Source organism: Ptychodera flava, chromosome 15 (genome assembly GCF_041260155.1).
Source record: "Ptychodera flava strain L36383 chromosome 15, AS_Pfla_20210202, whole genome shotgun sequence".
Classification (NCBI taxonomy): domain Eukaryota; kingdom Metazoa; phylum Hemichordata; class Enteropneusta; family Ptychoderidae; genus Ptychodera; species Ptychodera flava.
Window position 1 is genome coordinate 21774147 of NC_091942.1, and position 72089 is coordinate 21846235.

The following is a 72089-nucleotide window of genomic DNA, read 5'->3' on the forward strand; positions in this document are numbered from 1 at the left end:
GATCAGTATCAGAGTTCACGTGCCCAGGTCGTGAACTGGTTTAACTGAAGTCACATTTATCAGTCGCGCTATAGTCGTAAGCTTACAATGGTACCAGAAGAAGTATCGCTCGCTTGAGTTGCATGTATTTATAATAAAAAGGATATCTGTGATATTTGAAATGCAATGACTAACAAACACGAAAAGGTTAACGAAAAAGACGGAAGTGATGTAATGGGTCATGATCTGTACGCAGGTCATTGTGTACTCGTTCCGCGCTCAGCCGTTCAACTGTTCACAGAGCTTTGCCGCGCCGCGACCTTGTTCTGGAGATAGTAAGTTTTATTCAACGTTGAAAACGACTTTGACTCTCATTTTTTGTATGTCTTAGCCCGAATTTGATCGGTTCAAGGCGCCCCTCACTTCAAGCCCTCACATTCGCTCGCACTTCGATTGTGAGAGCCCTCACTTCAAGCCCTCACATTTGCTCGCACTTCGATTGTGAGAGCCCTCACTTCAAGCCCTCACATTCGCTCGCACTTTGATTGTGCTGGCCCTCACTTTGGCCCCGCACTTGTCGATTTCCGGCACCCTTACATACCTCACAATCTGGACAACGCGCGCGCCATGTACAGTCCTTTAAGTCACTGACCGAATTGGTTGAGGCATCAGCCATGAGGAAATATTTTAACATTCGACGAGTTTGGGGTTGTCACCAAGCTTAGCAGAAGAGGTGCAAGTTCTTCCATCGGAAAAAAGTTTAGAAACGCAGTGATTAAATGCCAATGCAGGTAAAGTGTGGCGGCCGGGCACGGTTAACTTCGCGGTCCTACACCAAATGTACACTCAAGTTTAACTATGTACCACAATCGCTTAGTGTAATACGACAGTATTGCCGCTAAAAACCATAAATTTCGCGCCGAAGACTCGATGATAGCAATATCTCATTCGTTCCCAACGGCCAGAAGTATTTCGCGCCCGATGTCAGCATTGATTTACTTCCGCAATGGAGGACTTCCGCATTTCCCGGTGTAATCACAGGACAAACACATCGATCGTCCGCTTTTCCGAGACTATCACGAATGAATCAGTCCGAAACTACTTGGTGTACATTCAAATCACAGAAATTATGACAAAACTACAAAATATCTTTGCACGAGAGTGGAATGTAATCAGTTGACGCCCGCGATCATGCTATCTTCTCCCGCCATTTTGCAGTGGAAAATGGCGCTCACGAGTTGAAAAGTAAACAAAATCGAACTGGCCATAATATCACTATAAAAGCTTGGAAGTAAATGAAAACTCACAGAAAGGAGGGCTGATGTCTATATTTTGATTAGAGTTTGACATTTTGTCGTAAAATCCATGTGTAACAGTCCGCGCAAAAATAATCGAGAGGATGTCAACGCTGTGTGTTTTTTCACAGTCGTCAGAAATTTCGCGATTTCAAAGAAACTACACCACAGAAGTTGCCAAAAAATCATTCAGTAATAATTCAATATACCTACCTTCACATGAATCCACAGGCTTGCCTTAAAATAGTCGAAATCGCTGGAAAACAGCTCTGTAATTTTGTGTGAAAAAACGGCCCCTTTCGACCACCGTCAGCACAGGTCCAGTAGGCAGAATTTGTGATGATTTTGTCCTATTATTATCATAAAAAATAATTATGAATATTAATAAATTATTAATATGAATGTTACAGAATATTAATACTTTTTTACACACAATGTCGTCTAGTTTGTGTAGATGCCATCTGGAAACTCCATTGTTTTGATAATTATGATTATGAATAAATTATGATTATGATTAATAAAGTCATATTTTACACATTGTAATGTTATGTGAACAACCCTCTGGAAACCCTCATAAAGTTTCACAATCTATGCCAAAATATACAAGTGACACCATTGCCCAGGTTTAGTCTACGGCGAGAGTTACCATTGCCCAGGGAGAGTTACTACACAGTGTATATAATAAGAAGGTAGCCAGCTCCACTCGACAGTAAACTGACATACCTATGAATTACCTCCGTTTTCTTCACTTCTGCATGTTGATTCTCAAAATTTCTCCCGGTGTTGGCAAGTCCATAAATCAGCCATCAAATCTACCTAGTTTTGGCCACTTAGACGGAAAATTTGTGAAGTTTGGGCTGCGAGAAGGTATATATCGCCTATGAAATGATGCTGCCTCAGCGGAATCGACAGCATCCGGGATCTTTTAGGGCCGTTTGCGAAATTTGAATGTAGCCGCCAAGCGGGGCCGAGGGCGGAGCCATGATATAACGTCATTAGATATGCTGACATAATTGATCGTACGGCCAATGAACGCTCGTGACCTTTTTTACACATGAAAGTTACACTTACACTGTACGATTACTTCATGGTCTGTCCAAGGATGGAGGTGCCTCAAGTCAACGGTCCAAGCTATGTATGTGTGATTACAAACGGATGACGGGTTGCAGATGCGTTTGTTTATGATAGATACCCGGTTGACATTGTGAAAATATGTCAAGTTCAGCGACTTGGCGAGGAGACCTCAAAACAGCGTACGTACGTACGCAGTCACCTTCCAATTGAACTTGTGATTTTCAGAGATTTACAATGAAAATACAGGCAGCGTTGACTGTCGTCTATTTTGCTGCCCAACAAAATATTAAAAACACAGTCACGGACGTGTTTTACAGACAAAGCACAGACAATGTACCTTGAAATCGATATCTTTTTTATTGAAAAGGCGTACGCGTGCTGGCGTTACGAGGACCTGTTACTTTTTATGAATATGCTAGACAAATATATCCGTGTCTAGCAAAAAATACTGAGAAAAAGTAAAATTTAATAATATTATCAATAGTTTTATTACAGAGCTTCCGTTAACGCAAAATCCTGCGTATTTCAAGCATGTTATTACTTTGAAGTACGCAAAGTAAAATGACGTCTGCGTAATCCGATACGCATTAAAAAGCGCAGTCTCTGTAACAAAGACATGAGCACACGTAGTTTCCCTTCAATGTGAAGTTTATCCAGGACTATAAAAATAAATTGTTTGCAGATAAAAATGTTCTTAATTTAGTAATATTAATATTTTGTCCTACATCCTGTCAATCACGTTTTCCTTCAAGTCTGTACCAATAAAAATGTAACAAGTTCAATAGAGTTCGTCGTTATTGCAAAAAAAAAAATGGTTTTTTTTCCGCTGCGCCCAATGCATACTTGTAAACCCTGAAGATCTCCTAGTCGAATATCAAGTTTAAGTTAATGCTACGCAAACTTAAAAATAATAGTTTTATGCCGGTCTGCAAACTTATTCCAGATTATTGCAAAATTGGCCATAATTGCAGCCGTGATTCCAGTCTCATCTGTCCCGTGTGAGCGCGTGGGTTCAGTACCCAAAACAGGATTACAAAATCGAAACGTAGCTGTCTAAGTGACAATGCCTGATCTAAGGGACTGGTCAGTTTCTTCGGCCGGGGGGGGGGGCCGGTGGATTATTTTTTGCCGACGTCAAAAAGTGGCTGACCCCCCCTATTCCAAATTTTGAAAACAGGGTGACCCCCCCTATTCCAAATTTCAAAAACAGGGTGACCCCCCCCCCCCCGGCGCCGACATAGGTAAAACAAAAGGTGGACATAAATTTTATATATATATATATATATATATATATATATATATATATATATATATATACGTATATATAAATTATATTTTACATTTTACATATATTCATATTTTAAATAGTCATTCTATGTTTTAATGAAATTGTTGACATGTCAGTTGTAAGATAGGAATTTCAAAGTGTCAGTCTTAACCCTTTCACCACCATGGTTTTTCCCAAATCCATTGTTTTCTATGGTAAAGTTGGACCTGTATACAGGGAACTAGGGGTGAAAGGGTTAAAGTTTGAATATAGTACATTTTGAATGAGCTGTATTTTGAATGAGCTGTGAATGTATTTCACACTTTCTATGCTTAACCAGATGTCCTGAACTGTTGTACAGAAATGGATGACAATCATTAATATCAAAGAGGAAAAAGCAGTGAATCAAAAACTTTGATGGGTGTTAAGACTTGCCAACCATCCAATTAAATCTCCTGAGGAGCCATAGAGAGCTTTTTTAGCCAAATCTGATGTGTACAGTGTCTGAGAGGACCTTCTCTTGTAACATTGAAACCATAAAAGCACAGCTAATAATGACAAAAACTGCCTTTTTTAACTGTTATTTTGTTCATAAAAAGCATCTTTCTACAGAAAACTGTGTCACAAAGGAAAATAATTGCATCAATGAGAAGGAAAGATATCTTGTCATTTTTCTATCCCTAAAATAAGTCACTGTATCAAATATATATTGTGAAATATTTGTGCATGTTGCTTTCTCATACTGAATTCTCATAGAGAGAACAGAAAAGTATCAGGAATTTGTCATCCTTTTCATATGAAATGCAGATTTGATAATGGTACACTTTCACTAAGCAAACATCAAGACATCTCTGATTTATTAAAGTATTGCGCCCGAAGGGTGCGCCGAAAAATATGAAACATCCTGATATCTCTGATATATATGCCTTGTATATTAAAGTTATGCACCTGAAGGGCATGCTGAAAATGTCTGATATATTAAAGTAATGACCTTGAAGAGCACGCTGAAAAATATTGAACATACATATATCTCTGATGTATGTATGCTTGATATGTTAAAGTTGGGCGTGCTGAAAAATATGACTGATTATTAAAGTTACGCGCCCGAAGGGCGCACCGAAAAATACAACTCAATGATGAAATTTGTGGCTGACACTAGCATTTTATAGGCAATGATGAGCCTTTTTCAAATTCAAAAACACACTGACCCCCCTATGGGCATTTCAAAAACATGGTGACCCCCCCTATCACCAAAGTCAAAAACAGGGTGACCCCCCCCCATGAATCCACCGCCCCCCCCCCAGGCTGAAGACAAGACCAGTCCCTAAATGATCTGATGGTGATAACCATGGAAGGCCCGAGACTAAGTGAATTTGACTTCAGAGCAGCGATGATTGGTCAAGGAGCGAAGGCAATAGTGGGAAGTTGTAGTCTAAATAATTAGGCCTAGTAAGAAATTAAAATCGTCGGCAGAAAATAGAACAGAACAAATTGTGAAACTAATATCAAAGAAAAAACATTGTCACTGATGTTGTTTATTGAACACTTTATTCATTGACTTTTGAACCGGTTTTCGATATCGCGTAGACAGCGGTTATATATAGGTACTTACATGTAGTCATGTTGTACGCATTTTTGGTACATTTTACGCAAATAGAAAAACAATTTGCGGACAGCCTTACGCAGATTTGGAAATCCTAACCGAAGCTCTGCACTTTTATCACACTCAGAAACTGAAGCGAGGACTTTCTGTCTTCGGGAAAAACAATTGACGCTACACACGGATGCAGCAGGGTCTATGGAAAAAACACTAAAATTTTGAAACGAGAACGGGCAAGAAAATGTCAGCACGTTTGTAAGCCTAGAAGTGTTTGTCGTGTTCCTTGCTATTCAAGGTATTTGTGGGTACGGTGTGCACATGGCGGAGGTTCTTCGGGAATAGGTGGATACCGTGGAAACCTAGCTGTGATATCGCAGCGGCGAACGCGTTCAAATCGAAGGTCACCGCCACGGTCAAATATCACAGCTAGTGGAAACATTTAATTGCTACGGATTAGTCGCTGATGTGTTTGGCGGAAGAGGGGCAGAGGAGTCGGTCACAGTTGATGACGGTGTGCTCACTGTCGTCGGAATTTCATCTGGACGTTTGTAATGGACGTACGTGATGACGGTGTCATCAAATAATATGGATAAGGTGTATATATTAAAATGCTGGCAAACACGATCGCAGCAATCTATATTGAGCTGCCTGCTGCGGTGTTTGTTCAGTTGATGCTGTCCCCGTTTCGCTGAAGCTACCACCTCCATTGATCGCATACCCAGTAAGCTGCTTTGGAGCAACCTTACAACTGCTATAAAGTTCGAAAAACACATCGTCCCACTAGAGAAATGAAACTCATTCCACGTTTTGATGTTGATCAGACACATGTACATTCGGGTCAACTGATGAGAGGTCTAATCAAAGGTCACGAGCGTTCATTGGCCGTACGATCAATTATGTCAGCATATCTAATAACGTTAAATCATGGCTCCGCCCTCGGCCCTGCTTGGCGGCTACATTCAAATTTCGCAAACGGCCCTAAAAGATCCCGGATGCTGTCGATTCCGCTGAGCAGCATCATTTCATAGGCGATATATACCTTCTCGCAGCCCCAAACTTCACAAATTTTCCGTCTAAGTGGCCAAAACTAGGTAGATTTGATGGCTGATTTATGGACTTGCCAACACGGGAGAAATTTTGAGAATCAACATGCAGAAGTGAAGAAAACGGAGGTAATTCATAGGTATGTCAGTTTACTGTCGAGTGGAGCTGGCTACCTTCTCATTATATACACTGTGTAGTAACTCTCGCCGTAGACTGAACCTGGGCAATGGTAACTCTCGCCGTAGACTAAACCTGGGCAATGGTGTCACTTGTATATTTTGGCATAGATTGTGAAATTTTATGAGGGTTTCCAGAGGGTTGTTCACATAAGCACATTACAATGTGTAAAATATGACTTTATTAATCATAATCATAATTTATTCATAATCATAATTATCAAAACAATGGAGTTTCCAGATGGCATCTACACAAACTAGACGACATTGTGTGTAAAAAAGTATTAATATTCTGTAACATTGATATTAATAATTTATTAATATTCATAATTATTTTTTATGATAATAATAGGACAAAATCATCACAAATTCTGCCTACTGGACCTGTGCCGTCAGTGGGACCCACTGTAACTGACACTGGGTTTGAATTACTTTCCCTCATTAACATATTATAATGAGCATCGTGCGATCTAAGTTACGATCATGATTTTATGCCAACAGCACAGCATGACCACTCAGCTGCGGTTTGTCTGTTTTCGGGGCGACATAAGGTATAACGCAAAAAAACCCCTACGATCAGGGAGTGAAGTTGACCCAACATATAACCTTCGGAAACAACCTTCACGCGACATACCTAATTAGAAACAACTATCTGAAGGTTCAAATCAAATCTTCAACAAATGTTCCCGGTGCGAAGCTTTATTTAACCTTCTGAAGGTAACCTTGGTCCAACCTTTCAGAAAACTATAGTTGTCGAAAGGTTCATTGTAAACATTTGACTAACGTTCTAAGGCTGAAGCTGTATTTCACCTTGTGAAAGTAACCTTTGTCTAACCTTTCGGAAAACTAAGGTTGTCGAAAGGTTCATTGTGAACATTCGACGAAGGTTCTAAGGCTGAAGTTGTATTTAACCTTCGAAAATAACCTCATTCAAACTTTGGGGATTAACCTTTGTACAAGATTGCAATACAACCTTTGACTTGGATTTTTTTGAATCAAAGCTTTGTCTAAGCTTCAGCATGAACGGCAGCACAACCTTGGAGGGAATCGACCTTCGACAAAGGTGGTGCACAATCGCGTGTGTAGGGGCTCTAAACAGGTATCTCATTCTGAAATTTTGGAAAATTTTGTGCAAATTTAAAGGAGCTGAAACGTTTTAAAATAGAGCTGGGAAAATTTGTACATTTCTGGCGTCACTGACCAATCGTCTGACAAACCTGCGTCTTTGGAATTGTATGGTTCTCTACATCTTTATTAGGCTATGCAAAGAAAACAATGAAAACTTTGCATTTTGATTGATTTTAGAAATTGCCCTTAGCAACCGTTGCTTAGCAATTTGAATCCTTCGGTATCACCTTAACAATATGAAAAATTACGGTCTTTGACACCGACTGAATGTGCTCGAAACTGTACGGAGAAAAACTTCACCTTGGCTGCTATCGAAGGTGCGTCTTACCGTTCCTGTGCAAGTAGGTGAACTTCACTGTTAAAAACCTTACAGACGACAAAATGTGCAATTTGAAATAAGGCGGCGACACTAAGGGGGCGTTTAGTTATTATGGCCTGGGTTAAGGCCTGCAAAGTCTTCAGTGTGTATCAGTCATAAAAAGTGAACCCCTATCCATTGCACTAAAAAATTGATGACCCCTTTTAAGATGACAAAATTTCACAATTAATCCCGACCAATCTTGATAAAGCTGCATTCACAAACACCTCTGGAGGGGGAGTGGCGGTAGAATCTTGCTGTAATTTTGAAATCCCCCCTTGTTATTTGTTTGGGGCGACATTTTCAAAACGAAGTCAGAGCGTTTGTTTAACAGGGCATTATTATTCATGTGTATAGGTTTTTTGATTGATGGATAGATGGATGGATTGGTGGATGAATTGATGGACGGATGGATGGATGTATGGATGAATGAATGGATGGATGTGCTTGTCTCTATGTCTCTGTCCCGCTGCCTGTCTGACTTTAAGTATGTAACTTGCATATACGTAGTCAAGAAGGTAGGTGTGAAAGTAGTGGTATATACATCTGCATCTATAGTTGTGTTATACGGAGATGAGTGCTTGTGTGCCTGTGGGTCAAATGTAAGTATTAATTAGGTATTATTTCGCTCCATGTCAAACAACCGTAACTGAAATACACAACATTTAGGTCATTATGACAGTGGTAAAAGTACATCAACATACTACCTTCTTGTCCTGTTGACAACAATTAAAACTGCCATACTTGATTTTCCCCAATCACAAAGTGACACTTCGTTTCTTTACAACATCTAATTGTTTTCATTGCGTTTTTATCTTCGTTTTCAAAATGGCCGACCATGAACTATATTATCGCGGAGTGGGATTTCAACAACTGCTTGATTACAAAGTCCTTGATTCAAAGCAAAGTCCGTCCTCTTAGGAATATTTTGTAAAATTAAATTTGGCCTACGCTATCGTGCAATGGGATCATATATCGGTTCCATCACTGTGAATTATTGGTTTGTAATAAATCCAGTGTGATGCATCGCAGACTCGGAAGCTTTAATATAGTGAGCGAAAGTTCGAAAATGCTCGTGGTGCCATAAATGTAGTTGACCGATTAGAAAATTCTTTGTCCCCCGTCTCTCCTGACAATATGTTTCATTTTGGACTATATAGAATGGACTAATATAGAACCGTCATTCCTGTAAAGTATGGATGCTACGCAGTGGCGTGTATTATAGTTAGATACTCGACCGGGGTACACGGCAGACAGCCCTTGTGAGTGTGAGTCCCCTTTGTTTCTGGGTCACATATCTACAGGGGCTGTCCGCCATGTACCACACCACAAGCTGTTGAGCGGTGTCCTTTATATAGTAGTTGGAGAAATGCATTGTAGGCATCAATAAACATGCAAAAACATAAAAACATAATAGTACTCACTACCGCAAAAAGCAATGGACAGAAATCGGAAAGGTAATCAAGACCAAAATACGACAGGGAGTCCTAGAATGCAATAGTAGCGTGTCAGAAGTAAGCACAATACGAATGGGTTTTGTACTGTACGACTCTTTGCACTTCTGCTATCGGCCCTTGGGTCACGCAAAATGGTCACGTTATAATGTCATCGGTCGTCTTATTTTCTTCTGGACAGAGTGGGTTAGGGTTACAGGTAAACCTTTGGCATCACGAGGAACCTTTACCTATCAGGTAGACTATTGACAATATTCCCCCTCACAACAAGCTATACCTGTACATTTATATATGTTTGATAATATATGTTAAAGTACTTTGCTTGACAAGTAAAGTAAAATGTGCATATGTGTACAAGAAATTGGATTTTGGATTTCATTGAAAATGTTGATTTACTATACACGGTGGTCTATGAGGAAACTATGAATATTTTTTTCAAATACAAAAATAGGTAAATCTGTGTATTTATGTATGCTTGATGTACTTGATTAGACTACAGTGGTTACAAATGAATGCGCTAGCAAGACATTGGATTATGGAATTTCACCGAAATGTTAAATGCGCTAGCAAGACATTGGATTATGGAATTTCACCGAAATGTTGATTCACTATAAATGGTAGCCTATGAGGAAACTATGAATAATTTTTCCAGTACAAAATTCGGTATATCTGTGTACTTGTGTGCGCTTAATTATTGATATCAATGTACTTGCTTAGACTAGGTGTGCAAGAATTTGGATTATGGAATTTCACTGAAATGTTGAATTCACTATACATGGTAGTCTATGAGTGAACTAGGATCAATTTTTTTACCAATATAAAACATATAACTAACAATATCTGTTCAGTTTAGACATTTGATAATTAATATGCAGTTTGCCATTTCTCCAATATGTTTTTGTCTCGAGTCTTTCATCAGTTTTAACTGTGCAAGGTGTTTAATGTAGGATACTACTGCATCTTCTTTGCTTGTGAAGCTTGTCGATAATGTGCATGTATTTAAAAGAATCAATGTATTTCGTCGCGGTTATTTCCTCTTCAGGAAATATCAAATGGATATTCAAGGGTTTTGCCGTAAAATCACCTTCTGTTAAAAGTGACCCCTCCTCCAGACAGGTTATTAAAAAGCGACCTTCCCCTATGGCAGTTTTCTAAAAGGTGACCCTCCCCAAAATCCCCTCGGTCCACCCCATATAATTAATGAAGGCTCCGTTAAGGCGGACTAAAAACGATGCAGTGTCTAATTAATATGGAAAAAGTTCACAAAAATAACTGGTATAGGATAAAAACAGATTCTAAATAACGAAGAATACTTTCTAACCTTTACAAAATGGTGATTTCAACAGGGTTCGAACTCACAACGTACGGTACCCAGTCACCTAGCGGAGAAGCCATAGACAAAACCACTCGGCCAAATCCCAAACAATCACTTTAATATAAGGTAAGGTTTCAAGTCGATAGAAAAGAGATGACCTTTAACAACTATCAACTACTTTAAGTACAATTGACTATTCAAAATTAAAAAGGGAGAATAGCTGTAATATTAACTTTCATGTAGTTTGAGTTATAATTGTATAGAGTTCACTATTATTGTTTGTTAAGACACTTAATACAGCCTAAAAGTCAACATTTAACAACACAAGAGATATAAATAGAAATACAAAGTTTTGTTGTAGGGGGAATGTTTAGTAGTTTACCCCTAGACTACAATGAGAAGTGAGTTAATTTATTTCTGTGAAATTCCAATGTCAATGTTCTTTGTTCATATCTGCACTTTGAAACATTCCTATTCTAATCAGGCAAATTTGTATCAATTGTCAAACAATTTTAAAGCCGGAATTTGCTGGTTTTGTTATGTAAAAAAAACTATTCATGGTTTTCTCATGGACTATCATGTAAAGTGAATTAACATTTTCGGCGAAATTCCAAAATGAAGTAATTAAGTACATTTATATCAATTATGAAATGTCTATAAATGTACAGATATTGCTAGTTTTATATTGGAAAAATATTATTCATAGTTGTCTCATACACTACCATGTGTACTGAATCAACATTTTCAGTGAAATTCTTGTACACATATGTACTTGTAACCACCCTATAAAAATCAAATACATACATATCAATTACGGAATGTTTATAAATGCACAGATATTGCTAGTTTTATATGAGGAAAATATTCATAGTTTACTCATAGACTACCATGTATAGTGAATCAAAGATTTTGGTGAAATCCCAAAGTCAAATTTCTTATACAGACATCTAATACATACATACACTTTTTTACATCCAACTTCAAGCAAAGTACATTTACATAAATAACATGAATATCAAAAAACATACAAATGTACAAACATAGCTTATTTTAGAGGGAAATTTTTAACAAGGCTCTGATGTATTATGATTAGGATTTCAAGTATTCCCTTGCTTTTGCTTGAAGTGAGAATAAAAGTGCATGTGTTTACCAAAACTTTGATTTTTGATGTCATCGAAAATGTTGATCCACTGTACTTGGCAGTCTATGAAAAACTATGAACAATGTTTTTCAAATGTAAAATCAGCAATATCTGTCGATATATGGATATTTGATAATCGATATGAATGAAGTTGATTTGAATAAGTTGGTAACAAGTGCATATATGTGCAAGAAATTTGGATTTAAAATTTCACCAAATATATTGATCCACTATATATGGTAGGGTATGAGAAAGAAGAATTTGACGCCGCAATCCTGTTATACGCAATCCGTAAAAGGCGATCAGCTTCCAACACGCCTAAGAACCGTCAGAGACAAACCATTCCAACCTCTAATAACACCCGTTATCACTGGTCAGAACAAGACTCCGTTTCCCTTCGACAAAATTTGGTTTCTTCAAGTTTTCAAGCACGTGTCATAATCTTCCAAATTGGCGTACAGAATAGTAAAATTTCACGCTCACAATACATTAGCGTTCTCTGACGCGAGTGATCAAGCTGACGTTTCTTTGTTTGGACTCTAACAATGCTGGCGCCACAAAATACCAGCACAGTATCGACAACATAATATCGCTCATTTAGACATTTGAAAGAATTATCCAGTAACTTATTTTTCTCATGGAGGTATTCTGCGTACTACCCCCATGTTCTATTGTGTTTCAACCAATCGTAATATTGAGCCGTTGTTATCATTTTAATTTATTCATGGCGTGGGTTTGAAACAAAAGAATTGTAGCAAGCCACGCACGGGCATGTGATAATTTCTACTGTTGTAATCTTTTCTAATGTCGGTAAATCAAAGTATTGTCTTATTATATTCTTTATGGCGTCGGCATCCGACATAGCCAAGATACTGTATAAATAGACACACTAACTCAGAGGAAAAAGGAGAACTGGAGGACCGAAAGGAGAACTCAAGGACCGACAACCACGCGGTCACTCTCTTGTGGAGTGACCGAGACAGGACATTCACTCAGAAACTAGAATTCTGACCGAACGGAGAACAGAAGGACCGATAACCACGGTCACTCTCTTGTGGAGTGACCGAGACAGGACATTCACTCAGAAACTAGAACTTTGACCTAAACTAAGGAGAACTAAAGGACCGATAACCACGGTCACTCTCTTGTGGAGTGATCGAGACAGGACATTCACTCAGGAACTAACGAAGGAGAACTTGGATCATGGTCACTCCTCTGTGGAGTGACCAAGACTCAACAGAGGACACACTAACTTGGTCCGAATGACACACCGGCAGATTCATGTATCGTTGACTGCGCCCTTAGGCGTAGTTATGGTTCCGTATTCAATAAATAAGCTCCAGTTATACATGAGCACTCGTCGTCAGATCCCGCTTCTTTCCCCTACGTTATGACATGGTGGAGATACCAAACCCGGTGTGAAGACTGACTTTGGGTCGTCAGTCACCTCTCGTCGCAAGTGAGAAGCTCTACGATTAATTCCCCGAAGCACGAAAGTCACCATTGCCAAGCGCCGAACACTTTGCCGAGGAGCGAGTTCCCCGTGTGAGTAAATCATCTACGATCCGCACATCGAGCAATTCCCCGATGAAAAACATCTTGAAGACGAGGAATCCACTCTTCCAGTGACGAGGAAACGGGCCATCCATAATCAACCATGAACGTCAATGCAGTAATTCTATGACGCGATCAGTAAGTTTATATATGATTGTATTTTCGATTAATGTGAAGACTAGAATATGCTCTCTGATTTATTTTTTTATTTTTTAAAAGGGCTCGTTAATCGCATATCTACGACAAAGTAACACATAGCAAATCTTCGAGCCTACTACACACGCGGGAGGGAATACTTAAATATTATAACGCAATTCAAGCGGGTTGGGAAAGAAGGAAATTTTTGAGTACGATTCTTGGCTTTCAATTTTTCAATTAAATTGTCATTCGAAACTTGCGTTTGTATGTAATTACTGTGAGAAAATTTTCAAACGACGAGATCGCTGAATAGAATTACTGAAAGGAAATTAAGCAGCCTCAGTAACTCTACAAACCAACTAGTTTTGACAGGACACACGACCAATTGAAACGAACTATACAAGCGCAAGAAAAAGAAACTGAACTCAAGCTACCAAAAGAAGTAAAAGATTACCTTACGGACAAAAACGTAAAGATATTTTCTTTGTGCGCTAAGAACAAATAACCATGAGAATAAAATAACTGACTAAAGAAACAAGGACTCGAAATGAACGAACAATAAATACAAAAACATTTTACTTTACTGTCATTTTTTAAAGAACGTACCTTACAAAAACATTTTTACTTGCATTTGTTATAACTGTGACGTTTCTTAAGTGTTTTTATCAGCTGTTGAGTGATACATTGACATTTGCTGTGATTTTCTTGCGTGAGATCTCGTAGTGTGCGGGGTAACGGCCGGCTGATGTCACACCCTCAGAAGCAAAATTCTTTGTTTCACGATTCAGTATGATATCGCAATAGGAATTTTATCTACATTATGTTGTATTGTATATTTTTTTCTTTAATTTTTTAGTTACCGTTGTGTATTTTTTTACGTTGCCTCTCACTGTCAACTCATGCATTTAGTTATGGAAATTTCCCTTTGTATGAAAGTCAATTGTTTTAATTTGTTCGCTGAATGCCCAAATCTGAAAACGTTCATTTTTTTGCTTCTCTCAAACTTTGAACAGTGTTTAGTCCAACAAAATATCATTTCATGCACTTAAAATCACGTGTTTCCGTACGAATGAGGATCTATTTGAAAGCCATTTTTTGCAAAGATTTTTGGAACACCAATGCTTGGTCTCTATTTCCGTTTTACGCTAAGCCAGCGTGTTTTTCTTGTGAGTAAGATTTACGAACAGGCTTTATTTATTATTATGCTGACGGCAAACCAAGAGATGGTCACAAGAAGACGCACTAAGTCCGCCATCCGAATGCCTACACGCTCTTTACTATTATTCTTCGGGGCCAGACGAGCCCAATTATTACCCGCCAAAGACGCGAGGATTATTTTTAAGGTTAATAGCGATCATGCATTTCATGATTATAAATCACACGTGTTTCAGACTTTTTTTTTAAAGGCGGAGCCTCCCTTTAAAAGGACGTCAAGTTATGATGGCGTTCATTGTGTAAGTGGACACCAAACAGGCAACACGCAGGCACACGCTCCAGAAAATGCAACTTTTTAGTTTTCCCCAGCCGCACAAACATAGACAGACTGCCAAGCGGTCAGCGCGAAGTTGCTGCCGATCGAACTCTGTGGTTATATTCAAAGTCTAACGCGACTGGAAGACTTTTTTTTAGGAAATTCAAGTCTTTGTGGTGGGGAATCAACTGTTTGCGATTTGAATCGACCGTCAATCAAAAGCTTGCATAAACTATGTTTGCAGGATTAGCAAAATGTGACAAAAGGTTGAGATCAGTTTGTGTAATCAATGTTATACAAATCAAACATCGTACTGGCCAAGCGTTTGACTGGGAGGAGAACTCCACTAATGCGAGAACCTGGGATTGAAAAGTGCGGCTTTAAGAAATGTACTTTGTCATATTCTCAACTCAGAGGGAACGGACGTATTATTTTGAAAATGAGGTCATTTTCTATTTCGAAACTGGCCCATGTCATAATCTTCCAAATTGGCGTACAGAATAGTAAAATTTCACGCTCACAATACATTAGCGTTCTCTGACGCGAGTGATCAAGCTGACGTTTCTTTGTTTGGACTCTAACAATGCTGGCGCCACAAAATACCAGCACAGTATCGACAACATAATATCGCTCATTTAGACATTTGAAAGAATTATCCAGTAACTTATTTTTCTCATGGAGGTATTCTGCGTACTACCCCCATGTTCTATTGTGTTTCAACCAATCGTAATATTGAGCCGTGTTATCATTTTAATTTATTCATGGCGTGGGTTTGAACAAAAGAATTGTAGCAAGCCACGCACGAGCATGTGATAATTTCTACTGTTGTAATCTTTTCTAATGTCGGTAAATCAAAGTATTGTCTTATTATATTCTTTATGGCGTCGGCATCCGACATAGCCAAGATACTGTATAAATAGACACACTAACTCAGAGGAAAAAGGAGAACTGGAGGACCGAAAGGAGAACTCAAGGACCGACAACCACGCGGTCACTCTCTTGTGGAGTGACCGAGACAGGACATTCACTCAGAAACTAGAATTCTGACCGAACGGAGAACAGAAGGACCGATAACCACGGTCACTCTCTTGTGGAGTGACCGAGACAGGACATTCACTCAGAAACTAGAACTTTGACCTAAACTAAGGAGAACTGAAGGACCGATAACCACGGTCACTCTCTTGTGGAGTGATCGAGACAGGACATTCACTCAGGAACTAACGAAGGAGAACTTGGATCATGGTCACTCCTCTGTGGAGTGACCAAGACTCAACAGAGGACACACTAACTTGGTCCGAATGACACACCGGCAGATTCATGTATCGTTGACTGCGCCCTTAGGCGTAGTTATGGTTCCGTATTCAATAAATAAGCTCCAGTTATACATGAGCACTCGTCGTCAGATCCCGCTTCTTTCCCCTACGTTATGACACACGGTTAGAAGAAGCAAAGGACGCCTTTCCAAACCCCGAGCAAATTATTCCCAAAATTAACGAGGACCTTCAGACGGCAGGTATCGACTGTCGCAGAGTTAGCTCAACTAGCCGTAAGGTTTCACAGCCCCCTTGGTTTGGCACTTCTTGCAAACAAGTAAAGAGAGACATGTATGAGAAACTCAAGCAGTTTAGAAAGTCGGGGTCAAAGGATTCGTTACAAGATTACCTTGACGAGAAAAAAAAGTTCAAACAAAAGTGTAAATACAGTAAGGAAGAGTATAGACGTAGTATTAGACAGCAATTGAATGAGGCAACTTCTGACGGTTCGAAAGATTTCTGGTCGATTTTGAAAAGAGTTATTTATAAGCTTGGTAATACAGACAACGAAATCGATATACAAACTTGGTATCAACACTTTTCTACTTTGTTTAAAGCCCCAGTATTTGTAACTTTTAACAATTGTTTTCATATTTTTGATTAAAATGACATCCTCAGTATGTGAAAGTAGACCATAATTAATACTGAATAGCATGGTTTGCATGCCCAGCCCGCCTCACGATTAACAGTAAAAGGAGTGAAAAATGACTTCTTGTCCGACCAGAAGTCAGCTTTGTTGACACACGAAACGAAACGTAATCACACCACCGCGCATGCTCAACCACATCTACGCAAGTTTTACCGTGGCGTCCGTAGAAACCACACGCTCTTCGAAAAGGTCTGGTCCATCGAAACTGGAGACTCAGCTAAAAACGCGCGAAAGTTGGGTGAAATACCGGAAAGATATAAATATGTAAGTGTTTACAGATTGTTCCGACTATAGTGAGCCGTGCAACAAACGTCTTGAACAGCTAAACTAACGACTGAGGCAGTCGATTGTAAGCTTCATGCAAGGCACTGCACGTTGTGACCGATGGTACGGAGATCAAGTTTGCTGAATGAATTGAAGAGAAAAAACATATATGAATAAAAATTCAACACTTCACCATTGTAATCATTGAACTAGTCGTTTCTTCCATCATGGAGTATAATGAAAATTTCGTTGAAAATAAATGACGGGACTGATTCTGCTCCGTCTACTCAAACGAATTTTGTGTACGGCCAGGCTACGCTGCAGGCAACACAGTCTATCAACTTCGCATATCTCGTTGCCGTACGGCGTAATTGAAAACGTTCAGAAAGGAAAAATTATATCTTGAATGCAGTACAAAAGTCTTACTTATTAAATTTAAAAGTATTTCAAAATAATATCGAACGTAACGGGTATCTATTCCTCACAAGGACTACAGTAGTACAACAAGTATCGGCTACTGCGATGCAATGGAAGTTCGAACACAAGAGAGATCCCGGCCTCACTGCAAAGTAGTCCCCTGCGCACCCGGCCCGACAGCAAACTAACCTCTTGGTTTGATTCTGTTGTTTATATTTTTGTATAAAATTCATAATACATATCTGAATTTCACAACTGTACAATTTGCTCAGGCTGTAATCTACAGACGATCGGAGGGAGCTAAGGCAGGCCCCAAATTTGCATGGACAATGCCCGGGACAATTATAGACGCAGCTCGATGAGAAAGTCATTCACATAAACCTAAATGAAGTGATCAATACAAAACTTTTAAACATCACTGGTTCTAAAAATTTATGATCAACGGTTCCGACCTACGGAATTTACACTGCGACGTTGTTTTTTGTGTGTTTGCCCAGCTACTAGACCTGTAAGGCTGTACTACATGGAGGTAGTAGACTGTACAAGTGCAGCGGGGCCGGGCCGAGATTGGTGTGGGGCCTGCAGCAAGGTAAAATTGACAGCGTCCATTGCGGAATGCCCGCGTGTAATCCTTTGTCGTTTTGGAGGGAATTTACCGCTGTATTCAGAATGCCTTTTTACCAGTATAAAAGCTCAGTAACTGATGCATCAAGAGCCAAGAGTCTGTAAATTTCTTAGCAGTAGCTCCATTGTTTTTTTCTAAATTTTCGCTGAGATACAGCAGTGCGTATACTGGTCCTGATCGTTCTGACTCAGGCGTTCACAGCTGTTTAGGGAGCCGTCATTATTTACGATCTTGGGGTCGGAGGAATTACATTAGAAACTCCGAAATTTTGAGTCGCACCCCAGTCAACCATGATGACTTTGAGTAACCCCTCTCTCTAACAGAAAGTTTGGCTTACCTGAGCCCATGTAATAATATGTAGATATAAAAGCTCACCTAATAAGCAGTCTCCGACCATATAGTATTGTTAAATTTGGATGGGTAGCATGTCATTATGGTATGGTTAAATGTCCAAATGGTTGTCGAACTCAAGTCAAATAAAATATACTTTCTATGATAATATAAAGGATGAATTCACAACAGTTCAGTTTTGTCCTAGATCCTGTGCACTTATAGTGATATCTGTCGAGAACATTTCTCCATGACCCAGCCTCTCCTTCCAACCCTGGTAACGACTGCAGAAAACTACTGTGTGACATCATCATCACCACTGTTGTCCTCTGTTTAATGTCGCTGGTGCCATTGCGTACATGAACAACGATATCATTCTCATCGTCACTATCTTCTCTTTCATAATAAGTATTGCTAGTAGTAGCACCTACTTGTAGTTTTTTGCCTTGCTTCATCTAGTTGATATTTATTTGTACTGTTAGAGTATTTATTTTCTTTTTATTTAATATGTATCAGGGTAAAATATATATAATCAACTAATCATTATGTCATTGAGGACAGAGTAAGACAAAGAAAAAACATTTTGAGCACCCCCTTATAACTTTCAATTTTTGAATGACCCCCAGGTCGTAAATACTGACGGTTCCCTTACTTGCTGCCAAAGGCCATAGCGTTCACTGCATTCGACAGCCTACCATACATTGCCAAACTATGTTGCTTCGATTTCGCAATCACCTTGCCGCTAAAGCGACAATCAGCTGAAATTTATTACTTCAAGTTACTCAATTTTGATAGCTATTTGCCTACAGAAGTGAGCCAAGTGTATATAGTGTCGTCTTGATTTTACATCGGTACCCGGAGTTCTGAGTGACCAACTGCAGGGTGCGCATCGGTGCACTGCCGACTGCACTTTGACCAATAATCCGTATATAACGCACACGGTACCAGAATAGAATGTTACCCTCCTCTGCCAAAGTTCTGTATCCTCTGAACACAGTAGCAGTACGTATTTGAACGGAGAAGAACAAAATAAACCATTCGCAGGTCATTCAGCCGGCGACCATGGGCGATTACCCGGGCAGTGTGGCGTGGCATAGCAAGGCCCCAGGAATGTTGCGGGCTCGATGATGTCATCAGTATCGGCGTTCTCGATCACGTGCACAGTCCTACAAATTGTCAACAAACCCGCGCGGCAATCCAACTCGATCGGGCAATATTTAGCGTTTGTATGTCACTACAGGAGCACAAATTTGGCTTATTTCTTTACTGAACAATATTTCACGATGGATTTAAGAGAATAATATGTAATTTCGAACATAAAAAAGGTTAACAGTTACAAATACTGGGGCTTTAACGAATCATTTAAAGTTCCATTAGCTGTATCTTCTGGCGATTTTTCCGTTAGTTTTGATTGAAATGATCACTGGCTCATGTTGAAAAGCCTGTCAAATAAGAGCGAATCGCATATTATTCGGAGACATTACGTGCCCTACAACTAAATAACATGTCACACGAAAATTTCAATTTTTGTCCGGACAGAAATACAAACTCTGTTGACACGCGGATTGCAACGTAGGCATTCTTCTGCACCTGTGCGAGCCATTTACAGCAATTTCAAAATAAATATTCATTACTTATGCCCGGTACTTACGTCGTAGTCCATTGTCCGAGCTCGTTGCGTAGCCAGATGTCTGGCAATCCACGACGCAATGTTGTTTTGATCCCACAATCAGCGTGAACTTGTACATGCCAGACGTCAACAAACGAGCTCGGAAGGGCAACACGTTTGAACAAAAATTAGCAGTTTTATGTGGCTATAACATCACTAATCATGTTTGTTTCTTCGTAAAACAACATTTTGCAACAAATGTGAGCCTCCAACATGGAATTTTCCAAGGCAAAAAATGGTCAAAAGTTACAAATAATGGCCCTTTAATGGTAGCAATGACAGTGATATCTTTAACTCAGTAGGAGATGAAATCAGTGCCCTTAGTAATTTTACAGAAATGCCTGCCAACTCAGAGACTGGTAACAATACTCTATTAAACTTTGCAATTACAGAGGAAGAGGTTCTTGTTAGCCTGGCGAGTTTAAAAAACGGAAAATCTCCTGGCTCTGACAAGATTCCAAACGAATTTTATAAATCTCAGCTCGTGTGATATTACCAGTGCTCGTAGAACTGTTCAACTTAATCCTTGATACTGGTTATTTTCAATTTTTTAAAGTGGTTGTAGGAATGAAACCGACAACTATAGGGGAATTTCACTTTTGAACTCGTTGGGTAAGATTTTTACGTCAATTTTAAATCGCGCGTTTATCCAAATGGTCCGAAGAAACTAATGTTTTGTCAGATTGCCAGGCTGGGTTCCGCAAAGGCCACAGCACCATTGATAATATTTTTGTACTGCATGCCATGATACAAAAGTATCTATGCTTCAGACGTGGCAATTTTCAATTTAAAATTTTCAATTGTGGCCGTACAGGCATTCAGTTTACTCAAGACATGTATGATCTTTTTATCCTTTTGTATGCCGACGACATAGCTATTTTTGCAGACTCTGTAGGAAACTTACAGATACTTATCAACGTTGTTTCTGAGTTTTGTAATAAGTTGCTGAGGGCTGTTAATCTGCAAAAAACCCCAAAAATTGTAATTTTTCGAAAAGGCGGCCGAAGAGCCCGCAATAAGGTATGGTTTTTTAACAACTCTACAATTGAAGTAATGTCTTATTATAAATATTTAGGTTTAGTTTTATCGTGCCGAAACATTCGGACAAAATTTGTTTCTACTTTTGCAAGTCAAGCAAGCAAAGCCTCTTATAAATTACTAAGTGCTCGAAACAAACTAGGGTATGTCTCATATAAAACCCATTTTAAAATATTTGATTGTATGATTTTGCCCATTCTATGCTATGGAGCGGAAATATGGGGCTACCAATACTATGATATACTTGAAAAAGTTCACAGAAAATGGTGTCGCCGACTATTAGCAGTTTCTGGTAACGCTACCAATGAAGCAGTTGTAGGAGAATGCGGTCGTCTGCCCGCCTTTGTTTCTACACTAAGACGTTGCATTGGCTATTGGCTGAAACTGACTGAGATGCCAGATGACAGACTTCCCCGGCATGCATATGTTATGTTATGTAATTTAGACCAACTAGGTAGATACAATTGGGCTACGTCAATCAAAAACATTTTATTTTCTTATGGGTTTGGATTTGTATGGTTATCACAGGAAGTTGGAGACAAGAATGTATTTTTATCATCTTTTATTTCCAGGGTAACCGATATATGCAAACAAATATGGTCATCCAGTGTAAGAAGTAAACCAAAAAACTACGCATCTACAATACATACAAAACTTTACTTGGTCCAGAGAAATATTGAACTTTAAGATGTAACAGTAAATTCGCTCACTCACTGGCACGTTTTAGATGTTCGACTCTCCTTGCAGTACAGGAAGGTCGGTATCAGAGTATTCCCTTACATCTAAGAGTTTGTCAATTATGCGATACTGGGGTTGTTGTAGACGAATACCATTTTTTATTGATATGTCCAATTTATAATATCCTCAGAAATGAGAATTTATTAAGTGACATATATATTGAACCAAATTTTGATAAATTTCAGAGGTTACTAAGGTCAACAAATTCAGATGTACTTATAAACATTGGTAAATTCATTTATAAAGCAGCAGAATTGAGAAATTCCATAATAAGCACTGTGACATAGTGTTATTAAGCCCTTTTTTACAATTTCATGGTTTATTCAATTATTTACTTATCTATCTACATAGTTACATCAATTATATATATATATATATATATATATATATATATATATATATATAAAATGTATACATTGTGCCTGTGTGATTAAGTAACTTTTTACAAGATATTTTGTAAGACCCTTGCATTTGGGCTGGTGGCCTTGAAAAGCAATAAACTTATTATTATTATTATTAAAAGGCGATCATTTTGTAACACAACAGAAAGTTTGGCGGTCTGACCAGGCGCACGTCGGCAAGAAGATGCATCGTTTGCGACGAGTGGATCAAGTTTGTCATGGGCGAATAAAGAACATGGACTAACTCAGCAATCAAGTGGTTACATTGCAGTTCACGAATTCTTGTGGTTTATTAGGAAGATTTAGTAGAAGACTGTCATAACAAAATCAGAAAAAACTTTGAATTTCATAGAGCTTCCAGAAAATAACGACAGACTCTTCTGTCTTTCAGAAGATACCGATGGACCATTTAAAAGGCGGGTCCGTGAAGTTTGTTACTTATTCCTTTTTCCTTATTCCTTATTCGAACGTGAAATTTGTTACTTATTCCTTTTTCCTTATTCCTTATTCGAACGTGAAGTTTGTTACTTATTCCTTTTTCCTTATTCCTTATTCGAACGTGAAGTTTGTTACTTATTCCTTTTTCCTTATTCCTTATTCGAATGTGAAGTTTGTTACTTATTCCTTTTCCTTATTCCTTATTCGTTACTTATTCCTTTGTCCTTGTTCCTTATTCGAAGTTTGTTACTTATTCCTTTTTCCTTATTCCTCATTCGAACGTGAAGTTTGTTACTAATTCCTTATTCCTTATTCCTAATGTGAAGTATGTTAGTTATCAGTCCCCACGGACACCGTCCGGGTGGACTTATAGGTTTGGTCATGTCCGTGCGTGCGTCCGTTCACGCAGATATCTCAGAGATGCCTGGAGCGATTTCATTCAAACTTTGTACAAGGATTACTTCATATGTCATACAGATGCACGTCGATTTTTTTTTGTGATACAATCCAATATGGCTGCCGTGCGGCGATTTTATTACGATTTTTTCATGTACAGAGCCATTACTCAGGCATGTTTCAACCGATTTTATTCAAAGTTGGTACAAGGACAGTGACCAATGAAGTAGATATGCACGTCAATTTGTTCTGTAATACAATCCAATATGGCTGCCTTAAGGCCATTTTGTTTCAATTTTTCCATGAACAGAGCCATAACTCAGGCATATCTCAACCGATTTTATTCAAACTTGGTACAAGGACGTTGACCAATGTCAAACATATGCAAGGTAATTTGTTTTGTGACATGATCCAATATGGCTACTGTGTGGCCATTTTGTTACTATTTTTTCATGTACAGAGCCATAACTCAGGCATATCTCAACCGATTTTATTCAAAGTTGGTACAAGGACATTGACCAATGACGTAGCTATGCACATCAATTTGTTTTGTGATACGATCCAATATTGCCGCCGTGCGGCAATTTTGTTACGATTTTTTCATATCCGGAACCAAACTCAGACATGTATCAAGCGAATTTATTCAAAGTTGGTACAAGGAGATTGACCAATGTCAAACATATGCACGTTAATTTGTTTTGTGATACTATCAAATATGGCTGCTGTGCGGCCATTTCATTATGATTTTTTCATGTACAAAGCCATAACTCAGGCATATCTCAACCAATTATATCAAAGTTGGTACAAGGACATTAACTATGTCATAGCTATGCACATGATTTGTTTTGTGACGATACAATATGGCCGCCTTGTGGCCATTTTGTTACGATTTTTTCATATCCTGAACCATAACTCAGACATGTATCAGGCGAATTTATTCAAAAGTATTTTTATCACAGACCTAATGAAGAGGACTCTATCCTCTCTGAGGACCTGTAATCAAAGTACCCATTAACAAGTGGAGGCTGTGTCATCAACGATGACTTGTTCCTTAGAACTTATTCCTTATTCAAAGCGATCAAAATCTGAAGTTTTTTACGTATTCCTTATTCGAAATCTTAAGTGTTTTACTTATTCTCTATTCGAAATCTGAAGTGTGTGACTTATTCCTTATTCACAACCTGAACTTTTTGACTTATTCCTTATTCGAAATCTCAAAATTTTTACTTATTCCTTATTCGAAATCTGAAGTTTGTGACTTATTCCTTATTCGAAATCTGAAGTGTGTGACTTATTCCTTATTCATAACCGGAACTTTTTGACTTATTCCTTATTCGAAATCTCAAGTTTTTTACTTATTCCCTATTCGAAATCTGAAGTTTGTGACTTATTCCTTATTCGAAGTTTGTTACTTATTCCTTTTTCCTTATTCCTTATTCGAACGTTTTCCTTATTCCTTATTCGAACGTGAAGTTTGTGACTTATTCCTTATTACTTATTCCTTATTCAAAGCTTTCTTATTACTTATTCCTTATTAATAATAATAATTATAATAAAGTACATTTGCAATGCGCCTAATCTCTGAACAGAGCTCTAGGCGCAAAGCTATCGAAATCTGAAGTTTGTGACTTATTCCTTATTCGAAATCTGAAGTGTGTGACTTATTCCTTATTCGAAATCTGAAGTGTGTTAGGTTTTTACTTATTCAAAATCCGAAGATTGTGACGTTCGCGAAGTGCAAGCAAGCAGGTAGGTATTCGGTCGACCATCTGTGCCAGAAGTGTTGATGTATAAATTTTGCGAGATATCTGGAGCGTTTTTCTATTGTTGTCCGGTACCGATCACAATCGTAGGGGCTGTCGTTTCATCCATGTCGATCAGTTCATAAGTATTGGAAACCGCTTGGGACCTTTGCCGCTCACTGTGATATCACGTTAAAAATGCCCATACCATAGAATCAGTCGCCGACAGTTCAAAGTAGCGGCATCGGGTTTCAATGCACACGCCGTTGTGGACCTTCGCTCATCATCGCCAAAACGCATGCAAGCGCATGCACATATGAGTCCCGCTGGGTGGTCATTCAGGAATAAGGAATAAGTCACACACTTCAGACTTCGAATAAGGAATAAGTCAAACACTTCAGATTTCGAATAGGGAATAAGTAAAAAACTTCAGATTTCGATTAAGGAATAAGTCAAAAAGTTCAGGCTATGAATAAGGAATTAGTCAAACACTTCAGATTTCGAATAAGGAATAAGTAAAACACTTCAGATTTCGATAGCTTTGAATAAGGAATAAGTAATAAGGAATAACTAACAAACTTCCACATTTTGAATAAGGAATAAGTAGTAAGGAATAAGTAACAAACTTCACGTTCGAATAAGGAATAAGCAATAAGGAATAAGTAACAAGCTTCGAATAAGGATAAGGAAAAAGGAATAAGTAACAAACTTCGAATAAGAAATAAGGAATAAGGGATAAGTCACAAACTTCAGATTTCGAATAGGGAATAAGTAAAAAACTTGAGATTTCGAATAAGGTATAAGTCAAAAAGTTCGTGTTATGAATAAGGAATAAGTCACACACTATGACAGAACCCCATGGCCTGTGAGTGCAAGCACGCCGTACTAGCGGTATTTGCACTCGTGCTGCGGTGTACGTGTATTCGGCGGCAGTGGCGAGTGAAAGGACAGCCGAATTCACCGCAGCACGAGTGCAAATACCGATAGTACGGCGTGCTTGCACTCACAGGCCATGGGGTTCTGTCATTATTACATATGTTCTATCTTTTATTTGCATCATTTATCGAGAGAGTCGACGATAGTCGTGCGTACTACTTGTCTGTCAAAGCTTCAGGGCGACCTTGCGGAGTTATATAACATTGACACACTGTAATGAGGCATCGAATCAGATTTCACTTTTCATTGGTCAACGCCGCCACACCCTCCATTTTGATTGGCTAAACTATTGTCCACTTGTTTATCAAGGATGACGTAAGAGGAACGTTGGAGGGCTTGAACTCTGCTTGCGATCGCTCACACAGCAAACGTAACTTGTCGAACGATCAAATTTCAGTGTTCACCGCGCCCGTGGCACACAAGCGCTTAGGGACCGTCTCAGATTGTCGCAGAAGTTCAAAAAGCGAAATTTATTCGTTTAGGGGGGAGGGGGTTTGACCTCCATTCAATTAGTGAACTTCACTTTCGCACTTTTATTTTGTGATCACAAGTTTTCGTGTGTTTATTTTAAATTAAAGAAAAACTGCACACTCGTGCCAACAAATTTGTCACTGTTTCCATCTCGTTTGTGCCCCAAACACAATTTACCGATAGGAACATTTTATCCTAAACATTTTATTCATCAAATTATACAAAGACAAAAAGTATCATTTTTCTTTTAAATGTGCTATTTATAAGCGTCTGCTCTAACCATTAGATGTCTTTATTCTCACTTGTTATGCACCTGGTCATAGTCGTTTTGAATATGATTGAACATGCCTGGGCCCCCTTGTCAAAGTTTCTCGCTTACTTACCGCCCCTACCAAGTACAAATTGCGTGTTCACAAAGACAAAGAATAGCACAAGAGATGCAAAAAGGGAAAATAAAATAAAATGAAATTTTTATGCGGTAAAATGCCCTGTTAGTACTCAGATCTGATCGATTACTTTAATTGTAATGTGGCAAGGGATATACGTCTTTAGTAGCTATAGCAAAATGCAACATTGTACTCTCAGGCAGACATGAACATTTCGCACTTTTGAAGTTTCGTTTAGGGGGAGGGGGGAGGGGGTTTTGATCTAAACGAAGAAATTTCGTTTCTTGAACTTCTGCGACAATCTGAGACGGTCCCTTACTCAGTCTCTGTTAATCAATAGCGTGTAGGACACACAAGCACAGAATAAACTGCATGCAAAAGTGACTTTTTATTGTAAACAGGGAATGTCCGGTGAGAAAACTACTGGCAAAAACGTCTCTGAAAATGTTAATTAATGTTAACTCCGCTGCGCCCGCAGTTACATGTGTTTTGATGTATAACGGCCGCCGTGGTACGGCGGCCACCGCCGTGCTTAGCTGACAAACAAACTGCTCTTACAGATAATAAAAATCATCATCACACTGTAATTAGTACATGCAATTTTCTTTGTCGTAGTTTTTAATCGGTAATGTCGTGTATTTTACTATAACAAGCATCGATCCAAAGTGAAACGAAATCTTATTTACGACATTTTTGTGTTTACAAACATAAAGAGTTCCGGGTCAAAAGTGGTAAATACTCATTAACATAAAGTAATGGCATAATGTTTTCGGTATTGCACTGCAGTGCAAATACCGGTAGTACGCGCGCACTTCGATGCAAGTAAACTGTGGTACATATGTAGTAATTCAGATTTCGAATAAGGAATAAGTCACAAACTTCAGATTTCGAATAGGGAATAAGTAAAAAATTTCAGATTTCGAATAAGGAATAAGGAAAAAGGAATAAGTAACAGACTTCGAATAAGGAATAAGGAAAAACTTCGAATAAGGAAAAAGGAAAAAGGAATAAGTAACAACTTCACGTTCGAATAAGGAATAAGGAAAAAGGAATAAGTAACAAACTTCACATTTTGAATAAGGAATAAGGAATAAGGAATAAGTAACAAACTTCCCAGACCTTTAAAAGGCCTTAAAACGCTTAGACTTAGACATTTTCATCAGAACGGTTACTATAGCGATTTAACTCAAAGCGTAACCACCATTACAATCCGAATACACTCCAAATTTCTCAATATATAGGTCTTTGAACTAACAAGTCGAAATTTTTAAGCAAGGAGGTCTCAGCATCCCGTGAATGTATTAAGGTTCCAAGACAAGAAACTGACCTTTTTAAACTAACAATTCTGTAGCGGTTAATAAGCTCAAAACTCCCAAATATTATATATTTTCAGAAAGCCTAGATATAGAGTAACATTTAAATTACCATAGTGTCATCATTGTTTACATAACTATCACTTGACAGGTAATTTGCATAACCTTTCAAAAATCGGTTTTCCCTGTGTTTGGTTTCAATTCTCTGAGATATGTGGCTGAAATTTGTGTGAGTGCAAGCTGTCTTTAGGATCTTTCAAAGTGTGTCTCAGAATTTTTTTAAACCTCCTTAAACAATTTTTATGCCAGAAAGACTTCCAGAGTGGTGAATTAAACCCTAGTTGATTTCTTTAAAATTGTGCTCCAAAAAAACTAAGCAAGACATAAAAAATCTGAGACACACTGTGGAAGAGCGTTGTAACTGCTTGCATTCCAGCAAGTTTGAGTCGGATATTTTGAAGTATTGAGACAAAACATAGGGAAAACCGATTTTTAAAAGGTTATGCAGATTGCCTGTCATGTGATAGTTATGTAAACAATGGTGACACGGTGGTTACCAAAATGTTCCCCTATATCTAGGCTTTCAGAAAATATACAATTTACGGGGGTTCTGAGCTAATTTATTACTAGAGAATTGTTACATTAGAAAGGTCTTGTCTTGGAACCTTAATTGAAAAATCGGCGTGTATCTTCCTTAAAGTAGTAATCTTAGGGAACTTTTTGTTGAGGATTGCATGGAAACTACCACCTAGCATAACGTTGAATTGTAATATGGCGTGGTTGAAATGGAGATAAGAACATGCATGATATGAAACAGCCATCTTTGGTCTTGTCAAAGATTGAACAAGCAAAGTTCGAAGGAACGAAGGCACAGAACAAGAAACTATAGATGACCAATAGCACGAAAAATGCAGCTATAGTAACCCGCGTACGCACTGCAAATACATTACTGTAATACACTAAAAGAGGAAATGGCTTAAACTTTTGACAATGTTCCCTCATGATCTGGCATTGTGTGTATCAATAGGTACGCTGCAAGTGTTAAGCTTTTCAACACTACCTGCATGATGTAGACACACGCACTGCCATTGTTGTTATTGCTATTATGTGTAAGGTTGAAATACGCCAATGTCATGGTGTATTTCAACTCTTAAGGGGGCGCCGCACCCAACACAGCATATCAAAAATCACCTTTTTGCAAATTTTCATTCGATTTTAGTTAATTTATTAACCCAGGATTAAAATGTTGGTTGGGTTCACGTTTTAGCTTGTCGAGCAGTCGTAAGTTGCGTGATAAAGAAGTGTTAATTTTTGCAAATGTATGCAATATACGGCTAGTTTTCAATCGGATTCGAACCCACAACATACGGCATCAGTCGCCTAGCTGAGAGGTCACAGACAGAACCGCTCGGCTAAATCTCCACTCCCAAAAAAGAGTGGTTCAATAGCCGGCTACGTTGTAACATTTTTCTGACTGAGACCGCTCAACACGTTGTAGAGTTCGTGAAGCACTCACGCACGCATGCTCACTATCATACATCGCACATACACACTTTATCGAAGCGAAGAAACGAATCACCCGATTTCCTGGCCTTTTTCTCCCTCTCAATTTCTAAATTTCCAAAGAATTTAACTCCACTCTGGCTGGATCAAATTTTCTTAAATTTTCATATTATGTTCTTTATATACTATATAACAACATGACTTGTTTGTTTGGCAATACAGTGCTTTCATTTTGAATAAGAAGCATTTTAATTTTGCTAATCATGATTTTAATCACATTTTTGTGTGAGTGTTGGTCTTTAAAGCCTTGCCATTTTAGAATGAGAATAGATAATGCAAAATAAAATAGTTGTTTATTTCTACATATACCCTATATTTAAATGGTATTACATTTCAGAAAATAGTGTCAAGTGTTTGACTTTAATTAATTTTTATCATTAAAGCCCCCACTCAATTATCAGATTTATCTAATATAAATATTATTTCCTTGATAAAATATTCAATGGAAAACAAAAGAATGACAAACTGTTAATGGGCTGTTGACACATTTGCTAATGCGAGAAACAGGGATTGAGAAGGGCGCCTTTAATACCAATAATTAGTTTCTTTACCCCAAAGATACACCCACTTCACCCTTTCAGTAAACTTCTGCTACCATACTAAACTTCAGAGTCTCTGCGTTTTGAAAATATATATTATGAGAGGGGTTTACTTGTCATCTTTAATGAATAATATTGCTTTGAAAAAACTGTGTTTGCAGCATGCAGCTCCACCTTAAATGACTTTCAATCCTGTATTTTTTATGGTAGCTGGTACCCGAACTCGACATTGTGCTTTCAGAAAAAATGTGAAACGCTTTTGTTTTGATTAAAATAGTTGCGGGAGTAATTCAGAACGCATCCTATTGTTGACTTTCGTGAGTCACCATGCTTTCGAATTGCCAAATCGGGGGGGGGGGGGTTCAGTGTTTTTTTGAATTTCGACACGGGCTCATACTTGCCTAAAATGCATCATGCCAGCCACAAATTTTATCATTCAGTTGCATTTTTCTAATGACTAATTACTAATTACATGACTAATTACAAATCTTTATTGAATAGGGAAATGAGCGATCAATTAACTTGACACTGCTCAGAGCTTCACGCGACAGTTATATATTTATCAGATCAGTATCTGTAGCCGGTTTACCAAATTTGGTGCCATAATGCCAGAGTTATATCACTTATTACAATGTTCATTGGATACACAAATAAACCCTCAATTAATTTCACACAACTAAATGCTTCTCAACACAGTCAGATATCTATCGGATCAAAATCTGCAGCAGATTTCATCAAATTTGGTGCAGTTCCTTCGGATTTATATGACTAATTACAAAACTTCATTAGCTTTGCAAATGAGCTAATTATTAACTTGACACTACCAAATTCTAAGATATCTATGAGATCAACATTTTAGCAGGTATCACCAAATTTGGTGTAGGAATTTCGAGTTATATCACTAATTACAAACGTTCATTAAATATGCAAAAGATAATTGACCTGACACTCACAGTATCATCATTATATTCTTAGATTGTCAAATGTGAAGTTTCGTGAAATTTTGTGCAGAATCTCTTGATATATGTCGACACTATCATAACTGTCTTCGTAGGAAATATGCAAATAAGAAATTGGCTGAAATAAAAATGCATACTGATTTTTAATAATATTGTATAATGGTATCTTCAATATATGTAGAAAGTTTCATCAACTTTGGTCCAGTCAATTCAGATATATATCCCTAATTAGCAAACTTCGTGAAATATGCAAATTTGAATTGGCTGAAGTAAAAATGCTTAATGATTTTCAGTTATGTTTTATCATAGTATCTTCAATATATGTTGCAAGTTTTGTCAACTTTGGTCGAGTCATTTTAGATATATATCCCTAATTCATTAATACGCATATTAGGAATTGGCTGATGTAAAAATGCGTAATGATTTTCAAGAATATTGTATCATAGTATCTTCAATGTAAATGACACGGTTCATCAATTTTGGTCAAGTTAATTCAGGTAAATATCACTAATTAGCAAAGTTCATTGAATATGCAAATTAGGAATTGGCTGAAGAGAAAATGCTTAATGACTTTCGACAATATTGCATAATAGTGTCTTTAATGTACATAGCAAGTTTCATCAATTTTGATGGAGTCAATCCAGATAAATATCCCTAATTAGTAAAATTCATTTAATATTCAAATTAGGAATCGGCTTAAGTAAAAATGTCTTTTGACTTTCAATAATTTTATATCATAGTATCTTTGATGAACATAGCAAGTTTCAACACCTGTAATCAAGTTAATTCAGATATATCCCTAGTTAGGGAAGTTCATTAAATATGCAAATGAGGAATTGGCTTAAGTTAATATATTTAATGACTTTCAATAATGTTTAATCATAGTATCTTCAATATACATACCAAATTTCGTCAATTTTGACCAAGTCAAATCATATATTACATATACCTAATTAGGAAAGTTCAGTAAATATGCAAATTAGCAATTATCTGTCTACTGTTCCTACAGCTGATATATCTTGGTGTGATCTACATTTGTAGCAAATCTCATCACATTGTGTGCAGTCGTTCTTAATGTATAGCCGCTTTTTCTAAAATCATTAATAATGCAAATGAGCAAAAAGTAAGCAAGCCACACACACACCAAAAACTAATGAGTTCATGCCATTTGCAAACTGAATCTATGTACGAGATTTGATTCTGATCTAATGAGCCGTTTTCGAGATGTCGGGCGCACAGACAGACAGACAGACATCGCTGCCACATTAGCCCACGTGTGTGAACACGTGAGCTAAAAATGGCGACGCACTTTAAAAGTCATTATTCATGTAAATCTGTGAATACAGAAATTGAAAGAAGTACAGTGAAAGTTAGTTGCCATGAATATGTTTTAATTCTGAACACTCGTCTGTACCCACAGAGAACCAGACCAAAACAATCGTGTGCATTGGCTTTGCACTCCAGATAGATTTTCAAGTTTTAATTGATTGCATTCGTTGAGTCTTTTGTGTAAAAGAGAATTGATATTTTCGGTTATTTTTTTTTTACCGTTCTTTCAGAACATTCTTTCAGGGGAGGATAAGGAGGCATGCACTTCTATTGGTACAAAATCGTTTACGTCGATGGTAAAAAGATAACCCAACATTGGCAAGTCATGGGGTGCCATATTTATCACACTCCGAGCGTACTAGGGACGAGGGTAAACATACCTCCTATCACAACAACCGACCAGACGTGAACTGAATGTGCTCACGTGTTTTTCAACAGGTTCAGTAGTACGCTTCATCACAGACAAAAGTGGGGTACACACGTGCGTGTTTACTCCGGAGCTGACACTGGTTTAAAGTTAAACCCGTGTCAGTTGGACGTGTGACCAGAAAACACCAAACTAATAAAGAACTAGATTAATTCGGTGTGGAAGGGCTGGTCCAGGTTCGGTGCTCCGTACTAAACAATGGCCTATTTACACGTGTGACCAGAACACCGAACTAAACCCGGAACTATATCTTGTCTTCGGCTTGCCGCCATTACCGCAATGGACGGTGTTAGAGCAAAAAGTTCGCGTCGATCGCGGCAGCAAATTGGTCACAGGAAGAAATCAAACTACTCATTTCTATCTGGAGAGGAAAAAAGTCATCCATATGATGGACGGTCGAGGTATGAGTTTTTAAGCCCACAATCGAGGGATAGGCAATTTTATGAAGTCATGGCTGCAAGGGCTAGGGAGACGGGATTCGAGCATCGTCGTAAACCGTACGCCTCTTTACGGCAACAGCTGAGCGCTAACCTTGAATTTTGCCCAGGTCAGCGAAGAGGAAATTATGCTCTTGCTCGCGAGAATGGATTCGAAAGAACCCCCGAGGAACGTCAAGACAAAATCAAACGGTTGTAAGCCCAATTCAAAACCGTGTCCGACAACAACCGTCGTAGTGGAAAAGGTAGAAAAACGGATGCCCCTACCTTACTATCCAAAAGTTTGTGTTGCATTGGTGTTTGTTTCGTTTTCGGATATGTGTGAAATAGGATCTCCACGTTATTATCCAATTTGTTAGTGTTACAATAGTGTTTGTTTCGTTTAGAATAGGTGTAGGGAAGTTTATTTTAATGAGTACGATAGAGTTTTGTTTGTGTGTTTGTCCATATCGACCGATATACGGGTGTAGTGCAGGTATCATGATTTATAGACACAGGAAAAGGAAACATAACTTGCTCGTTTTCTTCGAATGCGACTCATCTATCTTTATGGAATGGATATCGACATCGGGCAGAGTGAGGCCATCAAAATTCTCTTCTTCTTGTATATGTCTCCGCCGAAGGCATCTCGATCGGTTGATTGAAACACAGCCCCTCCCCGTGATTGAAAACAAAAAGAGCGTAGACAGTAGCCCTGCGTACGATGCTGTGTGTTCCCGGCGTTTCACGGCCTCCCACCACATCAATAAAAGTCATGGAAACACACAGCATCGTACGCAGGGCTACATAGACAGTAGCTGTCCGATGTTTGTGTCCGCCATTACGAGCTGGCAATTGTTCTCTGGTCCAGTGAATACCGCTGAGGACGTTTGAACCGAACTAAATGTATACCTTGTTAATTGACGTGTAAACGTGAGATCGCTTAGATCGCTGATAAGGAATATTTACAGAGCGACTTATCCGATCCCCTCAGGTTTAAAAAAATACACGTGTAACAGCCACAAAATATATAACAGAGTTGCAATGCGGCATGCCTTTTGTTCCATGGTCGTCTCGGTAGCTTCAAAGGTGTTAAACTTTTTGAAGACTTTGTTTGTGGTTGATAATTGCACGAGATATGCAAAAACTACGACGAGATGGCATCGTGCTGCCAGTCGCATAGCAACCAGAGTTACTTTGTGAGCTCTCAGGGCAGAAACACTGCTTCACGCCAATCAAAACATAACACTCCAGCAGTTTCATAAACATGTCCTTCCTTGACGAACGTGTAAAAGACGGTATGACTGACCATAAACCATCGAGTAAAATCTGACAGTATCGATAAAAGACTTTCAAATTTGGTTTGCCAGCACGCCAATTCTGCTCAGCATAACAAGACAACAACAACACGAACTTTGCCGAACATACTTTCGCTTAAAAATTAGCGAAAATCCGGAAACTACCGAAGGGTGCATGGTCGGCACTCTTCGGAAAAGAGAGCCGAGAGCTTCCTGAGGCGAGGCAAACATGGATGGCTTACGTAACCGCTTCACACATTGAACAATGCTCGTTGCAAGTCTGTTATATATTTGTCTGTGGCTTCACAGAACAATCAGATATCTGTTATACCACTGTATGTAGCAGGTTTAATCAACTTTCGCACAGTACTCTCAGAGTTAAATCACTGATTACAAAACTTTGTTTAATATGCAAATGACGTGTTTATTAACTTGTTCAATGCTTCATGGGACAATAAGATATCAATCAGATCAACATCTTTAGCACGTTTCATCAAATTTAAAGGCCCAATAGCTGTATCTTTTTCGCATTATTTTTGTGATTTTACTTCCAAACTAAAACAAGTTCATTGGAATGTACTCATTCAGGGGTGTTTATACAGGTAGAATAAACTGTCCACTGCGACTACATGTTCACTTTTGAGCAAGATAAATAATAAATATTTGCTCAAACATAAAATGGCGCCCTCTTGCAAATAAAGCAAAAACACAGTATGCAGTGTATGTATGCATTGGAATCTTCACAGAAACAACAGAGGAGTCCAATATAATGCATAGTACTGAATATTTTCCACAGGGACACCATACATGTATGCCATGTTTTCTCTGTAATATTACCAATTTTTAAAAATGGCGGGAAATCAAAATAACAGTTAAAATTTAAATTTACTTGTCCTATTTTTCAGTGGTAAAAGACTTATCCTATAAATCTGTAGAATTTAAAGAAAACCAGAGAAAAAAGAAAGCCTTTTTCAGGTCGACAAAATTCAAGAGTTACAGCTACAGGGGCTTTAATGCTGTGATTATGGATAATATCATTAATTATATAGCTAATTAAATATGCAAATGAACCCTTAATTAACTTGACACTGCTCAATGTTTCATAGCGTAATTAAATATTTATCGGATCAATATCTATAGCAGGTTTCACTAAATTTGGTGCCGTTATTTCAGAGTAATATACTTAATTACAAAGTTCATTAAATATGTAAATGGACCCTTAATTAACTTTACGCTACTAAATGCTTTACACCACAGTTAGATGTCTGTCGGATCAGTATCTGCAGCAGATTTCAACAAATTTGGTGCATTTATTTAGGACTTATATGACTTATTACAAAACTTCATAAAATATGCGAATGAGCTATTTATTAATTTGACATGTACACTTTCCAATGCTTCTTAGTACAATAAGATATTTATCAGATCAATATCTGTAGCCGGTTTCACCGAATTAGGTTCCGTAATTTGAGTTATATACCTAATTACAAAGCTCATTAAATATGTAAATGAACCCTTTAACTTCACACTACTAAATGCTTTGCACCACAGTTAGATATCTGTCGGATCAGTATATGCAGCAGATTTCATCAAATTTGGTACATTTATTTCGGAGTTATATGAATAATTCCAAAACTTCATACAATATGCAAATGAGCTGTTTAATAAGTTGACACTGCCCAATGCTTCTACAATTAGATATCCATAAGATCAATATTTGTTGCATGTATCATCAAATTTGGTGCAGAATTATGTTACTAATTACAAAAGTTCATTAAATATGCAAATGAGCAGATAATTGACATGACACTCACAGTATCATCACAATGTTCTGAGATTGTCATCTCTGAAAAGTTTCATGAAATTTTGTGCAGTATTTCTTGATATACGTCGACAATGTCATTACTGTCTCCATCTAGGGAAACCATTATCTGAAAAAAAAGATATGTCATAACTTCATTAATATGCAAGCCACACTAACCAAAATCTAATCAGTTCTTGCAAGTAGCATACGGTATCTATCTAACAAATCTGACTTGAACTTGTTCAGGCGTTTTTGAGTTATCGTGTAAACAAGCAGACAGACAGACGGACAGACAGACAGACAGACAGACACACACACGGACAGACACGTGATGTGAACACGTGAGCTAAAAATAAAATCAGAAACGAAAAGACTATGAGAGAATTTCCTGAAAAAATGTGCAGGCATTACTCGATCATTTACTTTGGTTTTTCTCCCACTTGGTATTTGCTCTTGCTTTTCAATAAAAGATTGATTGATACAGATGACAAACTATATATACCGCTCTACATCAGCCGTTGGCCGTAGTAAATATACCGCATTAAAGCAGTATTTACATGACTTAGCAAAAAGTACACCTTGAAGATGTACAACTACAAATAGAAGTATCATACAAATTAAGCGATTTTTTTTGTTAACACACATGCAATGTCCAAGATTGTTACTTAGTTTTGTCTTTCATGAGGTAATGAAATCATTGATCGAAAACTCGTCTAGACTTTACATTTTGTTGTTGTCCATTTTCGTGGCACGGTTTTCTTCACCAAATAAGCAGTTATGGTTGAATCCTCTTCTGGAAGAGTTCATCATAATAAGGGAGAGCAGCTTCAATTTGTAATTGTGCTTGAGGTGGCAAATCAGTAATGACGAATGGGTTGCCCTTGTCAGGCAGTGGCTTGAAATGGGTACTTTTCACCGCATTTCCAAAGCATGTATCGTGAATAGCTGCGTGCTTCCAAATCGCATGCCAATAGTCAATATTGTCGGGTTTCCAACTCAGGTAGCTGTCGCAATAAGGAATCTCAACTGCTTCACAATATTTACGTATTATTTTCTCTGGTTTGTCGGCTAGATCACTGGCGTCGATGATGATGCTTTCCTGATTCAGTGTATCTGTGACGTAGTTGTGAAGATCACGAAGTTGCTTCACTCCTCCGGTGGGTGGTAACGTGTCAAGAGGTGCGTCGGTTGCGCGGTAAGTTTTACACAAGCTGACGATACTTCGCCTGGGGTCTCGAATCAGGAATGTGTGGATATACCCTTTAGGCAGACGGTCGTACTTCCCATCTAAACAAAATGCGATGTCCTTGCATAGAATGACGTCGTTTCCGGGAAAACCAGACTCCAGTGTTTCAATCACATCTTTGAAAGTGTATCCTGGCACCGTTACTTCATCATTTGGATAAACTCTGTCATCTCCAAAGTGATAAGCGATGGAATATAATTCATGGAATACTTTAGTTTCCTGTCTACTCGCCAAGGACAATTCGAAGACGGTGGATAGTGAACGGGGATGGGCCCATATCATGACACGCTTTGGGTTTAAATTCGCCATCACGGGCAATGTTACCAAATGTTCAATTCTCTGTAAAAGACTGGAGTAATAACGCCAATGATTAGTCATGTGAGTTAGTGAATGTGTATGTATGCATATGTATGTAAAAAATAATTACTTCAAGTACACAGTAATAATATCTGTTATTTAAGTTTCATGCATCCAGCAAAATTCAGACACGCAGACAGACAGAAAGACAGAGACAGGCAGAAAGACAGACAGACATCTCTTCACACACAGTAACATGGTTTGGCCAATTGGACGTACCATTATATTGTGTTTTTCAGATGCTCTTGAAATTTGATACATAATATTTGTTTTGATGGCGACAGTTTGAGACCAACTCAGACCGTTTGTTTAACAGTGTAAATTTATCAACATTGATGTGCAGCTTTTCTTATGTATGTATGTATGTATGTATGTATGTATGTATGTATGTATGTATGTATGTATGTATGTATGTATGTATGTATGTATGTATGTATGTATGTATGTATGTATGTATGTATGTATGTATGTATGTGTGTGTGTGTATGTATGTATGTATGTATGTATGTATGTATGTATGTATGTATGTATGTATGCATGTATGCCTACCCGTCTATGTCTCTGGCTGTTTGGCTGTCTGCCTTTACGTACGTAACTTGCATATACGTAACAAGAAGGTAGGTATTAAAATAGTAGTATGTACATCTGCATGTATAGTCGGGGTATACGGTGCTGAGTGCTTGTGTGCCTGCGGGTCAAATACGAGTATTAATTCGGTATTATTTCGCTCCATGTTAACAACCGTAAAACTGAAATACACAACATTCAGATCATTATGACAGTGGTAAAATTACATTAACGTATAAGGCTATGTTCACAAAAAAACAAACAAAAACGGTTAGGGGTGGGAGCTAGAGGAATTCAGGGGATTCGAAATTTTTTTGGGTAATAGAGGGGGACTTGAAAAGTTTGCTCTGCCTGTAGGAGAGGACTTGAAAATGTTTCGGTTCCCTTTCACGTTTTACATTTTCCAATTCCAAGTTTTTGTAGGCGATTCAATAAAAAATGAATACTATTTTTATGCCATCAAATCGTTGTAATGTTTGTAATAGTTTAACAAAATCTAGAATCATTTTGACACATTTCATGACTTTCATCTTGAAAAAAAGCTAAACATTATGATTTGTCGTAAAAAAACAAACTTGAGCCTAGTAACAGGGCAGAAGCTGTAACTGTTGATTATTTTTGCAATATTTCTGTGCAATATATCAACTACAGTTTCTTCCTGTTTCCCGACAACATGCTCAAACACACAATATTCAGTTTGAATTTCGACAAAGCCTGTACATATAAATATGTATTAGGTGATAATTTAATTAGAGTCCAGACTGTCAGTCAGTTGTCAGTGATACAAATGCATGCTACACATACATAGACTGTTAGCAAGGTGGATACTGGACAGTTCAACACAGTTGTATAAACTGAACAAAAATATTGTCAAATTATCAAAGTTAATTACTACTCCCTGCGGGCAATGTCACCATCAGGTAACGCCCTGCTACTGCAGTGTCACTGTCACTGCATACCTGAGCAGTGATAGAGATAGCTTTGACTCTGATGTACATGGTAGTTAACGAAGAGTTCGGGTCAAATGCCGCTCATGACAGTGAAACATACTTGTACAAAAGATCAGGCCGGAGAGCAACACATGGAAGAACAGAAGACTTTAAAAGTTATCGGGATTTTTTAATTCTGGCATATGAAAATAATCAAATATTAAAGAAAAAGATAGGGTCACCATGATTGATTTCCAAATTTTAAAATTCTCATTGTAAAATATACAAAAGTAACACTTTGAACAGTAAAGACTAAATGAAAAAATATGTGATTAATGATTTTTTAATTATTACACCCAAAATTTCAGAGATTAAAACATTTAGTTGATGGAATATTTTACCTTCCAGTACTGTCAATTTTGAGTAGCATCTAATTCATATATGTCTTGTACTTTTGAAACAAATTTTTGATAGGTCACTGTGCTCAGTTTTTTACAATATGACAATTAGCCAGAATTCACGATTTGCCTATTCTCTCATGATCGTCATTTTGTGTGCTCTTCGGCAGGAGCAATTGACCTGGCCAGAGTTGGATTAACTCAAGTTGGCTTAGACTGATAAATCCAAAAAGTTCACTGATGCGTTTAAAAATGAATCAATTTAGGAACTCAACCTAGGAATATGACTTTACTAATAACAGGTAGTGTTGAACATCTGCGAGCGGAACGGCGCGATACGTGTTTATTTTTTCTGCGCGCACATCCTTTACTGATATACGGGCTTGTGATAGTTGGGGGGACTTGAAAAAATTTTGATCATATAGAGGGGGGGATTTGAAAGTATTGAGGAGGATCTGAAAAAATAAGATTCCTCCAGCCCCCCCCCCCCCCCCATCGTTATTGGTGAACGCAGCCTAATTAAAATTCTTGTCCTCTTGACACTATTAAAACCGTCGTAATTGCTTTTCCCATATCACAAAGTGACACTTCGTTTCTTCACAACATCTAATTGCTTTATGGCGTTTTTATCTTCGTTGTAAAAATGACCGACCAGGAGCTATATATTATCTCGGCGTTGGATTACTACGACTGCTTGTTTACAAAGTCCTTGATTCAAAGCAAAGTCCGTCCTCTGAGGAATGTTTCGTAAATTCAAATTTGGTCGACGCCATCGTGGATTTGGATCATATCAGATCATTCCTCTGAATTATTGTTTTGTAATAAATGCGGTGTGATATATCGCCGACTCGGTAGCTTTAATATAGTGAACGAAACTTCGAAAGTGTTCGTGGTATACCATGCACGTAGTTGACCGATTTGAATGTTCCTTTGTCTCCCCCTCTCCCTCGACAATATGTTTCATTCAGGACTATATATAATAAAAAGAAAACATTAAAAAACATAAAATCGTAATAATGCTCACCACCGCACAAAGCCACCGACAGGAAATCCGAAAGGTAATTAAGACCCAAATACCCACGGGAGTCCCAGAATGCGATAGTAGCGTGTCAGAAGTGACCTTAATACGAATGGGTTTTGTACTGTACGACTCTATTCACTTCTGTTATTGGTCCTTGGGTCAACGCCAAATGGTCACGTGATGACGTCGGCGGATGTCATATTTGCTTGTGGACGGACTGGGTACTACCCAGTCAAGTAGGTTTACAGGTCAGCCCATGGCATCACGAGACACCTATTTATGGCAGGAGTGAATCACCTTTGTTATAGGCTGCATTCACAAACACCTGCGGAGGGGCGGGGGAATTGACGCGGTTTTGAAATATCAAAAGTTATATTTTTGGGGGCATTTGAAGGGATTTCGGGACTTTAAGAGGGACTAAAAAGGAAACTGACTCCAAAACGAAATTGTACAGAAAAAACACATTTTAACTTACAACAACTTTAACAAAAGGTTTCAAGTCGATGAAAAGAGATGACCTTTGACAACTATCAACTACTTTAACTGCAATTTGCTATTCAAAATTAAAAGGGAGAATAGCTGTAATGTTTACCTTCGTTGATAGTTTGGCTTGTAATTGTACACAGAGCACTAATATTGTTTTAAAAAACCTACAGGGAATGTTTAATAGTTTTGGCAAAGACTACCATGAGAAGTGAATTAATATTTGTTGTGAAATTCCAATATTATGTTTGTTGTTCACATCTGTACTTTGAAACATACTATTCTAATCAGGTAAATTTGTATCCATTGCCAAACAATTTTAAAAGCTAAAGTTGGCTAGTTTTGTTTTGTAAAAAATATTCATATTTTCCTCATCGGCTATCATGTATAGTTAATCAAATTGTTTCGGCGAAATTCCAAAATCAAATTTCCTTGACACGTATGTACTTGTAGAAACCCTAAGATGATCAAATACACTTATCTCAATTATCAAATGTCTATAATTCATAGATATTGCTAGTTTTACATGGGAAAAATTATTCATAGTTTTTTATAGACTACTATGTGTAGTGAATCAACAATTTCGGTGAAATCCCAAATTCAAACTTTTTGTACAGACATGCAGTACTTTGTACATCCAAATTCAAGCAAAGAACATTTACACAAACTATCAAACATATTCAAACGTACAAATATGGCTAATTTTTAGGGGAAAATTTAATAGTTCTCCTGATAGGCTCCCATGTATTATGATTGGGATTTCCTGTACTCCGTTGGGGCTCGTTGATGAGAAAGATTATCAATGTCATGCCTTCAGTTCTACATCTAAATGTAGTGATTGGTTTTTCAAAATTATGTCTACGATTGGTTTGTTAATCTAATCAAGACATTACGAGACGTTGATTAATTTGTCTTGGGACTGGACAGAAATTACAGGGGTAAGTATTTAGGGAGTCGAGTTTTCATTTTTCGCTGAAGCATTTTTGAAGGGTCACGAAAGTTCACACATGCCTTTAGGGAGGTCAACATAACCGCACAACTGTGAAAATAAACATTTAATATGTGGCTGATATCGGCAGTGCTGCAACAAAGAATATATATCATAATACATGAGTCTACTGGGCAAAATATTTACAATTTTTGCTACAAAAGCTAGCTATATCTATACATTTATATACGTTTGATAATTGATGTAAATTTACTTTGCTTGAAGTGAGAGTAAAAGTGCATGTGTATCAAAAATCATTTTAGGATTTCAGGAAAAATGTTGATCCACTGTTCAGGGCAGGCTATGAGAAAACTATGAACATTTTTTTCCAATATAAAACCAGCAATATCTGTGGATTTAGAGATGTTTGACAGTTTATATAAATGAACTTGATTGGACTATGGTGGTAACAAGTGCATATGTGATCAGGAAATTTGGAGTTGCAATTTCACTGTTGATCCTCTATACATGGTAGTCTATGGGAAAACTAAGTGAACATTTTTTCAATATAAAACTAGTAATATCTTTGCATTATATACGTTTGATACTTGATATAAATGTAATTGTTTGAAATGGGGTGTTTGAAGGTGCAGATGGACGATAAATATGATATTCGAATTTCATCGGAAAAATATCAATTCTCTTGCCATGGTATCTTGGACAAAACTTTCTGTATCTATACATTTATATGTATATGTTTTTGAATAATTACGGTTAGACTGTAATAAGTATCTTGACAAACAATAATAGTGCTGTCTTAACAATTACAAGCCAAACTATATATGATGGTAAACATTAGAGCTATATTTCCTTTCAATTTTGAATAGCCAATTGAACTTCAAGAAGTTGATGTAATTTCTTATGGTGAAATGTGATCTCTTTTTCATCGACTTGAAACTTTGCATAAAAGTGATCATTTGTAAGGGGTGAAAAGCATTGTTTCGAAAGTTCAAATGTCAAGTGATAAATTCTATGTCAATCAAGATATCATTGATATGGACTGTAACAAGCTGGTGAAGGATCACTCAATGCGCATGCAAATCTTGGAGGGTCACTTTTTTCATCGCAAACACTTTTATAGGGTCACTATTTTTCGAGCAGCGTCATTTTGAAAAACACCGCCCTTGTAATTTCTTTTCAATCCCTTGGCGAGAGAATTTGTATATGCAAGCATATACACAATATTTGTTAACAAAAATTTTCACATCACGACTCGCCGGCAACATATCTTTTCTGTTTTAAGTACTGACAGACCAAGTGCTGGATATGATATTGGAACAAAAGGTCGAGGTTGTCATATAGTCATAAATAAAAGAAAATATTAAAAGGGATATTCGCTGTTACATTAGTGTTTCTTAAAACCAGGGCGCCCGAGAGACTTGCTAAATTTGAAATATATGGGTTCAGCATTGTATCCACAAATCTATAATTACATGTAAAATTTTAATCCTTAAGATATCTTTGAAATAGTTTAACAACAACAGAAACAACAACAGAGACCTTTAATAATAATAATAATAATAATAATAATAATAATAATAATAATAATAAGTTTATCATTCTTCTCTATCATCTGCAAAGAGTGTATGATAATAAAAACATTACAATTTCGTAGACAGAAAAAGTGAGAGAAAGATCGGAAATATTGTGGAAATGCATAGCATAGAAATAGCATTTCAGTTTGTCATACTTATACAAGAAGCATATATCTCAAGCTTGTATATGGCGTTGCAATCAAATTGAAGAGGCACTGCGTCCTCGACAACAGTTATTTGGCAGTATTTGCAGAATATACTATAGTCCGGGCTAGTCTAGTCAGTGATCGCTGGAATAATGCACTCGGCATGGACATATAGGGTAGACACATGTAGACTGCCGTAGTTGTTGTTGTTGTTGTATTTTATTTATTTAAGTGTCCTATGCGGACTTATTCACCATGTAAATAAATTACAATGGAATGTTTTCTATTGCCACATCCAGCCCGCTGGGCTTATAAGACACGTTGAATACCACATTGAAGACAAAAAAAAGGATACATTATTTGTAAAGTGTGCTTTTCCTTCTCGAAAATGCCCTATAAATGTAGTCTGCTACATCATTACAGAATTTTGTCATAAGTATACATAACTTGTTATCGTTGCTTAAGTCATTAAAATCTGGCATATCAGTCAATATCTTGTCTAAAAGTGACTTACGGTAATCTTTATACAGAGTACGTTGAAACAAAAAATGAAATTCATCTTCAACATGAAGAGGACAGAATTCGCATAACCTCTGTTCAACTGCAAGTAGTGAGTACATCGTGCCGATTGAAAGCAGTGCAACATGTGTTGTGATCTTTTCCTGTACGTGTTAAATCACATCCTTGTTTTGAAAGGCAAAACTTTTAAAACATGCATTCCATATCTTGAACACTGGTCACATCATTACTTGATTGCCAAATAATTACAAAACGGCCGTAAGAAAGCGAGCCAAGTTATGATGAAACCGTTTGAAAATCATTGTAACAATTGATCAAATCGTAAAATTAACAAGGAACCATTTACAAACTCATGTTAAACATAATAAAATAACGATAAAAATGAAGTAGAAATTTATGAATAAATTCTAATAAAAACATGGAAATAATGATTTAATAAAGAATTTAATACTGAAATACAAACCAAATAATGACAAATTACATTTAAGCGGTTATTTCAATCCATAGATAAAAGCATACATAAATAAGAACGAAACAAGAATGTTTGATATAAGATCAGAACCGGAATTCTCTTTCGATCCTTATCACTGAAACAGACAGGAATGACTGTGATCGAGCTCTGACACTTTCAGAAACAGTCATAGATATAGCAACAGTGACTCTGATATGAGCACAGCAGTAAATAACTCAAAGTCCCGTTTGCAGGTAACTTTAAAAAGTATAGTAGGACTGCTAGTCACTTCAGCTCTATTTGCTGACCGTATATATATTCAATACTTTTACTGATAATGGTATGTATTTGTAGTTTCAGTTCAAAAGGGTGCTTCACTATGAAACAGGGACCAGATGAATCTCACTTTTCAATCGCTAAAATTACTAAGAATATTATTAAATTTGTATACCTAATTTGAAACTACATATACTTCATGGCGTTGTGTCGGATTCAGTTCAACTTTTCAAGTGTGGCATACTACAACGACAGCTTAAGTTCATTTATATATTTATTCATTTATTATATTTATTAAGATTTACCAGGTTCATGAGACATTTGTAATTTACAAAGTTAAGTAGGACCATACTGAAACACTGACAGTAAGTGGTGGTACCAGGTGTCCGGAATGGGTAAGCATACCCTGCTAACATACACCCGTTAGGATCGGTCCAAAAATTGTCAAAATATTATATGAAGTGATAGAGTATATGAATCACTGTAATATGTCAGAGCTTAGAATGCTGTCGCCAAATCGATCATTCAACTGACCGAGGTGTCGTATTTGACCACAATGTCGTCATATCGACCAAAGAACGTTTGAAAGTCCTCACTAGTCTTACTGGTGTGTATTCCTGTCTCACTAGTTTGATGCCAATGGGCTGTGTCTCATTTGAAAATCAGCGTAGGAATTAATCACATGCTCTACAATATCTGAGAAATTGAGACACGTACACACCATAAGCAGGTGCAGACGCAATATTACTTGACAAGTAGGAATAATTTATAATTTCAAAGTCAAAGGCATCCCTTTTATCAGAGTGGTTCTGTCTGTGGCCTCTCAGCTAGGCGACTGATGCCGTATGTTGTGGGTTCGAATCCGATTGAAAACTATCCCTTTTATCATACAGCTTATTGTGTAGCCCATTAGTACCAAGAACACGATGGGAACTAATTTTGGGTAATGGGATCTTCATATTTTTAAAATTTCTCAAAAATGTTAGGTGCCGTACAGCTGAATGTTGCGATATTACAAATTACTCACAAAAACAAGTGTAAAAGGTAAACAGAAAATCAGGTGAGCTTACATTTGCAGATTAAACCGACATTGCTTCACCATCCAATTATCCCAAATCAGTTCCTTGTAGGAACAGATCAAGTTATGAAGCTGAGCTCTTACCCTAGGTTGTTTCTTAATTTGCATCTTATCAGGATAAATATGATGTGAGTAATTTGATATGTCTGGATTGTCTAGACTAATCAGATCATCAATATATCTGTGCGTGTGGTTAAAACACTTTGCATGTTTTTTCGACCCTGCTTTGTAGAGCGATTGTAGGAGCTCTGCTTCATATGAATACGTCAGCCAGAAGGGGTGCACAATTTATACCCTTTGGTATGCAGATATATTGTTGAAATGTCATACAACCGAACTTAACAAATATGTTGTCGATTAAGAAATTGAGCATTTCAATAATTTCTTCATCTTTGTATTTGTGCTGGGCATCCATGTTGTTGCTAAAATAACCTATGTTCGATGGTAATGTATTGGTACTTTCTACTTCCATTTGTACGCAGGAAAGCTTGCTTCACAAGAGATGACAACCTTGTTTTTAGTTTATCGTAAGAATTATGGTGTACATGTAGAAAAGTCAAATGTTCCGAATGACTGTACTTACTTGTTTTTCTTGACTTTTAAATCAAGCAAGAATTCCTTTGAATTTGTAAATATCCATATTTGATTCAACCCATTCGTTCATACACTTTGTGACAGTATTGGAAAAAACCATTTTTGATGCTTGTTAAAATTATAGTTAATAATTGTGACGGATGTTTCATAGTGCATTTGCTTGATGCTGCGATAAACCATTGTTTGTAAGGGTTCTTTTTGTCCCCTTTCAAAGGAATGCCAAATTCATTTAGCACAGATGAATGATTTGAAAAATGGCTTCATCAAAAATGGTGGACAGAGTGTAGTTGTATTACTCTTACCTAAATTAAGGTTTAATTCATCTATTATACACTGGATTTAATAATTGCTACAGACAAAGATAATGTTGTTTGGAGCTTTGTCTGCAGGAACTACAATATATTCGTTGTGTAAAGCATTGAGAACATGCTTTGACAGACGGGTCATCTAATACTGAGGAAGTATTTACATCTCAAGTAACGAATGGAGATGTGAAATACGTGAGTTTAATTTATCTTATTCTCCAGTCAGAATGACATTCCACATCAACTTCCTCGACTGCAACCCACTCTCTTGCATATTTTTGGCGGCACCCATGATAATTTTTTCGCGCAGCGCCACTTTGAAAAACAGCCCCCTGTAATTTATTTCCAATCCCCTAGAGAGAGAATTTGTATAAGCAAGCATATTATCTGCTATTTTCGTTCGCAATAATTTTCTTCTTCATATCACGACTCAGCAGCAACATATATCTTTTCTATGAATATAATTGCACTGACAGGCAAAGTGCTTGATATTTTAGCAGGCATAACGGAACAAAAGACCGAGGTCGTCATGTTGTCATAAATTCAAAAACATCATTAGGAGAGACACCAGCTGCTACATGTTTCTAATCAGAGCGCCCGAGAGACAAATTATATTTGAACTCCAAATTTAACACTACAGTTAAACATATGGGTTCATCACATCTATAATTACACGTATGAAGATACTTGTGGAATAGTTTAACGACAATAACAGTAACAATAACATCAATTTATGATGAAGATGATCGTGAAGATGATGATGATGAGGAGGATGACAAAGACGACGACGACGATGATGATGATTTCATCATTCAGCTACTTCATCTACAGATAGTGCATAATAGTAAAAACATCACACGTTTCATTGATACAAAAAAGGGAAAAACGTGAGAAAAATTCGGCAAAAACGGTGAAAACACTCCTGAAAACCTTGCATAGCATTTCAGTTTAGCAAGAGATTATAACTCCAAGTCATCTTTGCAGGTAACTTTAAAAACATACAAGGATTGCTGGTCACTTAAGCTGCATTTGCTGACCGTAAATACATTTAGTATCTTTACTAATAATGGTATGTCTTTCTAGTTTTAGATCAAGAGAGTACAGCTAGTGATAAGAAGTCTCTCACTTTTTAATAATTAAAAATTACTTCAAACATTAAATTTGTAATCTGATAACAATAGTATGCATAATTTGAAACAACTTCAGGGCGTTGTTGTCGGATAGCTTAAGGTCAATTATCTGTGTATTCATTTATTACGTATTTAATCTTCATTTATTTTAATTATTTATTTATTGAGATCTATCCGAACTTAACCGTCAACAATGTCTACGTAGAACTGCGTGACTGAGACAGCTGAAACCTCTTAAACACATTCAGTTCCTCGCAATACACTACATAATGAGTAAAGGGAAAACTTAACATAAACGTAACATATGCAACAATTTAAAGTAAAATTACAGCAGTGAAAAATATAACAAACATGTCTATGTTATCTACATGTATTTCAAAAGCAGCGTATTGTCCACGTTCAAGTGTTTTGAAGACAAAATAGACCTAGACTTTGTCCCAATACCATTTTGTTATTGCCTGTAAAATGCAAACGTTGAATTTACAGTCCGTAAAAGCTGGAAAATTTAAAATCACGCAACTTTTTAGATGATCTCCACTTAAATGTGCGGAGAGGATGAATCTTTTCTTCAAATTTCTTTTGAGAACCTACCGGAAATTCCTCAATAAAACACATACCGAAATGTCGTAGAATCAATCCAGGTCCTTAAATCGAAAGTTACAATTTGGCTCGTTTTTTTTGTGTACTACTCTGTTCTTTGCAAGGTGGACTGTTAAGGTCGAATTCTCTTCTGGAAGAGTTCTTGTAATAGGGAAGAGCAGCTTCAATCTGTAACTGTCCTAGCTGCGGCACTTCAGAATCATCCATGCGCTTGTTCTTTTCAAGAGTTGGTTTTAAACGGGTCTTTCTGGTCGCCTGATCGAACAAAAGATTGCGAAGAGCTGTTTGCTTCCAAACCGTATGCCAATATTCGAGATCGTTTTCTTTGCAATTTATGTAACTATCACAATATAGTGTTCCGACTGCTTCACAGTATTTACGGATTATTTTCTCTGGATGGTTTGCGAGATCGCCCGCGCGATGATGATACTTTTCTGTTTCAGTGTACCAGTGACATAGTTGTGAAGATCGTAGAGTTGTTTCACCCCGCCACTTGATGGCAGCAATTCAAGAGGTATGTTGGAGGCTATGTAATTCTTACAGGTACTAGCGATGCTTCGCCTTGGGTCTCGAATCAAGAATGTGTGGATATACCCTTTAGCCAGACGGTCGTACTTCCCATCCAAACAAAACGCCATATCCTTACATAGCATGACGTCTTTTCCGGGGCAATCAGATTCCAGTGTTTCAATCACATCTTTAAAAGAATATCCCGGAATCCTCTTCTCACTACCTTGAAAAACTCTCTCTTCTCCAAAGTGATATGCAAGGGTGTACAACTCATGGAATACTTCAGTTTCCTGTCTACTCGCCAAGGACAATTCAAAGACGGTAGATAGTGAACGGGGATATGCCCATAACATGACACGCCTTCGTTGTAAATTCGCCATCACGACCAATGTCACCAAAAAACAATTGTCTGTTAAAGTGGAATGAAATAAATAACATCCATGAGTAAGTATATTATTGGATTAATGAGCATGTACGAATATGTATAATACAAATTACCATCTTCAGAGAGCGTTGACTTATCAGCATTGATGTGTAGCTTTTCTGTACGTACTTATGTATGTATGTATGTATGTATGGATGGATGGATGGATGGATGGATGGATGGATGGATGGATGGAGTATGTATGTATGTATGTATGTATGTATGTATGTATGTGTGTCTGTGTGTATATGTATGTATGATGTATGGACGGACGGATAGATGGATGGATGGATATATGTATATAGACATCAAATCAGGTCCAATAATCGTTATCATTCAAGGTAAACTATGAAATTTACCAGGTCCAAGGAACATATAGATGATGACAAAGGCAATGGGGCCATCTTGAACCACGAAATAGTGGTGGTACCAGGTGTCCGGAATGGGTAAGCGTACCCTGCCAGCTAGCCGCACCCGTCAAGATTGACCAAAAGCGACAAATTCATTGTTATTTGGTGAATTCACCAAATTACTTTTGTGAGTCAAAATTTGGTATGCTGTCACTCATCATTTGAGAAACAGACAGGTTATATTTGGATACAACATCTCCGTATTCATGTTTATGAAACTGTATGTATGGATGAATTTATGGATTGATGGCTGGAACATGTATATATGTGCTTGATGCATGTCTGTCCGTCTTTGTCTCTGGCTACCTATCTGCTTTTACATACGTAACTCTTATGGACGTAGTCAAGAAGGTAAATGTATCAAAATAGTGGTATATACGTCTGTATGTATAGTTGGGGTTACTGTTGTGAGTGCTTGTGTGCGTACGGGTAAAGTATATGTATGAATTCGGAATACACAATATTTAGGTCATTATGACAGTGGTTAAAGCACAATCACGTAATAACTTCTGTCACGTGATTACAATTAAGGCCATCGTACGTTATTTTTGCCACATCACAAAGCGACACCTCGTTTCTTTACAACATCTGATTTATGATGTTTTTATCACCATTATCAAAATGACCGACCAGGAGCTATATTATCTCGGCGTGAGATTACAACCACTGCTTGTTTACAAAGTCCTTGATTTAAAGCAAAGTCCGTCTTCTTAGAAATGTCACAGAGAAACATAGCCAGAGTCGCAACGGGTATTCTTTAAAGCATGAAGCGGTTTTACGTTACCCATCCATGTTCGCCTTGCCTCGGGTTGCTCTCGCCTCTCTTTTCCGAAGAGTGCCGACCATGCATCCTTCGGTAATTTTCGGATTTTCGCCGACTGTTTAGCGAACGTATGTTCGGCAAAGTTTGTGTTGTTGTTGTAGTGTGGTGTTGAGGGGAATTGACGTGCTGGCGAAAACGGGAGTGTTTTGAGCTTCAGGATAATGAGTTTTACCGTTTTAAAAATTCCTCTCATATTTTTATGAATATATAATGAGTGTGTTTGAACCAAATTTGAAAGTCATTTATCGATACTGTCTGGTTTTACTCAATGGTTTACGGTTAGTCATACCGTCTTTTACACGTGCGTCAAGGAAAGACATGTTTATGAAACTGCTGGCGTGTTATGTTTTGATTAGCGTGAAGCAGTGTTTCTGGCCTGAGAGCTGACAAAGTAACTATGGTTGCTACGCGACTGGAAGTACGATGCCATGTCGTCGTATTTTTCGCATAATCTCGTGCAATTATCAACCACAAACAAAACCTCCAAAACGTGTAACACCTTTGAAGCTCATTTTAATATGAAAAGCCTACAGAGACGACCATGGAACAATAGGCATGCCGTGTTCCCAGTCTGTCTATACTATTTGTCTGTGGAAATGTTTAGTTAGTCGTCCCCCCCGAGAGGGACCGTGGTTTTCTAAAGTTATCGTGCAATTGGGTTATATATCGGACCATTCCTCTGAATTATTGGTTTATTATAAATGCAGAGTGATATATCGCAGACTCGGCAGATTTCATATAGTGAACGAAATTCGAAATTACTCGTGGTACCATGCATGAGCATGTAGTTGACCGAATAGAAACTTCTTTTGTCTCCCTGTCTCCCATACAATATAGGTTTCATTCAGGACGATATATAATTGGCCTAACATGGATAGGTATGATTGCGATTCTTTTATGGAACCGTTATTCCTGTAAAGTACGCGTACTTCGTAGTGGCTTGTGGTTAGGTACAGCAGGACGGGGTACACAGCAGACAGACCCTGTGAGTGTGAGTCCCATTGTTTCTTGATCACATATTTACAGGGGCTGTCCGCCATGTACCACACCAGAAGCCCTTTACACGTCAGATGGAGAAATGCATTGTAAGCCTCGATAAACATACAAAAGCATAAATAATAATAATAATACCCACAACCGCAGACAGGTAATCGGAAAGGTAAGACCCAAAAACTACAGGAGTCCTAAAATGCGATAGCGTGTCAGAAGAAACCTCAATACGAGTCGATTTTGTACTGTACGACTCTTTGCACTTCTGCCATCGGTCCGTGGGTAAACGCCAAATAGTCACGTGATAATGTCCGAGGTCGTCTTATTTGCATGTTGATGGACCGGGTACTACCAAGTCGAGTAGGTTAACAGGTAAACCCTTGGTATCAAGGACATTTATTTACGGCACAAGTGTTCAAATACAGGCGTGTTTCACCATTATTTTAGGCTGCATTCACAAACACCAGTGGAGGGGCGGGAGGTTGGCGGGGGATATGAAAATATCAGTAGCATGTTGCGGCTGTTTCGGTTTGGGATTTCGGGGATTAAGGGGAACTAAAAAAAAATGTCTAATTGTTATGGAAAAGTTACAAAAAATACAAATTCATATAAATGCACAGATATACCAAGTTTTGTTGGGGAGAGGCTGGAATGTTTAATAGATAACCCCTCGACTACCGTACGGAGTTAATTAATAGTTTTTGGTAAAATTCCAATGTCATGTTTGTTGTTCACCTCTACTTTGAATGGAATGTGTCGTTCTCCCTCCATGAAGCTGTTCAACTGCTAAGCCAGATTATTGAACAGCTAAGGGACTGATCAGTTTCTCCGGCCTGGGGGGATGGATTATTTTTTACCGACGTCAAAACTGCCTGACCCCTACCACAAAAGGGGAACGAACTTTTAAACCACTTGTTGTTAATAGCAAAATATTATCTGTATTCCAACCGTTTTTTGTTCAAAACACCATCCTTTCCCATCTTCCCAGAAAAAGTAAGAAATATCCTTTACACAGAGAGAAGTACTGCTAAAAAGACTATGAAGATGGAAAGCTTTAGATTGAAATGGAAAATCCTTTTACCCTTTTTTGAAGTGACTCTTTAAATTCCTTGGTACTTTTTTGTAAAGACAGTCCCTCTTTGTTGTTTTTTGTTTTTCCTTCCTTTTGTCTGCTACTTTTGTAATTTCTCTGTTTTGTATGTTTTTCTTGTGTCTTGTTGTTTTGCAATAAATAAATAAATAAACAAATTAAAAAAAACAAAACAAAAAAAACAAAAAAACAAAACTGCCTGACCCCCCTATTCCAGCTGTCAAAAACTGGGTGACCCCCTGCGCGTAACAAAGGTAAAACAAAAGGTGGAATATAAATTGAATAATTCAGTAAATATATATATATATATATATATATATATATATATATATATATATAATTTTTGGGGTATATTTTAAACATTCAGTCATTCTGTGTTTTAATGAAATTGTTGTCGTGTCAGTTGTAAGATAGGAACTTAAAAGTGTCAATTCTAAAGTTTGAACATTGTATTTTAATGAGCTGTGAATGCACTCCACCCTTTTTATGCATAACACAGATGTCCAGAAGTGTTGTATAAGAAAAATGTGATTGTGAAATATCAGTGCATGTTGCTTTCTTATACTGAAGTCTCATAGAGGAAACAGAAAAGTATCAGGAACTTGTCATGCTTTTCATACGAACTGCAGATTTCATAATGATTGGTACACTTTGCAAAACAGACTTTCAATTTACAGACATCAAGATATTTCTGACATATATCTCTGATATATTAATTTACTGCGCCCGAAGGGCGCGCCGAAAAATATTAAACATCCAGATATCTCTAATATATATACATATCTGATATATGAAAGTCATGCAGCTGAAGGGCATGCTGAAAAATATTGTTTGATATTTTAAAGAAATGCGCCCGAAGGGAGCGCCGAAAAATTTAAACATACAGATATCTCAGAATATATATATATATGTCTGATATATTAAAGTTTTGCACTAGGACGGGGCTCTGAAAAATATCGCGATGTCTTATTATTATTAAAGTTGCGCGCCCGAAGGGCGCGCCGAAAAATGCAACTGAATGATGAAATTTGTGGCTGGCATGATGCATTTTTCGCAAGTATAAGCCATGTCAAAATTTAAAAACACACTGACCCCCCCTATGGGCATTTCAAAAACATGGTGACCCCCCTATCACCAAAGTCAAAAACAGGGTGACCCACTATGAATCCACCGGCCCCCAGGCCGAAGAAACTGACCTGTCCCTAACGCAATATATTGTTTTGAGCGAAAATGGGCCAATATAGTGTTGTAAAGAAATGTTTCCTCATTTCCACAAGGACCATCAAGAACTTGAAGAAGAGAAGAGATTCCCAAGGGTCCCTGGCTTGCATGACAGCGTTTAAATTAAAGCTGTTAGCACAGTTGCCGGGCCCAAGCAGGCATAATCAAATTTGTTATATTTAAGTCAACGGCCATCATGGTCACATGACATGTGACGATAAATTTTGTTCTCATACTTATCCAAGTCAAACTAATTTAATGAGATCTCTAGCTCTATTGGCTGGCCCAAAACTAGATATGCACATATGGTGCCATTAGGTTCTACATCCCACCAATTATGTACGTAGTAGCATTTAATATTAGTGCCATGGTGGTTACTGGTTTATATGCATATTTGTAAAATCGCGGTCAAAGTCATCCTGGTCACATGACATTTTCGTCAAAAAACTTGGCTCCCGTCATCCCGAAATCAGAACTCCAGCTCTACTGGCTAGCTGAGAATTAGATATGCGGATAATTAATGAGGTGCATGATATGACACCATAAGGTACCAAATCCAAACCAATAAGAAGGATGTAGCGCTTTTGCTTACCGATTTATAGGCCTACTCGTGAAATCGAGGTCAGAGGTCATCCTGGTCACGTGGCTTAAAGTCAAACAACCTTGCTCCTATCCTTATCCGTATGTACCAAAAATCAGACCTACAGCGCCTACAGGGTATCTCAGAATCAGATATGTTCATAATCAATGAGGTACAATATGTGGCACCGTCAAGTCCCCCACTCTACCAAATATGAAGGGTATAGCACTGATTTACAGACATATGTGTGAAGTTGAAGTCAAATAAGAAATTCTATGTCAAGTCAGATATCATTTATATGGACTGACACGCAGCGGGAGTGTCACTGTTTTTGCACTTGAAAAGGGGGAGGGACAACTGTTTTCTAGCAAAACAATTTTGAACTGTCACTATTTTTTGTGCAGCGTCACGTTGAAAATCAGCGCCCCCTGCAATTTATTTCTAATCCCGTAGAGAGGGAATTTCTATTAGCAGCATATGCTATATTTGTTCACAACAATTTTCCTCCTTCATATCACGACTCACCAGGACATGTTTTCTTTCGACAGATTTTACTGACTGACCAAAGTGCTTGATATTTTAGCAGCCATTGGAACAATATTAAAAAAGAACATCAGCTGCTACATGTATGCTTCTTATAACAGAGCGCCTGAGAGACATATTATATTTGAACTCTAAACTTTAATACTACGATAAAATATATAGGTTCATCACATATTATTTTTTACACGCTATGAAGATGGCTTTGGAAGAGTTTAAAGACAACATCAACAACAACAATGATGATGATGATAATAATGATAATAATAATAATAATCATAATCATAATAATAATCATAATTTATCATCCTGTTATATCATATTCAGATAGTGTGTGTATGATAATACAAGCATTGCAAGTTTCATAAATATACTAATGGAGAAAATGTGAGAGAAAGATCAGTTGTTTCTTTTATTTCCAAAATCATCTGGGTAGATGTGGTGTAGATAATTGGATATACCAGGATTGTTTAAACTGATGAGATCATCAAAATATCTATGAGTGTTGTTAAATCACTGGGCAATCCTTTTACACCCATATTTCTGAAGTGATTGCATGAACTCTGCGTCATACGAATACAAAAATAAGTCTGCAAGAAGTGGGGCGCAGTTTGTGCCCGTGGGAATGCCTATATATGGTTTGCCAGAATGTCATGCCAGCAAACTTGATAAATATGTTGTCAATTAGGAAATATAGCATTTGAATCACTTCAACATCACTGTATTTGAGTTTGGCATCACTGTTGTTGGTGAAATAGCCCAAGTTGCGCTTGATGGCAATGTATTCACACCTACGACTACCATTCTTGTAAAAGAAGGCTTTCTTTGCGAGAGATGATAGCCTGTCTTTAAGTTTGTTATGTGGGATGGTTGTGTACAGCGTTGAAAAATCAAATGTGTGGATTGAATTGTACATGTTTTTGTTATTTTGTAAAATATGGAACAATTCTTTGGAGTTCTTTAATATCCACATTTGATTGACCCCACTAGTTTCATAAAGTTTGTCACAATAACGTACCGAACCAGATTTAATGGTTGATTATCATATACCTAATTTCACGTGCCTGTGTAAAGCTATGGAGAAAGCGCCCTCAGATCCGTGCATTTTTTACGTATCACGCCCCGGCCTCGGTGCAGAAATATGGGCAATCGCGTGCATTTCTGAACTATCTCGATTCTAGTTACTACGCGCGTTGCTATGCGCAAACGTTCCATTCGTACACAAGCCAGCGCGAGATTAGGAAAACGTCTGCTCGCTCAGATCGTAGTTGCGCGTGGCGACATTGGAGCCGCGCCGGTGACATCGGCTTTTATTTCTAAATTCTAGTGAAATACTGTGTATACTAAGCGCGTGCCTGTTCAGTGTAAATTACAAGAAACTGACATCACGCTTTTGTCCCTCTTACACCTCGATTTCAGCCTTGATCTCTGTTGGTCACGTAATAGTACGGATGTTGCTTTGGCGCGTTCTAGAATTCTGCAGGTAAACAAATGACGTCATTATGTATGTCAATCTGCGACAGGAAGCGGCCATCGTATTTATGAAAAACTGACACAATTTGCGATGAATTTTTGATATCGCACGCATTTTTATCTCCTAACCAATGTTGAATATTATGTAAACTACATGTTTATCATTCCATAAGGTATATGATAAACCTTGACGACCCTGATACGGCTTTTGCGCCTCGCACGCTCGGGCCTTCCGCTGCACGACCTCGAGCCGCAAAAGCCGTATCAGAGCCGTAAAGATTATAAAATGATGGTTAAAAGTTGTGACAAGCGTTTTGTTGTACACTTACTGGAACCAGCTATGAAACGTTGTTTATAGTTCAGTTGTTTATAGTTTATCCCTGTAACGCATTACTTACTGAGCATAAGGAAACGAGTGCGTAAAATATACAACATTTTACGTAAAATAACAAAAATGAAAATATGAAAAGCATGTTTATGGTACATCTACATTTACGTCCAAACCCGCGGATTGTCTATGTACAAGCGTTTTGAAGATCAAATAAAACCATAACATTCGTCCAATACCATTTTCGTTATTGCCTGTTAAATGCAAGCATCGAGTGATAGTACGTAAATATCTGGTAAGTTAAATCACCCAGGAGCTTTTGATAGACTGAACGTTAAATGTCCGGAGGGAATTTATGTTGGCTTCAAATTTCTTTGAGAAGCCTCCTGAAATTCCTCGATATACCAATGATACTAATAAAAGAGAACCCCCCGTCGTAGAATGCAGTCCGCGGCCTTAATTGAAAGTTGCAATTTTGGTTACCTTTTTTTGCTTGTGTTTTCTTTGCAAGGTGGACTGTTAAGGTCGAATTCTCTTCTGGAAGGTTCCATTGTAATAGGGAAAGCAGAAGCTTCAATCTGTAACTGCCCTGGGTGCGGCTACGGCGCGCCAATGTTTCTCAAAAAATATTATCGATTCAGTGCAAAAATAACTGTCTTTCTCGATTGAAAAAAAATTAGGTGTCATTACGGAAGGAAATAAGTAAGAAAAGTATAATTAAAAACCAAAAGACAGAAATGTCATTTAATACTTCATTTTAACTTGAGAATATTCTTTAAAGCGTAATTAGGAAATAAACAATTTTCAACGATTTGAAAAAGTCATACATCCATACCTATCGACATACATACACGTATAATAGTTCGCGTAAAAGGTGCAATTAGTGCTGATTTTACGAAAAAATATAAGATGTTTACAGTGGTACGTACACAAAAATCACAGGAAAATCACTAAAAAACCACTACTACCACTCGGAAAAAAATTACAAAAATTAAAATGTGAACCACATACAGAAAATCATTATAAAAGAATCAGACAAAAAAGCCATGCATACATAAAATTATTTATGTACCTAAGAAAATGAAAAAGCAGTACGTCTCATAAAAAACGTATTGTAGATAATCAAAAATATAATATGAACCACCAGCCGCTTTAACAGTAAAGAGAGAAAATCACAGAAAAAATTCGGCAGTGATGGCTCAAGACAAAAGTGGACATCATCTACTAAAAAGATAAATAAATAAATAAATAAAAATAAAATAAAAAAAAAAAATAAAAAATGCCATGGACACAGCAAATACAAAAAAAACGCGTGTGCCTGTGGAAAGAAAAAACAAATGAGCACTCGCCACAGCAAAAAAAAAGAAAAAAACGGAAAAAAAGAAAAAAAAAAAACAAAAAAAAAACCGAGCACTCGCCACACAAAAAAAAACCAAACGCGCGAAATTACAATTAATTTATTCAAAAAACTCATGGTTCACGTTTCCTTCGATCGATGAATCCCCAACAGCCGGGAATTCGATCACCACATACTCAAATGTTTGACGAAATATTAATTGAGCATTTCAGTGATAACTTTGACATCTTGAATCCTAGCTCTGTTTGGCTGGGCCCAGTCAAGCAGAGCACTTGAAACCGTACTTGATGAAGTGAAGTGCAATATCACCTAAAGAACGTCCAGGTTAACAGTGAATAGTTCCAGAGAGTCAAGTTAACTGAGCCAATTTGAGACAGTCCACAGTTCAGATCACGAGCGAGACGTACAACCCATGCGGAACCCATGTCCCTTCATAGCAACACTGCGAACATATGGATGCCTTAGGTGCGATACGGCAGGGGGCTCACATGCAGGCCTTGCACCGAGCCGCTCTGTCATCGCCGTTATATGATTTCTACACGGTTACGTGTGGTTCGATACATAGCGGCCGGCGTGTTGAGAGAACGTCCATCGTTTTCCGTGTTCGACAAGACGAGCGACGCAACTATAAACACGCACTATGATGCAACCGCGATCCCTCAGGACCGGCACAAGCCGAACGAGTTGGGCAAGAGTGTCCGGCCTTCGCAACGCCAGACACTCTCATTATACTCGCAGGGCTAGACCGCTACGGCGCGCCAAATGTTTCAAAAATATTTATCGATTCAGTGCAAAAATAAACTGTTTTTCTCAATTGAAATAAAAATTCGGTCTCATTAGGAAGGAAATAAGTAAGAAAAGTATAATTAAAAAATAAAAGACAGAAATGCAATTTAATACTTCATTTTAACTTGAGAAAAATCTTTTAAGCGTAATTAGGAAATAAACAATTTTCAACGATTTGAAAAAGTCATACATCCATACCTATCGACATACATACACGTATAATAGTTCGCGAAAAAGGTGCAATGAGTGCTGATTTACAAAAAGAAAAAAGAAAAATATGTTATGCAGTGATACGTCCAAAAAATTCACAAGAAAATCACTAAAAATCACAACTACCACTCGGAAAAAATAGTACAAAAATAAAACGTGAACCACATACAGAAAATAATTGTAAAAGAATCAGACAAAAAAGCCATGCACACATAAAATTATTTATGTACTTCAGAAAATTAAAAAGCACTACGTCTCATAATAAACGTATTATAGATAATCAAAATATAATATGAATCACCAGCCGCTTTGACAGTAAAGAGAGAAAATCAGAGAAAAATTCGGCAGTGATGGCTCTAGACAAAAGTGGATCTCATCTACAAAAAATAAAATAAAATAAAATAAAAACGAAAAAAATAAAAAAATGCCATGAACAGAGATACAAAAAAAAACGCGTAGGCCTGTGGAAAGAAAAAAATAAATGAGGACTCGCCACAGCAAAAAAAAAAAAAAAAAAAGAAAAAAAAAAAAAGAAAAAAACAAGCACTCGCCACAGAAAAAAACAAGCCCGAAATTACAATTATTTTATTCAAAAAACTCATGGTTCACGTTTCCTTCGATCGATGAATCCCCAACAGCGGGGAATCCGATCACCACATACTCCAATGTTTGACGAAATATTAATCGAGCATTTCAGTGATAACGTGACATCTTGAAACCTAGCTCTGTTTGGCTGGGCCCTGCTCTACTTGAAACCATACTTGATGAAATGAGGTGGGCAATATCACCTAAAGAACGTCCAGTTAACAGTAAATAGTTCCAGAGAGTCAAGTTAACTGAGCCAATTTCAGGCAGTCCGCAGGTCAGATCACGAGCGAGACGTACAACCCATGACCCTTCATAGCAACACTGCGAACATATCGATGCCTTAAGCGCGGTATGGCAGGGAGCCCACTGCAGGCCTTCCACCGAGCCGCACTGTCATCGCCGTTTGGCCTACATGATATCTACATAGTTTTATACGTATGGTTCGATACATCGGGTTCAAATACCATGATAATAAACCATCTCGTTGTTTGCTAATTCCTCGTCTATCCTCAAAGATCACCCAAATCATGATAAATGAATAGTTTTGAAGAAATCTGCCGCGTGTTGAGAGAACGTCCATCGCTTTCCGTGTTCGACAAGACAAGCGACGCAACTGTACAAGCCTTACCTTACGACTACGAGTATGGCGAGAGTGTCCGGCCTTCGCAACGCCAGACACTCTCATTATACTCGCAGGGCTAGACCGGCACATACACGACATGTCGATCCCCATTGCAGAAATCTTTATATCCACACAGTCCAATATATGGAGCTACGATATTTGTGCAGTAGCCTATACATAGCTCTTGGTGGCAGGGCAGGGCTGTGAGTTACCGGCGTTATACGGCCTGGCCGTATAACGCCGGTGTTATACGGCCTGGCCGTACACGCCGGTAACTCACAGCCCGGCCTTGCTGCGGTCCGTAGCCCTACCACTCCCTTTGCTGGTTGTGTTGAGCTACAGTATACAGAGAAATAGCGGCTGATTGATCAGTGTTTGTCAAGTCGGGCGCGTTCGCGTTCTACAGGTACTAGCAAAGGCGCTCCTTAGCTGTTAGTCTCTAAGTAGATCGATTTTCGGTTCGATTTATCGATCCCGTAGTCGATATGCCCGCCACTGCAACCTAAATACTCCCAAGGTGTGCAACACAATCACTCAAAAAACACACCACCCGATTTGTCTACTTGCCGTGCGCTCACACAAAACATTCAGAACTACACTCCCATATACCTAGTTGGATCACAAATTTAACCATCTCCTCGAAAATCACGCCAAAGAGCGTGTTACTCGCGTCATCTTGAAGAAATCGGCCGTTTTGAGACTAAGCGGGGTGAAATGCAGCCTGCAGAACGATTCTACCATATGACGTAATTTTTTCCACTGCTGATTGGTTCAACTGTACTTCACCAGTGACGTCTTGCAGTGACCTTTGTTTTGGCCGTTGATTAGCCAATCAGCAGTGGAAAAATTACATCATATGGTAGAATCGTTCTGTAGGCTGCATTTCACCCCGCTTGATCTCAAAACACGGCCGATTTCTTCAAGATGACGCGAGTAACACGCTCTTTGGCGTGATTTTCGAGGAGATGGTTAAATTTGTGATCCAACTAGGTATATGGGAGTGTAGTTCTGAATGTTTTGTGTGAGCGCACGGCCAGTTGAAAACCCGGATCGCGTGTTTTTTGAGTGATTGTGTTGCACACCTTGAAAGTATTTAGGTTGCAGTGGCGGGCATATCGACTACGGGATCGATAAATCGATCCGAAAATCGATCTACTTAGCAGACGACCCAGCTAAGGAGCGCCTGTGGTACTAGTGAAAACGTTGCCTCGAATTTAAACGGAGTGTTTTAGCCCGAGTATTTTTGCCTTTGCCACACTCCGTTTAGAAGCTAAACCCACGGGATACTTTGTTGTTCGATACATAGCGGCCGCTGCTAGCTTTGCATGGCAGGGCTGTGTACGTGTTACCGGCGTTATACGGGAGGCCGTGTCACGCCGGTAACACACAGCCCTGCCATGCAGAACTAGGCCGCAGCGTGCTGCGTGGTATGCAATTTTACTATGCATACCCACACGGCGGCCGCTGTGTATCGAACCACACGTAACCGTGGGCTAGCGGCAAGCCATCGTTTTGTTGGGGTTTGGGCACAGACTGTCTACGGTTGGGAGAGGCGGCCCTACACTTTACAGCGAGGGGATCGCTGGTTGCCGGCGTGTAGGCCTACTGTACTAGCGACGGGACCGCCGGCCGCTGGCTTACCACCTCGAGTGTACATTGGAACGAGGGGACCGCTGGCAGCCGACGAACCACCACGAATGTTTTGTCCACTTTTAACCAAAACTGGTAACTGTTTAATATAGAATGGGACGTGTCGGTAACTTGGACGTCCATGAGATGATATTGAAGACTAGAAGCTGAGAGTTATCGCTGAAATACCCCAAATATCATGTCCAACATCCGAGTGTGATGATCCCAAACCCTCTGGCATTAAACTGTAACAATCATGACGTTGACAATTATTCAATTTTCATGTTGGGCTTTTTCTGCGGGGTGTCCCACTCTGTTTTCTTTTCTCGAACGGGCCTCTTTTTTTTCTACTGAGTTTTTTTTTTTTTTTTTTTTTTTGGTAACCTCTTTTTTTTTTTTTTTTTTTTTTTGTAACCTCGCTTTGGTTTTTTTTCCAAGCTGACCTCGTTTTGGTTTCTTTACAGCCTCAACGCCGGCGCAATCTCGGTCGACTTTTCAATTGTGATTCTCTTTCTTTTTTTAGTCAGACCTGATGGTGGTTCGTTTTGTTTATTGTAGTAGTGCAAGTACTATTTGTGGTTTTGTTTTTAATCATTTCAATATTTTTTGTGTGTGCTTGATTTTTTTTTTTTTCCCTTATAATCAGCATTCATTGCACCTTTATATCAAATACACGTGTATGTGTACGTCAATAAGTATGGGAGTGTGGTATTTCCAAATTTTTGAAAAGTTTATCTTCTCATTACGGTTTAAAGAATATTTTACAATTAAGCATTACATAACATTCTGCCCTTTTTTTGCAATAATACTTTTCTCGTTTATTTTCTTCTGTAATTCCATCGAATTTTTATTTCAATCAAAAAGACGGTTGCACGTCATCTTTATCTGTACAGCACATTCAAATATTTAATGACACGTATTTTCAAATGAATGCTATTTTTATGAAAGGTACATTAATAAAATGCAATGATATGGACGAAAGAACTTTTTTCTTTATTATTCATACACGTTTAAGACTTGTTTTTAGAAAGAAAATTTGACAGTTTATTTTTACTCTATGACGATAATATTTTTGAAACATTGGCGCGCCGTAGACCGGCACATACAAGACATGTCGATCCCCATTGCAGAAGCTTTATTTCCACACAGTCCAATATATGGAGCTACGATATTTGTGCAGTAGCTTATACATAGCTCTTGGTGCCAGGGCGGTGAGTTACCGGCGTTATACGGTCTGGCCGTGTAACGCCGGTAACTCACAGCCCTGCCACCCAGAGCTACATTAATCAGTATACAGAGAAATAGCGGCTGTTTGATCAGTGTTTGTCAAGTCGGGCGCGTTCGCGTTCTACATGTACTACTGAAAACGTTGCCTCGAATCTAAACGGAGTGTTTTAGCCTGAGTATTTTTTCCTTTGCCACACTCCGTTTAGAGGCTAAACCCACGGTTACATGTACGTGTGGTTCGATACATAGCGGCCGCCGCGTGGTATGCAATTTTACTATGCAACTATGCATACCCACACGGCGGCCGCTATGTATTGAATCACACACGTAACCGTGGGCTAGCGGCTAGCCATCGTTTTATTGGGGTAGGACTCCATGGCTTTGGCACAGACTGTCTATGGTTTGGGAGAGGCGGCCCTACACTGTACAGCGAGGGGATCGCTGGTCGCCGGCGCGGTGTGTACTGTACTAGCGACGGGACCGCCGGCCGCTAGCTTACCATCTCAAAGGGGTACATTGAGGCACGCCATGAGCGAGGGGACCGCTGGCAGCCGACGAACCACCACGAATGTTTTGTCCACTTGTAACTGTTTAATATAGAATGGGACGTGTCGGTAACTTGGACGTCCATAAGATGATATTGAAGACTAGAAGCTGAGAGTTATCGCTGAAATACCCAAAATATCTTGTCCAACATCCGAGTGTGATGATCCAAAACCCTCTGGCACTAAACTCTAACAATCAGATTGAGAATTATTCAATTTACATGTTGGGCTTTTTCTGCGGGGTGTCCCACTCTAAATTCTTTTCTCGAACGGGCCTCTCTTTTTTCTACTTTTTTTTTTTTTTTGGTAACCTCGTTTTCGGTTTGTTTTTTTTTTGGTTTTTTTTTTTTGTAACCTCGCTTTGGGTTTTTTTTCAAGCTGACCTCAACGTCAGCCTCACCGCCAGCGCGATCTCGGTCGACTTTTCAGTTGAGATTTCTTTCTTTTTTTAGTCAGACCTGATGGTGGTTCGCTTTGTTTTTTTGTAGTAGTGAAAGTACTATTTTTGCTTTTGTTTTTAAGCATTTCAATATTTTTTTGTGTGTGTGCTTGATTTTTTTTTTTTGCCTTTTCCCTTATAATCAGCATTCATTGCACCTTTATATCAAATACACGTGTATGTACGTCAATAAGTATGGGATTGTGGTATTTTCAAATTTTTGCAAACAGTTTATCTTCTCATTACGGTTTAAAGGGTATTTTACAATTAAGTATTACATAACATTCTCCCCTTTTTTGCAATAATACTTTTCTCGTTTATTTTCTTCCGTAATGCCATCGAATTTTTATTTCAATCGAGAACGACGGTTGCACGTCATCTTTATCTGTACAGACACATTCAAATATTTAATGACACATATTTTCAAATGAATGTTATTTTTGTGAAAAAGTACATTAATAAAATAAAATGATATGGACGAAAGAATTTTTTTCTTTGTTATTCATACACGTTTAAGACTTTATTTAGAAAGAAAAATTGACAGTTTATTTTTACTCTATGACGATAAATATTTTTGAAACATTTGGCGCGCCGTAGTGCGGCACTTCAGAAACGTCCACTTGGTTGGTTGTTATGAAGATTTGGTTTGAAATGTGTACTTTTGACAGCTTGGCTGTGACATACATCTCGAATAGCTTTTTGTTTCCAAATCATGTGCCAATATTCGAGATCGTTTTCTTTCCAATTTATGTAACTATCACAATATGGTATTTCGACTGTTCTCACAGTATTTACGGATTATTTTCTCGGGATAGTTGGCGAGATCGCCTGCGCCAGTGATGATACTTTTCTGTTTCAGTGTATCAGTGACATAGTTGTGAAGGTCGTAGAGTTGTTTCACTCCGCCACTGGATGGCATCAATGCAAGAGGTGCATCGAAGGCGATATAAGTTTTACAGAGACTAGCGATGCTTCGCCTTGGGTCTCGAATCAAGAATGTATGAATGTAGTCTTTAGGCAGACGGCCGTACTTTCCATCCAAACAATACGCCATATCCTTACATATCATGACGTCTTTTCCGGGCAATCAGACTCCAGTGTTTTAATCACATCTTTAAAAAAATATCCCGGAACCCTTGTCTCACCACCACCTTGTCTCGAAACTCTCTCTTCTCCAAAGTGATATGCAAGGGTGTACAATTCATGGAATACTTCAGTTTCCTGTCTACTCGCCAAGGAAAATTCAAAGGCAGTAGATAGTGAACGGGGATAGGCCCATAACATGACACGTCTTGGGTGTAATTCGCCATCACGACCGATGTCACCAAAAGCTAATTGTCTGTAAATGAGGAATAAAATAACATTCATGACTAAGTATATTAGTGAGTGAATGAGCATGTACGAATGTGTATTTCACAAATTACCCTCTTCGCACAAACAGAACTTAAAAGTAACCTAACCACTTCACTATCATTTATATGGTTGGGACAAACCATTATATTGTGTTTTTAAGTAGTGTTGAAATTTGATTAATTATATTTGTTATGGTGGCAACATTTTGAAAAAGCATTTGGGTAGATTTATCAGAATTGTTGTGTACATTTTCGTGTGTATGTGTATGTATGTATGTATGTATGTATGTATGTATGTATGTATGTATGTATGTATGTATGTATGTATGTATGGAACGTATGTTTGTATGTATGTATGTATGTAATAATAATAATAATAATAATATATTTCACCATAAGAAATGTGTAACATTTCATGCAAATGACTGTATGTACAATTGGTGGGACCATGAAATATAGTTCAGCAGAACTAATCTTCTTTGAGTCATGGCCCCAACAAAATATATGAAATAAATAATTTTAAATAATTAAGGTATTTAGAGTTGCGAAAATATTATACATGTAGAACAAAATAGGTGCATACTCTGATACTAAAATACATAAAGAAATAACTTCAAAAAATATTATATCGGAATTGGTGGGGAAAACAGAGCAACAATGAATATCACAATTTAGGAAATGGATGAAATCAGGAGAAAAAAAAAGAAACAGTACAACAACATTTATAACTGAAAAATAGTTGTTGAAAAGAAATGAAGTCTGACAAATTACGAAGGAAGAAAAACTAAATCAATCAACCATAGAATGGAGGAGGTTTTGTTTCAACTCCTTTTTAAATTTTTGTCTTGATGTTGTCTGTTTAATTGAGGAGGGAAGTGAGTTCCAATACTTTGCAGCAGCGAACGTTATTTGATTTTGTGTGAGTGTGAGATTATGTTTTGGGATACAAACATTTCCAGCAAGGACTTGACGAGTAGAATAATCATGCACAAGTGTCGAAAAAATTTAGTGATGTCATGGGAATAACGATTATGTTTTAGCTCAAAGACGAAAGTACAAGTTAAAAATTTACAGAGATTGCTAATGTCAAGAATTTTTAGTTGATGGAAAAGCGGATTAGAGTGGGCGCAGAAATCGGAGAAGGTAATAAGGCGAACAATTCTCTTTTGTAACCTATGGATAGGTTCAAGGTGAGAAGAGTAGGTATTGCCCCAGATCTCTATACAGTAGCTAAGATGAGGGAGAATTAAGGTATTATAGAGAAGAATTAGTGTGGATCTAGGGACATAATGACGAATGCGAGATAATATTCCAATTTTAGGTGTGATAATTTTTATAACATTATTAATATGGGATTTCCAAGAGAGATTAGAGTCAATTAATATTCCAAGATACCTTGCACATGTCACGCCCTTTATCCGAGTGTTATCAATTGACAGATGTCCATCTATAGTAACTCTCCTCTGAGGCGTTTTAATTATCATGTAGTTTGTCTTGTCGACATTAATGGTTAGTTTATTACTCTTGCACCAATCATTGACCAGGTTTAATTCAGCATTAATGGAGTTGAGATTAGTATATTGTGATTTAGTGAATTTGAATAAGTTAGTATCATCAGCAAACAGTCTGAAGTTGAAGAAGTTAGTTGATTTGTCAATGTCATTAATGTAGATCAGAAAAAGAGTTGGGCCAAGTATTGAACCTTGCGGGACACCACATTGTACTTGTCTAGGATGTGAAGTTTCCCCATCTATGACAACGGAATGTTGACGATTTTGAAGGTAGCTCTTGAACCATGAGAGCGGAAGTCCTCTGACCCCATAATGCTCAAGTTTTTGCAAAAGGATGCTATGGTCTATGGTATCAAAAGCCTTTTTAAGGTCGATGAAAATACCAAGAGTTGTGTGACCATCATCAAGTTTGTCAGCTATATCCGAGACAAGATCGGCCAAAGCAAGTTTTGTGCTATGTTTTTTCCTGAAATCATATTGAGTTCCAGCAAGATGTCATATTTATCAAGGAATGAGACCAACTGGTTGTTGACTAAATTTTCAAAAATCTTGCTGAAAATAGGGAGAATGGAAATGGGTCTATAGTTGCCGACATTCAATGGGGAACCCTTTTTAAAAACAGGAGTAATTCTGGCAGATTTTAGAGCACTGGGAAAAAGCCATGTACAAAAGATAAATTAATAACATGTGCAAGTGGGCGGGAAATATAATCAACAGCATGTATGTATGTATGTATGTATGTATGTATGTATGTATGTATGTATGTATGTATGTACGGACGGATAGATGGATGGCTGGATATATGTATGTATGGATGGATTAATGGATCGATGGCTGGAACATGTATATATGTTCTTGATGCATGCCTGTCCATGTGTGTATGTGTGTGTCAGTTTATGTATGGGTGGGTTAGTGGATGGATGGATGGGTAGTAGGTCGGTGTGTAAGTATGTAGGTAGATAGAGGGTGGGTAGCATGGAGTGATGTGCTTGTATGCATGCCTGGCTACCAGGCGCCAAATGTAAAATAATTATTTTACACATTAGAAGAACATATTCATACGAAAAGGGTGTATTTGCATGCATTTATCAATAAAAATAAACTACTATAGCATAAGTATAAATAAATCAATACAGACATAAGTAAATACATATATGAGTGAAAAACTACATATATGTGAACCAATTCACACAAGACATGAAGACAGACACATACATACATACGTGCATACGTACGTGCATACATACATACATACGTACGTGCATACATACATACATACATACATACATACATACATACATACATACATACATACATACATACATACATACATACATACATACATACATACATACATACATGCACTCACGCACGCACATACATACGTGCATACGTACGTGCATGCATACATACATACATACATACATACATACATACATACATACATACATACATACATGCATGCATGCACTCACGCACGCACGCACGCACATACATACATACATACATACATACATACATACATACATACATACATACATACATACATACATACATACATATACACACATACAGGATCGAAAAGTTTACATGAGGGGAACGAAGTACGCATGCGTATATCCAGTCGCACACACACACACACACACACACACACACACTGCTACTCGGAAAAGTTACATGAGGGGGAACGAAATACGCATGCGTATATCTACTCGCACACACACACTGCTCTGAAAAGTTTACATGAGGGGGAACGAAGTACGCATGCGTATATCCACTCGCACACACACACTTACACACACACACACACACACACAACAAACACAACACACACATTGCTACTCTCTCTGAGATACACACACTGACGCGACGATCTGCAGGCCCGGAAGTGCCACACCGGGGAGCTCACTCCTAACTCGGACTCTACGTACCTCGCGGCGTCGAAGGCTAGTGACGATGACAAAGATGTGCGACACTTTTTCTCTTTCTTGCCTTGTGTCGTGAGTCGGGTTCGTACAGGGCTTTACACAGTGGTAAAGTGGTAGCCGGCCTGAGTAATACTACACTGCTTAGAGGCCCCGTAAGGGTTTCTGACTTAATGGTACCTGCCATGCCGGCGAAGTTCTGCTGGGGTTAACGGCCCAACCCAGGCCAATAAAACACTGGCAGTCGTGTATTACAGCTCTCTGCCATTCGGCTTATATTCTTTAATGGTTAAATACAGTATTCAACAGGAACAACAGCAACAGCTTACTGGAACTAAAGCAACAGCTTTACTGCTAAACTCTCTGCTCTCTAAACTCTCTGCTTAGGGTTGGACCATTTGATATCCTGGGGGGGCTTGGAAGATTTGGGGAAAAAAAAGATGCCAGGTGGAGTTGCTCGAAAAAAAAAATCTGGCTTTAGGTGGCTGATGGAAAAAAAATTATGGACCATTGCGACTCGGAAAAAAAAAATCTTGGCAATTGTTCGATGCACACTGCAGCATCAATAAAAATCAAGCAGTAGCTCTAGAGTTTTATAAAGCATAAACCGTTTCAAGCTTGAGGAACAATAACTGAATATGAACAATTGTACAGTATACATGACCTTCTGATTAGAGGAAGTATGCTGAAATTGAAATTGCTCACCAGTGTTTTCCAGAAATGTGTAAATCTGAATGTAAGGATTTTGTCAAAATACCACAAGAAGAGAGACACCCTGCAAACATTTTACTATTATCGTTTGCGCATAGAAAACTCATAACAATGAAAGAATGCGTAGAGACTCAATCCAATGCGTAATATTATTACGCATTGGATCGACTCTCTACACATTTTTTCATTGTTATGAGTTTTCTATATACGCATGTTTTATTCGTAAATGCGAACACTGTTATAGTGAATTATCTTACCAATGTTTTTCTTAACAAAAGCGAATGTGTTTTGATTAGAATTGAATGAGTTTGATGGTTTTGGGGAAACTACTATGTGGTAATGAAGAATGGGAAATGGGCAATGAAATGAGCAGACAGCAGGTGATTTAAGATTAAATGTTACATCTTCACTGCAAATAAAACCATAAGTGTGTCATAAATAATACAAACAAAACAAAATCATGTTTGTTTGTTTTGTTGTATGTGAGCCACGTCTAAGACACACAACAAAAGTACTGTTTCAGTCAGTAAATGTCACCTCAGATGCCACCAGAGAAAACCATTTCCACTCCAAATTTCATTTTTCGCCTTGCGAGAGGGGGGACACCCCCCTCGCGCGCTCTCCCCCCCCTCGTTCGCTACGCTCACTCGCCACTCAGTCAGTCGCTTCGCTCCCTCGCAGTCCACCCGTCTACTTTCTTAAATTACCCGGCTACTTTCAATATAAGGACAACAATAACATGATTTTACAAATATGTTTTGTAAAGTGAATCAAAAATGTACATGTATTTACATAACTTCAGTTAGTTTCTTGAATATAGTCTGTGCGCGATAGAACAGCATCTTGTTACTGGGTGTGAAAAACCAAGCAAACAAACATTGCACCGAAATTTGGTAAAAAAAAAATATATCTCGAAGAAGGAAAGTGAAAAAAAAAGTTGCCAGCATATGCCCTGTAGAAAAAAAATAATTCATGGTGAAGCACGTGGGAAAAAAAATAATGGCTCTCCACCAATCTTCCAAGCCCCCCAGGATATCAAATGGTCCACCCCTTACTTTACTCAGGATCGTACGTAGTTCCACTCAGCAGGGAATGAATGTCTGGAATGCCAAGTATGCCCACTGGAACTAGACAGCAACGGAGTACGGAGAACTGGAATTTTCAAACTAATATTAAGAGCCACTGTGTATTTTCTAATAAACTCATTTTCACGCCTACGACATTTTAGTGCCTGATGTACAAGGCAGTGGTATTTTTTTACGAATTTTCATTAGTTCTACGCGTGAATTTTTTGATCGAAAAATTGATGCTTTGTAAAGTTTGGTCAAACATCAAATGTATTCACTTTTCCCCGGACGTTTTTTGATGAAAGTCATATGGTCAACCCGGTCAATGTAGTATCATTCGACTCTTAATGGTACGAAATGTGTCAAACTGTCATCCGACCCCTAGCGTTTTCACGTAATGGGGGCTTTCTTTCTGCCTACTTTTAGTGATTTTCTAAAATGTGGACGCCTTATGTAAACATAGCCAGGCCGTCAGGCCTGCAGTTGAGGACCGGGGCAGCAGGTCACCTCGACCCCTGTCCGTTTCGACCCAAGTAATTCACACCCTCTTGTCGTTGTTTGTGGTCAAATCAATCCCGGTGCCTTAGTCACTTCGACCTCAGTCAGTTTTCATGTTACATGTACCTGACAACGTTTTACTGAGTACATTATGC

The 72089-nt window shown here is 38.0% G+C and overlaps 2 long non-coding RNA genes across 2 annotated transcripts; one reads left to right on the top strand and one right to left on the bottom strand.

Moving 5' to 3' along the window:
• Window positions 1-12270: 12270 nt before the first annotated feature.
• Window positions 12271-25960, top strand: LOC139151536 (uncharacterized). Its single transcript, XR_011556447.1, has 3 exons — window positions 12271-13523; window positions 21872-22055; window positions 22584-25960. It is a non-coding gene; the product is annotated as an uncharacterized lncRNA (long non-coding RNA).
• A 9096-nt stretch (window positions 25961-35056) lies between these two features.
• On the bottom strand, window positions 35057-41118 carry LOC139151535 (uncharacterized). Its single transcript, XR_011556446.1, has 3 exons — window positions 40977-41118; window positions 37180-38050; window positions 35057-36582 (listed from the first exon to the last, which is right to left on the bottom strand). It is a non-coding gene; the product is annotated as an uncharacterized lncRNA (long non-coding RNA).
• Between the last annotated feature and the right edge of the window lie 30971 nt (window positions 41119-72089).